Below are 72089 nucleotides of genomic sequence, written 5' to 3' on the forward strand. Positions count from 1 at the left end.
AAGCATATATTTTATGAAGGGTAGTTAATGGAAAAAAAATTCATCTCGTTCTCTCTGCACTTTCTTCTCAAATTTGTGAAAAAAGAAAAAGCACGTGGGTCCCACCATATTAAATCTCTCTTCTTTTCTTCTCTTGTTAACCAAGCACCATATCCAAGTTTCGGGAATGGCTTCAGTAACGTTACTTTACGGTAACTTTCATAACTTTGGTTATCTATTTACTTTAAAATATTAATATAATTGTTTTAGTTATTTATTCATCCATAAAAGTGACTAAAGTCACCAAACTTATGGTGGATGAAAGTTACTGAAACCTAGTTCATAAATTTCATACTTCTCTTTTTTCTCTCTCTCTCATACTTCTCTCTCCTTAAAATCACTTCAACCAAACACACCCTAAATGTTCGGGTTGTTTTCACTCACAACACATGATTTGTGTTCTATCTAGGATCTCTTTATTTTCTATAGAATCTTTGGAGTTTTGAAGTCTTTCTTAGGAAACTACTTCTTTTTTCTACTCCACAACCGTTAAACCCTTTTTAATTCATCATCATCATCATTTAAATATTCATTATAGTCATCATGTTCTTCTTAATATGATTCTTGTTCAAATTGAAGTTTCTTTGAAATTATCTTCTTGCCTTTAGACTTCAATGCAGTGGACTTTGACTTCTTTCTTGTTTCATTTTCATCGAGTTCAATCTCATAACTTTTATTAATTCTTAAAGAGGAAACAGTTAAGATCTTTTGCCTTTTATATATTTTGTGGTATAACTCTTGTCAATTCTTTTCTAGATACTAAAATTTGAAATTTAAAAAACATATTTTCTATATACTAAATTTCTTGTTCCCTTCTTAGCTAGTGCTTAAATAATCATATATGCTCTTTGTTACATCTTTATTAGTGATCTCATCTAACTCCTTGAAAGACATAACGTCCATAAGATAATTTCTAACCTACATCTTGAGTTTTTTTTGTTTTGATCTACAAACATTTTCTTTCTTGGTACCACTGCACCAAGTGCGTCAACAAGAGTTGTGTATCCTTCTTCAACAACACTCCAATGTTAATTAAAGGTGAGAAAAACAATAAGAGAAGGAGGGGGAGAGGGTTGTTTTTATGATTTTAATAACTTTTTTTAAATAAAAACTTGTAGTCATTGTTGTAATTTCATCATTGGCGAATTTTAGTATTTGGTGTGATGTATCATACTTGAAGCCACAATCTGAAACCAGGAGAGATATCCATCAAGTTTGCAGAAAGGGAAATAATCTTGACTCACAAATATACATTTTTCGTCAGGCTGTTAACTTGCTTTCTATTAATTTTAGCTGAAAAAGCAGAAATCACATCTTTGAGCTCTATTGCATATACATTTTTATGCATATATTAATATTTATTAGAGAATAGAACTCATCAAGACTCATCTCTGAAGAAGATTTTACAAATTCTGCTCTATAAAATGATTTTCCAAACATGCAAGACAACCAAGAACCAATCTTGTATCTTAGAATGCTTGAAAATGGTGAAGCTGGAAAGGAATACAGAAGAACAAGGCAAAAATATCATATACATTACATATTTTTTGTCAACAACCCACATAAACAGATAGTTTTATGAAAATAATGACAAGACTATTTACATTTTAACCCTTAGCATTTTAAGTCCTAATAGAACAACAGGTATTAAGGCAATGACCATCTTTGGCATTCTCCTTTTTCTTTCTTCGCTCTCTGCTGAAAATTGTGGACAAAATACAATTTTTTGTATGTACTTAAATTGTGTATTGCAGGCAATTTCGTACAAGGCGACAACTAAAGTTGACTAACTAAAGGGTAGGGATTCGGATCAAATAAATTTAGCAAAGTATCATTGGATACAGGACAGATTTACAATGAGGGAAATCTTGCAGCTAAAACGAAACTGGCTCTAACCTTACAGTGGAGGGGGTAAAAAGAGTTGTTTATCCTAAATGAATTAATTTACCTTTATGATTTGCAGAGCCAATCTTGGATGGCAAGTCTAATTGAGTGATTGGGAGTGAGGAGCAAGTGAATCAATTTTAAATTAGTCATCGGAGAAGTATCATGTCCATTTTCTAACCATTCACGTATGGCATCGCCTTCGTATGTAAATCCATCGGCTGCTATTTGAGGATCATGCATTATTTCCTGAAGAAGGAAGCCAATATAAAACATGAGCCACATAGTATACAATAGCTATATTCTTGGCACAAAAAGAAAGCGAGAAAAAAAGGACCATTTATCAGTTCTTAGAGATTTCTCAGCTCTTATGGGGCTACTAAATCTACTTGAGGTTTTTTGGTAGTTAAAGAAAGATAAATTACCTGAAGGATTGGACATAAGAAAAACGATGGTACGGGTCTCTCCTCTGAAACGTGTAACTGTTCCAATTCTCTCACAAGAGCAGGTGTTAACTCTGGCCTGTTTCTGCGATTTTGTGCGCAACATTGCAAACCCAGTTCAGCCAACCTTGAAGCTACAGATAAAGGCCATTCTCCAGCTGAAGAATCAAGAATTGAAGACAATTTTCCACATGAAACTGCATGGCGAACTAGAACTGCTAATCCAACTGGAGTCCTGCCAGTAAGGAGTTGCAAAATAATAAGCCCAAAGGAGTAGGTGTCAGACTTGGGTGTCAGTACCCCAGTTCTCTGAAACTCGGGATCCGTATATGTGAAAGCACCTTTTGGCTCCGAGCTCAAGTGGAAACTAGCACTATAGTGAGACTCTTCTGTAACAAGCCTGCTGAACCTGAATTCACATATCTTGCAACTAAGTGAAGAATCAAGAAGTATAGTCTGAGGCTTAAGATAACCGTGGATAATAGCTTCCGGTTTAAAAGAATGTAAGAAGCAGAGTGCACTAGAAATTTCGGCAATCATTCGTACTCTGATATTCCATGTCAAAGGGATAATGTTACTTTTACGGAATAGGTAGTCTTGAAGAGTTCCATTTGGGAGATACTCATATACAATTGACCAGGCTTCAGGGCAAACACCAAGCAAGGTCAATAAATGAGGATGTTGGAGACTACTAAGAATTTGAACCTGGTCACAAAAGGATAGTATCATCTGCTGAATCAGGCAAGCATACAAAAAAAAAAAGACATTTGACCATTCTTGAGAATAGAACATATTTCCAGTTGTTATTATATGGAAAGAAAAAGAGATTCAAATTCACAGGCCTAAAAATCATGATTCCACCTACAATCCTCTCAAGCCATCCAAAACTTATTTGAAGATAAATATTTAAAAGCAGAAAAACCATTATGAGGAAACTGACCTCTCGATGAAACTCTGCTGGTCCTTGCACATTATGTTGATGGAACTTCTTTATAACAACGGTTCTACCCAACATTTCCCCCTTATATATACAACCAAATCCACCTTGCGCAATTTTAAAGCTCTCGGAAAAATTACATGTAGCATTTTCAATATCTGATAATGAAAATTCTGCCAACTCAGGCAGTTCTTCAGCAAATCCAATGAGCCCATTGTAATGTGCTGCTCCGATTTGCCCACGACTTTTCCACCGTTCCAGCCAGCGGAGGGCTTCCATTTTCTGTCTCCTGATCTGCTGCCTTTCTTGCCACAAGGTTGATATTGACGTTTGAATTAGCAAGAGCTCGTGTGCAGCTTCATCTCGCCTACGGGTTGCTTCCTTAGCACGGCTATCTAGTAGGGCCACATTTCTCATGGTCATTTGTAACTCTCCGGAAATATTTTCACTCTCTTCTAAGAGCTTTTGTTGTTCTGTTACGGTAACTCTAAGTGCTTCCTCAGCTTCTTTTCTGAGCTCCACCTCATGTGCATGGGCAGATTCCAACAATTTGACCTGAAGATAGAATATATAATTAAGTTGGGAGAGATGTCATGATTTTCATGAAAGCATAGGTGATGTCTCATGACAAACTACGAAAAGTCGAAAACAAATGCAAAGACCAGAAGCTTTTTTGCTGACAAAAGTTGTACAGCATAGAGATTATGCTTACCTTCTGTATGGCTTCCATGGCTTCGACTTCCAACCTCCTGCAGTTTAATAGTTCTGCAAAGGACTCATCAGTTGCAGCCTCAGCTTCTCTTATGGTTTCAATAAGTTGACTGTTAATTCTTTCTTCCACTTCCTCTGAATATGCATCTTGATAAACCCCAACAGAATTTTGCGGAGAGCAATAACTGCTACCACTGGACGATTTGGATGAATTAGTGGCTTCAGTTTCTATGATTTCACCCAGATCCAAGCTTCTAATTCCAGAACATACTGTAGTTCTAGCAGAATTTGGTTGAAGATATTCCGAATGGGGTAATTCGTTTTTACCATTTTGAGAAGATCTAAATCTCAAGCTTTCTGTCGCTGCAATCTCAGGTTGGGTGCCTGAAGACAAAGAACATGGTTTTTCAGTAGCCTCTCTTGTCCAAATGTGTCTGCCTTTATAGATAAACCATATTTCACAAAACAGGGGAGCATGTTTCGAAGCATAATTTGCTTTCCCGGAGTTCCTTTTCACTTTCATGCAACTGTAAATTTTCATTATGATTCGGTAAGTAAACAGCTTTATCTTTCTATGAAAGAAAAAGGACAAAGAATGTCACTACGAAGAATATAGACATGGGGTGTAAAATACTTGCGATCAAAATAACAAAAATCCACCTTTTCCAATCCAAAGAAATCGGGACAAAGCCAGATTCTTCCCTTAGGGGGCAGGGAAAGTCAGTAAAAAGAATTATGTTTTGGGGGGAATTTCCTTACAATCATTGCACAGAAAATTTATGTGTACTACTAGTCTACTAGGATGCTTTAATTAATATGGATGAATTTGATAGAATTATTGTTGGAAGTCCTGTAATTTGATGCAATGATGCATATGCTTTTTCTGAGATGGCTGGTGTGTGTGAATGGTGTATGTTAGTGTTAATAAAATAACCCTATGATATATGTGTATGTAGACTCGGTCTCCCTCTTTTTTTACCATACTGAGCTATGTAGGACTTGTTCGAAGATTTTTCAATCACTCTCACAGTCCCACAGCATAAGCAAGACATCCTAAGAAGCAAACGAGCAAAGTTCAACACTGACTAACAAGGCAATTACTCCCTCCGTCTCATTTTATTCATCGGTTAAGCTAATGTGCACATTTCAATGCACAAACAGACAGTCGGACAGCGGGAATATATACAGAAGATTCAAACTCCCACTCCCCTCTACAAGAAATAAAGTTGCAAAATTATAAAAAAAATCTAAGACAGTTAAAAAAACATCACTCTATCTTACTTTTCCGACTCCGCTCCAATGACAAGCTTTGTAATATTATGTTTAACAACAAAATCAACAATTCCTTTTTGGACTTGGTTGGCTTCCGTTACAATAACACTCGCCTTCACCTAACAAGAAATTCACATCAACACAAACAATCAATAAACGGTTTCATGCAGAATGAGAAATTTCACAAAAAAATAAATTCATTTAACACAATTCACATAAGATTGAATCATAAAACACAAAAACACAATAATGGTTAACAATCTAGAGAATACGGTCCTATTAAGAACAAACACCAGAAACACGACACCGTCACTAACACGTCGACACAATTAATAATTTGAAAAAATGAATATATTAAACGTAATTACAAGCGTCAGTTTCAGACACCAACACTAACATACACCGACACTGAGACATGGACACACATTTTTTCGGCCAAATAATGAATCAAATGACAATGCAAAAGAAGCAGAAATACCTTAGATGCAAAGCAAATCCTCAAATACTTATCGGTTAATCTCATAGTCTGTTCTCTTTCCTCTCTTCTAAAAGCAGTTACCACTTCAGGATTAGCTTGGGAAGCTGGCATTTTCCCCACTAAGTAACAAAATTAAACAAAATTAACAACATAATTAACCTAATTAAGTAGAGCAAAATTCCAATTAGCACAAAAAAAGCTATATCATAAAGCATTCAAATTCAAAACATACATAGAGTAGGTATAACAGGAGAAGGTTGATAAACATGAACAATAACAATTTCAGCATTCCGAAAGTGACTAATAGTCCATTGAAGCAAGGCTGTGGTTTTGTGAAGCGATTTACCAACGGCAAGATGAACTTTATCAGGGTTGTTAGTAGTTGAAGATTGTTGTTGTTGTTCCATGGGTTGGGTTTGGGATAGAGAAGAAAAGGGAAGAGTGTGTGAAGGGATCAAAAGCTTCATGATTGAGATTGAATGATTATTGGAAGAGGAAGAAGGAGTGGGGTACCACAAGAAAAGTGGGGTGTGGATAGGAATGGAAATTGAAAGAGGAAAGTGAGAGTTATTAGAAGTCTGACTTTTATGGTCATGGCGTGCGGAATGAATTGTGACTCGTGTTATTGCAATTTCTACTCTCTTTTTTTGTTGGTGTGAAAAGTGAAAACGATGACGTTTTTGTTTAGCTTTGTGTTAGTTTAATCACGAGGTTAAAATTAAATTAATTATATTTTGTTTTGTCCGTGTTTAATTACGCGCCAATATGTTTACAAACGTTTTTCTAACAACTTTAACTGCCGTCTTCTTTTTTACTTCTACGTTAAGTAAAAACTAAGTAAATGTTGTTTTGTCTATTTCACACTGTCTTCTAGTACTATCTATATCTATAATAATTTATGTATTGTTTATACATTGGACAGTCACTTTTCAAACTTCATCAATTATATCATAATTAAATATTATATTTTTTTTTCTCTCTATTAAAATTTCAAATTTTTCTCACATTTCTTTTTTCCACATTTTCTCATTTTCTATTTAATTTTTTTCTATACATTTATTATCACTAAAAGCATTAATAATCTATTTTTTTTTAATTTTAATAAAATTAAAATTTTATTTATCTCCGGAGTCACTATCAACAAAATATCTATTTTATTTTAATCAACAATTATCTTAATTACTTAAATATCGTTTTCTTAGTGGAAATAATTTATTGTGAAAGGGCAATTTATGAATGCAATTGAATTGTTATAGATGGATAATAGATAGATAGTAGATTATTTAATACAATTGAATTTATATAATTATTGTTCTTTTTACAATTAAGTAAATCATTTCAAATTTTACATTTGTTATAAATACATTTTATATAGCATCGAATAATTTTTTTTTATCTCAGATCATTATTTCTATTTTATTTTAATCAATAATTTGTCTTGATTTGAAAGGCAAAATACTTATTTCATATTATCAAAGTTTTTTTTTTTTTTTGTATTTCCTCATCTCACAAGTCATTTTTTGCATGATTATTATTATTATTTTTTATAAGAGAGAGGGTACTAGGCCCTTTTTGTATGATAATTACTTTTTATTTTACAATTAAATAACTTATTTCAAATTTATATATGTATATAAATATATTTTATATTGTATCAATTAAACTTTTTATTTTACGGGTCACTATCAGCTAGGGGTGGCAAAATGGGCCCGGCCCATTGGGCATGCCTGTTCTACCCGCACTTTTGTGCGGGACAGACCAAGGTTTTAGGCCCTATAAATTATCAAAATTTATTTTTAGTCCCTATAAAAAAAAACTCGAATATTTTGGTCCTACAAAATTATCATGCACGTAGTTTTATTCTCTACTGTTAAACTAATATGTATTTTTGAATGAATATTTTGCAGACATGTTTATAACGTTATAAAAAGTTCCTTGAAAAAAAACCAACTCAAAATATGATTTCTATGTCGAGATTTTTATTACTTTTATCATTATTTTTTTGAAATTAAAAATTATTATATTTAATTATTCTCATTTTAAAAAATTCTAAAATTTGATAAATAAATATTTTACAATATTCTTAACATGTATGAAAAAAATTATTTAAAAATTTAAAAATTAAAGAGTAATTAAATAATTTTTAAAATTTTAGAAAATAACTGGACTAAAACTGCTTGAATAAATTTTTTGTAGGACCATAAAATATTATTTTTTAAATAGGAATTAAAAATAAAATTTGAGATATTTATAAGAACCAAAAACATATTTAACCCTTACTTTAAATAACAATTACTTTGATTATTTAATACAATTAAGTTTATATAATTATTGTTTATTTTCCACATATACTCACGAGTACGAGTTATTTTCCATCTCTATGCACCTATTATCACTTTTCACAAATCAAGAGTCTTCTGAAATGTCTTGCTTGGTAGATGGTGGACATAATCATTACTACTCTCATAACAAATACTTTCTTCAATCCTTTTTAATTATATTTTTGATTTTTTACACATACCATAAAAACCAATAATTATTGTTTCTTTTAAACAACAATTATCTTTTTGTCAATAATGCTTTCAACTTTTTACTATTTTGTTTGGATTTTTTTCTCTCTGTAATAAATAATTAGGGATAATTTTGACAAAATAACAATAATCATTACTATGAATTTTAAAATGACACTTAAAAAAAATAATTTTTTTTTAAAAAATAACACATAAAAGGAACAGATATAAGATATAAGTACAAGCATAAATTCATTTTAGAAGTCTTGTTAAGTTTGATAGGATGACGAAGGATCAATACCAAGTAAATGGGAAGAAAATCCTTTAAATGTATTTAATTCTAACTTCACAAATTATTCAATTTTCATATTTAATTAATAATATGTAAATAATTAATCAGTCTAAATAACTTTATATTGTCAAATCATATGTCACTTTATTTAAAACACATCATGTCTTATGAGCTTGAAAATTTGATAAAGATATCAAAACCGAGTGATTTTCAAATAAATGGACAGATTTCATGAAAGAGAAGATCTAATCTGTAATTAAGTCTTTTTATTTATACATGAATAATTTTATATTCTTCCAATTATATCTTAATTATGGTTGTTAATTATGGTTGTTATTGTGAGAAAACTAAATTGAATCGAATCAAATCATAGTAAAAATTTATTTAAATTAAATCAAACCGTTTCAATTTATTAGAACCGAATCGAACCAAAATCATTGATTTAGTATAACATTTTAAAATTCAGAACCATATCAAACTGTTAGAAGATAATTTTTCCTAAATTAAACAGTTAAACTATTTTTAAATTTTTTTTTTCCAAAATGAAAATTTAACTTGTTTTATGTATTTTTCATTTTCAATTTTGCTTTGGTTCGGGTTCAGTTTTAATTCGGTTCGTTTTAATTTCGGTTCAGTTCAAGTACTATTTGTGCATTATGGTTTGATTCACTAACTAAACTTAATCGTTAGATTATTTTAACTTCGATTCGATTTGACGGTTTGGTTCAATTCTTGGATTTTTTTCAACAACCCTAAAATTAACAATTACTTTTTTTCATTTAAGTTATTTACATTATGCAACCAACTTCAAAATGCGAATGTCCACCAAAATCACCAATCCAATCAACATCACAAGCAATTCTCTTTACAAAAGTTATCAACCCACAAGAGGGAAGACTTGCAGATAAGTCTATGGTTCATGGACATATGTGGAGTGATTCCAACAAATATCAAGCACTGTATGTTTCATGTTCACAAGTCATAGAAACTTTCTCACGCTATAATTGTAACTGCTACATGCTTGTGGGGAAACAAGTATAAATAATTTGAAATTTCTTTGATTTATAGTGAAACAACAAGATCAATTTTTCAACAATTACCAATTGGTAAGAACAAAACAAATGAAAGAATCAACTGTCTCATGAAACTTCACCTTTCTAACATTACATAAACACTCTTCCAAGAAAAAAAATCAGAAATCATTGAAAGGTGACATTGCATTGTCAAACAAGAACACCATACCTACACCAAACCATTCTAAAAGCATTTCCTGTGTACAATCGAAGGACCGGATTCATCGTACTCGGCCTTTGCAATCCACATCTGCATTAGTATAGTATCCCAAATAAATCAAACATGTCAAAAAATCATTGCACAAGTACACGCGGACGATACGGATACAAACATATCGGTTAGAATTACCAGAGAGTGTTTACCTGTTGAAAAGTGCTAAGAGAAGCTAAGATAGATCCACCAATCCAGACACTGTATTTTCGCTCGGGCGGAGCAACGACCTTGATCTTCATGCTGCTTGGAGCCAACGCGCTAATTTCCTTGCTCATTCTGTCAGCAATACCCGGAAACATGGTAGAACCACCACTGAGTACTATGTTTCCATACAAGTCCTTTCTGATATCAACATCACACTTCATGATTGAGTTATACGTAGTTTCGTGAATGCCAACGGCTTCCATTCCAATCATGGATGGCTGGAAAAGAACCTCAGGACAACGGAAACGCTCAGCGCCAATGGTGATGATCTGTCCATCAGGAAGCTCATAGCTCTTCTCAACAGAAGAACTTGTTCTTGAAGTTTCAAGCTCTTGCTCATAATCAAGTGCAATGTAAGCCAGTTTTTCCTTCACATCTCTTACGATTTCGCGTTCGGCTGTAGTAGTGAACGAATAGCCCCGCTCAGTTAGGATCTTCATCAGGGCATCGGTGAGGTCACGCCCTGCTAAATCGAGACGAAGGATAGCATGTGGAAGAGCATACCCTTCATAAATAGGTACAGTGTGGCTCACACCATCTCCAGAGTCCAGAACAATTCCTGCACAAATTCATAGCATAAAAATCTTTGAATGTACACTAGACTAGTGCAGACTGCAGACACATAAGTTTTCTTAAACCGAAAAAGGACTAACCGGTTGTTCGACCACTGGCGTAAAGCGATAGAACAGCCTGGATGGCAACATACATTGCAGGTGTATTGAATGTCTCAAACATAATTTGTGTCATTTTTTCGCGATTAGCCTTAGGGTTAAGAGGTGCTTCTGTGAGCAAAACCGGGTGCTCCTCGGGTGCTACGCGAAGCTCATTGTAGAATGTATGATGCCAAATCTTCTCCATATCATCCCAATTACTCACAATACCATGTTCAATTGGATATTTTAGAGTCAATATACCACGTTTGGATTGAGCTTCATCTCCAACATATGCATCCTTTTGTCCCATTCCAACCATCACACCGGTGTGGCGTGGTCGGCCAACAATGCTAGGAAACACAGCCCTTGGAGCATCATCTCCAGCAAATCCAGCCTAAACATTGCAAATCACAATGCAAAAAGAGAAAGAGTTATCATGCAAACAAAAATGGTGCTATCAATATCGTATATCGCGGAACCATCGCGATTTGTTCACATTCTACTATGCTAACATTATAGTACATTACCTTAACCATTCCTGTCCCGTTGTCACATACGAGCGGTTGAATATCCTCATCGGCCATTGTCTTTCAAAAACTGCACAATATTAAATTATCATTCAAAACTGTTAGAATTTGGTAAACAAAAGAAACAAGAATCCATGCAGAGAAAGTGATGTAAAAACCTGAAATGTTGCGTCAAAAGAGAGAATGAATGAATTCTCCGATCTTAGGTGCAACCGTTGAAAGCACCAAAAGACAAGAATAACGCAGGAGAAGAGGTCCAACTCGAACCTCAAAATTGAACGTGTGTTTTTCAGTTTATAAATGAACGTGCTCCACGTTCACGACAATCTTTCAACAACGTCCAATTCTATGAACGACATTAACGTTGTTGCTAACACGTGTCTCATACATAAGTTCTCAAAAATATTCCATTGCTTTTTATAGTTTGGCCCATTATTAGTACCCTCACTCTTTTGGCTTCTCCATTTTGGGCTCATTGGATCATGGGGTGTATATAGTCCTTGCAAAATCAGAAAAATGCAAGCTGTTTTTGCTTAGTAAAATTATATACATCACATTTTTATTTATAAAATAATGAGGGCTAAGTTTGAATTACTAGAAAAGAAGTTGAGTTGAAGTATTTAATGAACTCCACCGAAATACAAATCGTTTAAAGAATGCAAATTTGAATTTTGATTAAAACAAATTTGAGTTGTATTTGTTTCAAGGTTACTAGAATGTTCGATGAATAGTAAAATAGGATCTTTGTACGGTGAAACAAGTTTTCGAGAGGAAACTGATTTGTAAGTTTAATAATTCAACTTCCAAGTCAGTGAGAGAATTATAAACAAAATAAGAGCGAGAATGAATTTGAATATTTGAAATGACATGTTTTTTCCTTTATACAGTAAGAGCGATTAAAACTGTGTACGTGAGGTGAGGCGTGTTATGCAAATAACACTTGGATCTAATCAGACAGTTGTAGATGTTTATGGAGGGATAAGAGTACATGTTCTTTAGATGAATGATGATTCTCCTACTCTATGCACTTTATTTATTGGTTGGCCTCTTAGGCCTTTTGCTTCGGGTCTTGCGAACGACCAAACAATTGCCCCCATCCCCGTGTCCATGCTTTGCAGGGCAAGAATTTTTCATGTGCTCCCTAGTCCGATTGCTTTCCCAGAGTAGACGAAAGTCGTGATGGGCCTTCACTACCATTGGGAACATGCATATTAAATGTCTTTTTTGTGATAGGTAACATTTTGCAAGAAGTCTTTAGTGTGTGTCCCTATGTTAGTCATTAATGGGACGTCACAAGTGTATTTTTTCCTTAATAGATTTCATCTACCTTTCAACATTGGTGAGTTGGACATACGTTAAAGTCTTGCAATATTGGTACAATTACAAGAAGAGGGTGCCAACCCTAATGCTCTTCTTCCATATTTTTAAAGCTCAATGTAGCTCGACTGGTTCTTCAAAGAATTTGTACTTGATATCTCTACGACAATGTTCCATAATGTTTGAAGTTTATTCGAATTGTGTGAATAACTTCAAAGATCGATTCTTCCTGGTCACCCCTTGAAACAAAAAAGCTCATGCTAAAATATGATCGATAAACCCTGGGCCTCCTTACCATTGTTTGGACATATTCTCCAAGTTTTTGCAAAAAATCCATTTCTTGTCAAAATCAGGGTATTATGTTTACATGATGGACAATTTGTCTCAAGATATTTTCCTAAAGATGCAAGTGGTGTCTTTCTCTAAGGCTCTAGGTTACGCCGAGGGTGCACTACTAAAAAAGAATATTTTACCACGATTGGGGAAAGGACTCCACCATGGATGGTGTTCTATGGTACCGAAGGGTGTGGTAGCATGTGCCATTTTTACCATCACGAAATGGTAGTCGTGGTAAAAACGCGGTAGCGCATAAAATTCTTCTTCCAAAGGTCCATTCATAAATTTTAATAATACATCCAACTGATGTATCGTCCACCCTATGTATGTTGTTGTTGACACAACAAATATGATTGTCTCCAACCTTGCAACAGGTGCATAGACTTCGTCGAAATCAATACTAGTTTTTGTAGAAAACCTATCACTACTAGTCTTGCCTTATGCTTGGCAATTTCACTATTTGGTCTTTGTTTCAACTTGTAGACCCACTTCACATCAATTGTCTTTTTCTAGATCTTTCTACAAGCTCCCTAGTCTTATTTTTCTCGGTTTCCCTGAGTTCTTCTTTCATGGCTATGATCCAATTTGAACCATTTGTGGCTTGATCCAAATTGATTGGTTCTGCTTCAACTATCATCATCACTTCTTCTATTAAGTCATCATCTGCATCGGCTGCTTGATCTGGGAATCTCTCATATCTAGCTAGCCTTGTTGACCCAGTTCTCGTTCTAATTGATCTTTTGACATTCTACTCAGATGGTTCTTCATTTCGATTGGTTGTAACTTCAGTTTGTTGGTATTCTTCAAACATAATTGTGACTATATCTGAATCCTGTCGAACATACCCATGAATCCAATCCCACCCTTTGCTTTCATCCACTAGAAAATCTTTAATGATCACCAGTTTATCATCGTTTCGTGAATATTACTTATATGCATCAGTGAAATGATAATCTATGAGCACCATGGTCTGACTTTGATCATCTAGCTTCTTCCTCATCAATTTAGGAACATGTCTAAAACACATTGATCCAAAAACTCTAAGATGAATGACATTTCACTTATGTCCTGTCCAAGCCTCATAAGGTTTATTCTTGACTATCTTCTTCATTGGACATTTGTTTAGAGTGTATACTGTTGCCGAAGCTGTTTCACCCCAAAATATCTTTTGAACATTTTTAGCTTTCAACATACTTATGGTCATGTTTAGTATACTTTGATTCTTCCTCTCACCTATACCATTATGTTGAGGTGTATAGGTTGCAATGACCTCATGTTCTATACCTTTCTCATTGCACAATTTAGCAAATTATCCAGAGGTGTAGTCACCACCACCAGTTCCTAGTTTATTTAACTTGAATCCACTTTGTTTCTCGACATGAAATTCAAACTTCTTGAACTGTGTGAATACCTCACTCTTCCTTTCAATATGGCAAATTCACATATATCTGGTGAATTCATCTATGAAAGTTAGGAAGTAATAGTTGCTTAAGTTCGACCTTACTTCAAAAGGTCCACACACATCAGAGTGAATAGTATCTAGCTTTTATTTCTACCTCATGGCAAGTCACGCTTAACTGCTTTCCTAGCTTACTTTGCTTTGCAATATTCCTCACACATATGACTTAATTCCTTCACCTGAGGTAATCCATACATTATCTTCTTCTGGTTGAGCTTACCTAAACTTCTGAAATTTAGATGTCCATACTTGTGATGCCATAGCCAATTCTTGTCTTCTTCTGTAGTTGAAGCAAGACACTTGTGATGAACCGTGTTAATATCTACTTTGAAGGTCTCGTTGTCTTCTGATGGTGCTTTCAAAATCAATCTTCCATCACCATCATACACCTTCATTTGATTCTTTTCTAACTTCATGTTGTAACCTTTAGCAAGTAATTGACCTATGCTTATCAAGTTACTTGTCATTGAAGGTACATAAAACACATCAGTGATACTGACTTTTCGACCATCCTTTCTAACCACATATATATCTCCTTTTCCACCTGATGTGACGTGCCTGTCATCTGTAAACTTGATCACTTTCTTGACTAATTCATCTAACTTGGTGAACCAGATTTTATTTCCAGTCATGTGGTTGTTGCATCCTAAATCTAGGTACCACATGTTGGTTTGCTCATTGTTCGTCTGAGTGTTGGTCATGAGTAGCACATAATCATAATCATTATCTTAAGCATGTGCATATTGCACTTCTTCATTATCTTTTACTCTAGATTGTTTTTTCTACAATTTCGAGCATAATGAACGAATCCTTGACACTTGCAACACTGCACCTCCTTTATGTTAACTTTCTTCCCCGAATACTTATTGCCCATGTCTTACTTGGTTGAATCAAAGTGACTCTTTGAATTCTTGCTTGAATTTTCATCATTAGCAAAATCCTTTCTCTGTTTTGACTTTTCTTTTCTAGACTTCTTGATGAGTCTTACTTGCGGTGCTTGTTTAACCACCTTTTCCTTTTCTGAGTTCCTTTGCTTCAGCCTCATCTCATGAACCTTTACTGCACTGTTAGCGTTTTAGAGATTGAAATAACTAGCACTCATACGGATTGGAAGCTTCAAGTTCCTCTAACTTCATCTCAGCTAGATTATTGGACTCTTTAATAGACCTATAAATAATCAAAATTTGCAGTCAGAGATCTCAACACTTTTTCAATCTTCTGCAAATCTTTGATTGATCCATTGACACCTTCATCTAGTTCGTACACGTTCTTTAACTTGTCCCACACTCCTTTTGACGTTTCTTCTTCAGTGCACGTTCTTTAACTTGTCCCACGCTCCTTTTGACGTTTCTTCTCCAGTACATGTTCTTTAACTAGTCCCATGCACCTTCTGAAGTTTCTTCTTCAACAATCTTCTCAAACACGTTAGGATCCACATATTGATGAATAAAGAACATAGCTTTTCCATCTTTCTTCCTTTGATCCTTATGCGTTGATTTCTAAACATCATTTTCATTGAGAACGTAGTCGGTATTGAATGATTCTCAATTTCATACACATATTGAAATCTGAAGATAACTCTCATTTGCGCAATCCACCTCTCATAATTCCCCATTTGAAAATTGGTATATTCGTTGGAAATTGCATTGTTGTTGTTCCGTTTGCCATTATAGATTCTCTTTGAATCATAACCCGAGCTCGTTTACCAATATGTAGGAACAATTAGGGTTTTCATGAAAGATGAGGAAGAATAAGAAGAGAGAAAAGAGAATTTGAGAATGAGAGAAAAACTATATTTCAAAACTTGTGAAGCTGTTAAAACTGATAAGTGTTCGATCATAAAACTACACAACATCATGTCTATTTATAGGCCATCAAGGCCTAAGCCCAAAACATATAACCCAAGCCCAAAACATACAAAGTTATATTTTTGCTTCGACATAACAACTATATGTTGTGTTCAACTATGTCAAATACAACTGACTTGTACTGCTTCCACTAGGTCGAATACCTATGTCGAATACAATCTTTTCTACAAAACAATTAATTACAACTTCTAACAACTTTCTGTTTTTTGTAACAGATTGTTTACATTAGAGACTAAAACCAAACGAAACACAACACTTAAAGACCTCGTCCAAAAAAAATCTTAAGGACTAAAATAAAAAACACGCAAATTTTAATGGACAAAAAGACTATTTAAACCATAAAAGACTATTTAAGCTATAAAATATTTATAGTGGATACATATGAATCAATTTTAATATAAAATTACTAGAACTTTTTTATCCAAATAACCAACTTTTTTAATTTATTTTTCAAAGTAACCCACGTTTAAAGTTATTCTTTAAAGTAACCCAGTTTCAAAATAATAATAATTAGAATGCATGCATTTCATAAGAGGTGTCGTCAATTCAATTGATGATACTGCATACACTCACTAATTGGATTTACTACACCACATGCAGTCGTCAATTCAATTGACAACATCTCTTAGTTCTATTTTTTGTTTGTTTGAAAGTTGGTTAGTTTAGGAAATAGGTGAAAATCATGGTTGCTTTAGAAATTTAATTAAAAATCTTGGTTATTTGGATAAAAAATTCAAATTACTAAATAAACATAAATTTATTTCAACAAAATATTTTAGTGAATTGTTTTAAAAAACATTTGGCCGTGAAGATTACTACAAAAATTAGTAGAAACACAAGACATCGTCGAGTTCAAGTTTGCATCACTTAGGAATATGTCAATTTCACGATTCATTTATAATATTTCTTGTTTTCAATTTCAAAACCCTAATTTCTTACTTTGCTTCTTATCAAATTCAAACTCAATGTTATACTCTCAATCCCATGACCAAGAGAAACACAATATCATTTCTTCATTCAAGTTAGTAGCCCAGAAATCTCAACTGAAACAAGTTAGTTACGAGATCTTGCTTAATGGATTATGTAAAATTGGAGAAATACGAGCAATCCTATAATTATTGAGACAAGTTGATGGGAAATTGGTTCACGGGTAATGTACAATATGATTATTGATAGTTTCTATAAAGATAAACTTGTTAATGATTCTTTTGATTTATATTATGGAATACTTGCTAAGAGAATTTCTCCTGATATTTTTACTTATAATGCATTAGTCTATGGCTTTTGTATTGTGGGTGACTTGAAAGATGCAATTGCGTTGTTCAATAAAATGATATTGGAAAACATCAACCCAGATGTATATACCTTTAATATTTTGATTGTTGCTTTTTGTAAAGAAATAAAGTTGAAAAAAGCCAAAAACGTTTTAGCTGTGATGATTAAAAAAGACATCAAAACTGATGTTTTTATTTATAACTCTTTAATTGATGGATATTGCCTAGTTAAACAAGTGAAGAATTTCAAGGATATATTCAACCTTATGGCCTCAATGGGAATGGTTCCTAATGTTCAGAGCTACAATAGCATGATTAATGAATTTTGTAAGATTTGTTAGAGGTAATTCGGGGGTCAACACGAGAGAGTATTTTATACTTGGAACGCACATTTGTAAGAGACATTCAAAACCTTAAGGTTGCTGAGAATATATAAAGTGTGAGTAGTGTGGGAGAAATAGTCTCACATTGGATATGAATGTGATGACTTTAACATTTATAAGTGGGAGAACTCACTCATCTATCACCTTAAGGTTTTAGGTGGATAAGTGGTGTGTCTTTCACAAAGGTGAGTTACTCAAAGGAAAGTTCCACAAAAATAAGAATGTTCCTCGCTCGACCCTCCCCATTTGTTGTGCTAACAAATGGTATCACAAGCTTTTGGTTTCAAGGAAGAAACCGACTTACTTGTATCGAAAAGTATCCCACATGGGCAAGGGTAAGAGTTTAGGGTCCCACATATAGGTAAAAAATGTCTCGTTGAAGAGAGTCAATAGCGGCACAAGTGTATGTAGAAGAAAGAGCTTCCACTTAAGAGGGAGCATGTGTGAGTAGTGTGGAGGAGCAAATGTATGTGTGAGCAAGTCTAAAAAATTAGAATGCTCCCCTCAAACGGAAGCTCTTTTCCCCATACACTTCTATTAACCGTTAACCATAATGTCAAATTCTATAACCAATTCATCTTGATTCTTGAAACCATTAGTCGTTGAAAATGAGAAATGAGCAAGTGTAAATTGTTGGTCATTTTAGTTGCACGTTTCTCTCGTAGTATCAGTTTGAGTTTAAGCCGGCTTGGTCAAATAGCGCCATTTTTTCCAGACCTGTGATTGACATCATTGGTTTTAGCCACCAAATATGAAGACTAATTTTATGATCACTAATATGTTTTAAGGAATGACTTTGATTTGTAGTATTCAATTTTAAGACCAATTTGAATTATTTGCCTACATAAGATGATGTCTAGAATAAAGATTAATTCAGCTTCTTAACTTCATGAGCCACCTTGCCATGTTTACGACAAGCTACGAGACGAGTTCGGGGCATCTGAAATCCGTTTGGAATGGTCAGGTTTTTAGTTCTTAATTGTTGGAAAAAAACAGATGATGACTTGATAAATGTTTTCGTTGGATCATATAGAGACGCAATTGTCCTTTAAATCAACCTTGCTGATGTCAAAGATGTTGTTCCAAATTTGTTAGAGTCCTATGTGGAAAGCATGGCATAATTTGTGAGAGTGTTCTTTCAGAATTTAAGGAGTTGGTACTTAAACATATGCACTTGCAAAGGATGTTTTTCATGAAAAATCTTGAGGGACTGTGTTGACCTCTATAAGCTTTGATACAAAGTAGGATACTAGGTGTTTCTTTTTTAGCACAGTCGATCAATGTTAAACTATATTATTACAGGGAAGCAAAAATACATCAACATTTGACTAGAAATTTTAAACAGAAAATTATAATGTCTTTGGTCTGGTGGTTCTATATAACATGCTATCAAATCCCTTTTTCTGAAAGGCCTTAGCACAGTGTCACCATTTTCTGCTGTAATTCACCACTTCAGTCGAAGATTTTAGACAGTTCTTGTGCAATCTATTTTGGCTGCAATCCTTCTGAAACCATATACCAATCTGTTTTGGCCGCAATCCTTCAAACTAAGAACACGAAATCACAACGAGAATAACAAACACGTAATAACATTAACAACAACATCAAGAACTCAGTTGGATAAACGCAAGAACACAAAATCAAACATCAAACATGGAACTCATAACACAGTACCTTAATCGCGCAGGTCCTCACAAGTGGAGGTTTACACTGCAGGATCCTCATAGGTGGAGGTCTATGTCGCAGGTTTGTCACACTTGAAGTTTTTCCCCAATCCTGTAGCAAGTGCAATTATAACAACTATGTGCATGAATGTTATAGTACCATAAATGAGGTAATTTAATCTCATCAAGAGAAAGACAAATAACGATTTTGGTAAGCACGATTAACAAAAGAAACAACAGCAAACCGTTTTTCTCATTAAGCAAGGCGAGTAAGTAACTATAATGATGCAATAATATCTTTGAATTACATCATTTTTCTTATACTACTGCTCCATGTTTCATATGACTGCAAAACTATGACAGTAGCACCGCCGTTGTTCTAAAGTGCAATTTCCTTGTCTAGTCGCATTCAGATAAAGAAGATAGTGCTAAACAATATATGTTCCCTTGAACATAAACCACAAACTTCAGCTGATGTAAGAGACGTATCGGAGGTGGAAACTAGAAACAAATTTCTTACCTAAAAGAAAACCAAAATTTTAGAGCAGCATCCAATTGGATCATAAGTAAGAAGAAAACATCTGTCTGAAGTTTTTGATTCTGGACTTGACGTGCATCCTTACTAGCTTTGATAGTTTCATATTGTTATTGTCTTTATCCAAATGCTTGTTCTTCAACCTAGTCCTTCTGTTCTGAAACTATATATCAATCCATCTTGGCCACACTCTAAATTTAGGGCTACCCATCAAACTCAGAACACGAGTTCACAGCAAGAATAACAAACTCAAAGTAACTACAACATCAAGAACTGAGTTCGATAGATGGAAGAACTCAGAATCAAACATTAAACTTCAAACTCAGATTTTAGAACACAGTCCTTTGCCGCACATTGAAATCTTGGCCAAACGCCGTACATGCAGTTAATCTCCAATCCTGTCACAATTTGTGCATGAATGAATTTAAAACTACACTTCTAATTAAAACCACAAACCACAATTCTAAATTGTGGTGCACAAACATTTTGTTAAGTGACCGTATACTAATGGAAGTATTATAAGTACAGTAGATCAGAAAGTGTAATACAATTAGTATTGTCTAGAGCAAGTGTAATACAATTAGTACAAATTTAACCCAACACTCCTATTTTCATATCCTACCAATTTCCCTCAAATTGGAACTCACCACTCTATTAGTTGGAAAGCATAGACACACTCAACCAAACAAAATAACAAAAAGCCTTTTTTTATTCAATTAGGTGAAGCAACAACATAAATAAAATGATGAAACTGTGTTGAAACATAAGTTCAAAATAATAATGTACAACAATAGGCAGATATCTTACCTAGTATCAGCCTTACAATAGACCTCTTGCAATCATTTCACGAAGAAGTTTCTCTGCCTTATCATTTTCGTCTTTATCAAAAAGGGAACGGATGATTATTTCATAAGTAACAGCGTTTGGAATGCAACTACTAGCTTTCATTTTTGACAGCATGGCCAATGCTTCATCAAACAAGCCTTTGTTACAAAGTCCATGGATCATAACAGTATATGTATAGACACTAAGATTGTAGCCTTTGACCAAAAGTTCTTCGAAAACCTTTCGCGCATCCTTTAGTCTTCCACCTTTACACAATCCATCGATAAGAATAGTGTATGTATACACATTAGGTTGAATACTTTTGTCTTTAAATTCTTTAAATAATGCAATAGCCTTGTCAACATCATGATTTTTGCACAAAGCATATAATATAGAATTCCAAGTAACTATATCTGGTGGTTGACCTCTATCACGCATCTCATCGACAAGCTCCAAAGCATATGAGATTCTCCCCAATTTGCACAAGCCATCAATAAGAGAATTGTAAGTTACTATATTAGGAATGATTTTTCTGCAATGCATTTCTTTGAAGAGACTTATAGCTTCGTCTACCATTTTAATCTTACGGAATCCATTAATCATGATATTGTAGCTCCAAGCATCAGCGGTCACTCCCCTTTTAAACATAATGTTGAATATATCATTGGCCTTGTTCACTTCATTTACAAGACAATACCCATCCATTAAAGAATTATAAGTAACAACATCAAGTTTAATCTCTTTTCTAATCATCAGAGCTAACACATTTTTCGCTTCTTTCACCTTTCCTTCTTTACAAAAAGCATCCACAAATATATTAAAAGTATACCCATCCGGGCTGACGTTTTCCAATGTCATTTTATTAAACAAACAAACTGCTTCTTCCAATTTACCAACAATGCAAAAGCCACTCATTAAAGCATTGTAAGTGAAAACATCAGGAGTAATTTTCTTAGCAACCATTTCAGAATATAAATCAAATGCATTATTAACAAGATTATCTCTGCACAAACTATTAATGATTGTATCGTACATTATCACATCAAGTTGAACCAATTTTCCATCGACTCGTCTAAGCAACTGTAGGGCTGCCGTTGTTTGTCCGGCTTTGCATAAACCATTCAACAACGTTCCGTAACTAACATGGTCTAGGTGAAATCCCTGTGCCACCAAGTTGTCATGAAATTGCAATGCTTTATGGAGCTCACCTTTGAGATAGAGAGCCTTGATGAGTGTATTGAAGGTTATGACAGTTGGGCGATAACCTCTCTTGAGAATCTTTGTCAATACAGAAAAAGCAAAAGTAACATGACCCAATTGAGAGAGAGAGTTCATGAGGATGTTGTGAGTTACCAAATCAGGAGTAACTCTATTCAATTCCATTTGTCGAGAAAGAGAAACAACTGTGGTGCAGTGTTTGGCTTTGAGAAGAGAACCTAAAATCTCGCCAAATTTAATGGCGCGTGGTGTTGGTTTCTTATGGAGCATTCGGTTGAACAAAGAAACATCATCATCATCATCACCATCATCATCATCATCATTATAGAAATGTTGGAGACAGTGAGAGTATGATCTTGAATTGGGAATGGAAACAGAAACAGCGTACCTTAAAAACGACATTGTTGTCTTGTCGCTCGGCACACTCAACAAATTGTGTGCTGCGTTGAAAGAAAAGAAAACCTAAAATCTGGAAATGGAATTGAAAGAAAGCCAAAAACCTTTAATACAGAGGGTCTTTATTATTAAAAACTTCTTATTTTATTATATATTATATATTAATTATAAAATAATAATATTATAACAATAAAAAATATTTAAATATATGATAAATTATGATTCAATAGTAACTACATGGTTTGTTGTTTATAAGAAAAAACACATGGTTTAATTTTTCGATCTTAGTGTATCCTTAGCCACAAGTTTGCCTTTTTTTCTTTTTTTTTTTTTACAACTCCACTTTCATCGGTTTAGTTCTTAAACATCTTTCTTGTATTAATTACATTAGTTCCACTAGGCCTAGAAACTAAGTCTCAAACTCCATTTTTCTTGAATTAATTAACTTTTTCTTGCATGACATTGATTCGGAATTTACTAGTTAAAACTTCCTTTACAGTCTTGGGTTCAATTTTAGAAACAAAGCAAGAGTTAGAAACAATTTCCCTTGATCTAGTAGTAATCACTTGGTTAGGGTTTCCTATAATAAGTCCTTTGAGATGATCTTTCCGAATTTTGATTGAAGGGTCCTTATTGACTTGAATGTCCTTGGGTTCAGCATCAGCTATCTCAGCATTGATGTCATCTTCTTCTACATTTGCAGGCTTATCATCCCTCTGGAATGATGTTTAAATAGTGTCTTCAACATTATGATCAATGTCTGTGTTTGAGTCATCAACCACAACATTTAGATTCCATCATGACATGAGTTTTAGTGTTAAAGACTCTATAGGCTTTGTTGTTTGTACAATAGCCAAGAAATATTCATTAATCACACTTGGGTCCATTTTTCTTCTTCGTTCACGATCAGCCAAGACGTATCACTTACTTCCAAAAACATGAAAGTATTTGATAGTAGGTTTCCTTCCTTTCCATAACTCATATAGAGTATTTGTTGTTTCAGTCTTTAAGGTAACTATTGCGGATATAACAAGCAGTATTCATAGTCTCTGCCCAAAAATGATATGGTACCTTCTTTGCATGAAGCATGACTCTTGCTGATTCTTATATAGTTCTATTCTATCTTTCCACAACTCCATTTCGTTTGAGAGTAATATTAGAGGAAAATTCATGACTAATACCTCAAGAGGCGGAAAATTAAGAAAATGTGTTGTTTTCAAACTCCCTACCATTGTCACTTCTGATCCTAACAATGTTGCTTTCCTTCTCTCTTTGAAGGTTTTGACACAACACCTTGAAGACCTCAAAAACTTCTGATTTTTCTCCGATGAATTTTACCCAAGTTAATCTAAAAAAATCATCAACAACAACATACGCATACCTTTTTCCACCAAGAGTTTCAACTTGCATAGGTCCCATTAGATTCATATGAAGGAGTTCTAGACCTCTTGAGGTGGTCTGATGTTGGAGCTTTTGGTGTGACATCTTGGTTTGCTTTCCAATCTAACAGTCTCCATAGATTTTTCCTTCCTCAATGTTGAGTTTAAGAATTCCTCTGATAGCTTCTTTAGACACAATATTCTTCATACCTTTCAAATGTAAATGACCAAGTTTTTGATGTCACAAATTGACTTCATCTTGCTTGGACAACATGCAGATGAAGGTATGAAGGGTCCACAAGTAACAATTATCCTTAGATTTGTCTCCTTTCATTAGCACCTCATTCTCCTTATAGTGACCAGACATTCAGAATTAGTAAAGTTTACCTTAAAACCTTGATCACATAGTTGACTAATACTTATCAGATTGACAGTCAGACCTTCTGCAAACAAGACTTTATCAAGCTTAGGAGATCCTTCACAATCTAGTCTTCCAACACCTTTAATTACTCCTTTGGTACCATCTCCAAAAGTAACATAGCAAGTTGTGTGAGGTTTAATATCTTTCAATAAGTTCTTCACACCTGTCATATGCCTAGAGCCCCCACTGTCAAAATACCAATCTTCATTAGACGAGACTTAAAGAAAGGTATGAGCAATGAGATTTTTGACAATATCTCCCACTTTTCATCTCTTTTTAGTCAGTAAAGAATTTGCACTGGATTGTGATGGATGTTTTGGATATCCATGAAGCCTGTGAGAGACTTGCTCTGAGTGACCATTTCTTCCACAAAACTGACATTTTTAAGGCTGGAACTTGACTCTGGTATGAGTTTCTTGTGATCTGACAAGATGTTGTGACATATGGTGAGATATCATGCTCTCGTCCTGCATTTTAGCAGGGACAAACTTTATCTCAGGAGTTTTCTCTTTATTTTTCAAGAGTTGGCGGCTAAACCTAATTCTAGTATGTCTTCTTCTTCCTCTTACTTTTTAAAGAATATCATCCAGCACATCAGATCCATTATTCAACATGATAACACCCTTGATAAACATTATCAAGTTGTGATGTTAATAGGGTCACTTTATTTTGGAGTTCAGAGTTATCAACAAGATATTCTTCGTTCTAAGTTTGGAGCTTAGCTATGATCATTCTTTGTTTCACTTATATTTGATAAACTTCATCGTTTTTATTGCATAGTTCTTTGTAAAAGGTAGTTAATTCATCTGGAGATGTTTCTTTACTTTTTAAGTTTTCCTTAGAATCCCATCTACTTGTTAAGGCAGTCAGAGTCTTAGCAGATTCTTCCTCAGCTGATTCATCATCTGACCAAAAAACAATCAGTCGTTTAGGTTTTTTTATTGAGATAGGAAGGACATTTTGTTCTAGTGTGGCCAAATTCTTCACACTTATTTTGTAACTCCCGGTTATTACTGGTGTCAGATGAGATGTTCTTGATATTTGATCTTTCCTTTCTTTTCAGTCCATGTAGTATTCTTTTGAATTGACTTCCAAGTAACACAATGGTGTCTGACAATATTTTCTCAAAATCCATTGTACCAGAAAATTATTCTCCCTGGAGCTCACCTAATAAATAGAACAAGGTGCCTACTCTGATGCCAATTGAAATTCTAGCACTTGCAATACAGATGTCTCAATACACAATATCAGGACAAATGTTATAACATCACCTGTTGACAGAAAACAGATTGTGCAGGAAATAAATTGCAGGAAGATAAACAACACAATTAATTGTTAACCCAGTTCTGTGCAATGTCACCTACTCTGAAGGCTACTAAACCAGGAAGGAAATCGACTATAATAGTATTAGTTCAAAGCCTAAACAGTCCAAGTTTACAACTTATCATCTAATCAGTACTTATATGCAATTTCTACCTAGGAACCTCCTAGATATGAGAACCCCCTCTCAATTCTCACAATCACCTCATTGATTAAAGACTGTTACAATCCCAACAACCGTACCAAATCCAATCACAATCCCAGTGACAAGAATAACCAAAAAAAAAGATTACACTTTCCAATAAATAATACTTAGTTTTTCTTAAAATCTCCAACCAAGAATAATACTCAACTCTTTGCTTAAAAGCTTAAAGAGTGAGAACAATAACTTGATATACAATCAAGTAACAATTAGTCAACCTCAATGCATCGAAAGATACGTGAGTGACATACAAACAAAAACACTAAAAAGACTCCCAAAACCTAAACCCTTATTTGCACTCACGGTTTCACTTTTGTGAATGCTTGTTATATTAGGTTTAGCAAGACTTTTTTTATAGACTCTTGCAGTATGGGCTTGGACTTCTTGAAATGAATCCAATTTTCTCCTCTTCAATCACCTACAAGATCTTCACACAAAATAGGAACAAATCTAATGAAATCAAATTCAGGTTTGCTAAAAAAGTCTCAAAGATCCTTTTTATGAAACTAAATTAAATGCATTGTCCCTAAAAACTCCTTGATTGCTTGCACTAGTATGAGAACCAGAATCTTTCAAAATCTCATATTTTTCAATCAATTCTTCAAGTTTTAAAAACCAGTTTGTACTGTCATGATGTTCTGTTATAGCATGTCACAACGTCTGGCAGAACATCTGTCAAAAATCATGATAGCAGAACCTGTCATGACAATTGGTCAAGATGTTACAACATCTTGCTCAACACCAGATAAGAACCATGTTTTAGCAAAATTTATGTCAACCATACAACCATCGATCTAACAGATTTTTTGGAGAAGTGTAGAGTAAGAGTCTAAGGCTAAGCTATGCCCAAAGTGTATTGATGTATATGATGAAAAGGCTGCTGAGGAATATAGAGCTGTCAAAAAATAGGCTAGCCTATATAGGCCGGCCCGCCCGGCCCAAAAAACCACAGGGTTTGGGCCTTCAAATTAGAGCTCATATTTTAAGGGCTTTTTTAGCCCAGCCCTAAAAAGCCCGCTACCCATTAGGGTTAGCCCATATGGGCCGTGGGTAGCCCATTAGGCCAGCATTGCTATAAATTTTTTAAAATTATATTAATTCTTATATTATGTTACTCCAAAATAACACATTGATTTTTCTCACTTCACTAAATATGGTCTCTATTCTATTCAATCTTTCTCTTTTAAATATTATACATTAATATAATCAACACTCTTTCTTTGTATTCTATTAGTTTCTCTTATGTTAAATATTTTGAATATTATTTTATACAATTAAGACATATATTGTATATAAAAACATATTATAATATTTATAAAAGACAATATAATACTTTAAAATATATTATATTTAGAATAATATAATTTTTATTTTATTTATAATCAATATAATGGATTTTTTATTTTAATTTTTTTATTAAAAAAAACCCATTTAGGTCCGGGTAGCCCGAAGCCCATTTAGGGCTGGGCTCGGGTAGTAATTTTGAGGCACATATTATAATAGGGCTTTTTTGGCCCGAAGCACATATATACGGTGAACAATGTATTATTATTTAAAAAATATTATTTTCAAAATTCATTTATTTTTAAAATTTATTTTATAACACAAATATATGATTACGTCATTAACCAACTTCACAATTGTATTAACCACAAAAATATACGTCATTAACCAATTATTTTACTTATAATTCATTAACCACTTTCAGTACTTCATTAACCAATAAAATACATAGTATTAAACATGTTCTGACACTAAATTATAAATGTATTAACCAATTTTTATACTCTATTCACCAACTTTATTTTACTATTAATTTTTTTTTATGTTTGAGAACTCATTAACCAACTTTATACAACCTATTAACCAAAATCTGAACGGTATACATATTAACTTTTTTTTATGTCAAAATATATATTAATCAAAATAAAAAAATGTGTATTATTTTCAAAATAAAAAATATGTTATAAATATTATTTTCAAACGCATTTAAGCAAATTAGAAGCTTAGACAAACACAAGTAGCTACAAGTAGAAAGGACTGTCAAATAAAAAATATTTATTTTTAATGCTTAAGTTGAGTGGTGTTTCAGATTAGTTTTCTCGCAAAATACAAGCATTTTGACAGTAGAAAAATGTTGAACTATTATTACAGGGAAGCAAAGTAGTATTATAATTAAAAATACATCAACATTTGACTAGAAATTTTAAAAAGAAAATTATAATCTCTTTGGTCTGATGGTCCTATACAACATACTATCAGACACATTCTCATAGTACAGGTAGTTCTCCAGGACACAAAACAACATCAAATCCCTTTTTCTGAAAGGCCTTAGCACAGTACCACCATTTTCTGCTGTAATTCCCCACTTCAGTCAAAGATTTTAGACAGTTCTTGAACAATCTATTTTGGCCACACTCCTTCTGAAACCATATACCAATCTGTTTTGGCCGCAATCCTTCAAACTAAGAACACAAAATCACAACAAGAATAACAAACACGTCATAACATTAACAGCATCATCAAGAACTCAGTTGGATAAATGGAAGAACATAAAATCAAACATCAAACTTGGAACTCATAACACACTACCTTAATCTCACTCGCAGGTTCCTCACAAATGGAGGTCTACACTGCAGGATCATCATAGCTGAAGGTCCATGCCGCAGGTTTGTCGTCGCACTTCAAATTCTTCCCCAAACCTGTAGCAAGTGCAATTATAAGTTATAACAATTATGTGCATGAATGTTATGGATGGGAGTGTGAAATAACCACTCATCTCAGAATGATACAGCTATATATGGAGGAGCAGGGCATCGGAGTACATGTTCTAGAATCGGTGAATCCAAACTAATATTCAAATGCATTTTCATGTTCAACAAATCATCTCTCGGAACACTCTCAACCAGCCTGATATATTAGTATATGGCCTTGTACCATCCTAAGAAAGGACCCGCATAATTGTCCCAAACTTTCAAAGATTCACAAGCATATGACTGCAAAACTATGACAGTGGTACCGCCGTAGTTCTAAAGTGCAATTTCCTTGTCTAATCATATTCAGATAAAGAAGATACTAAACATTATATTCCCTTGAGGTAAACCACAAACTTTAGTTGATGTAAGAAAACCTCTGTCTGAAGATTTTGATTCTACTCGCCTTGAAAGTTTCATATTGTTATTGTCTTTATTCCAAATGCTTGGTCTTCAACCTAGTCCTCCTGTTCTGAAACTATATAGCAATCTGTCTTGGCCATACTCCTTTAAATTTAGGGCTACTCATCAAACTCAGAACACGAGTTCACAGCAAGATTAACAAACTCAAAGTAACTACAACATCAAGAACTGAGTAGGATAAATGAAGAACACAAAATCAAACATCAAACTTCAAACTCAGATTTTAGAACACGTTACTTTGCCGCACATGGAGATCTTGGCCACACGCCGTACATGCAGTTAATCTCCAATCCTGTCGCAGATTATGCATGAATGAATTTAAAACTACTCTTCTAATTTAAACCACAAACCAATATTCTAAATTGTGGTACACAAACACATTTGTAAAATGAACTATTCTGATACTTGAATACATATACTTCAGAAAAATTGACAGAGCCACAAAAACTGCTTTGGAGGTATCCAAGAATATGCTTCATTAAAAGAATGAACTGCAACAGCTAAAACTGAACCAACAGCTAAAACCCAACAACACTCCCCATATTCATATCCTACCAATTTCCCTCAAGTTGGAACTCACCACTCTATTAGTTGGAAAGCATAGACACACTCAATCCAACAAAACAACAAAAAGCCTTTTTTTTTTTTTTCAATTAGGTGAAGCAACAACATAAATAAAATGATGAAACTGTGTTGAAACATAAGTTCAAAATAATAATGTACAACAATACGCAAATATCTTACCTAGTTTCAGCCTTACAATAGACCTCTTGCAATCATTTCACGAAGAAGTTTCTCTGCCTTATCATTTTCGTCTTTAGCAAAAAGGGAACGGATGATTATTTCATAAGTAACAGCGTTTGGAATGTAACTACTAGCTTTCATTTTTGACAGCATGGCCAATGCTTCTTCAAACAAGCCTTTGTTACAAAGTCCATGGATCATAACAGTATATGTATAGACACTAAGATTGTAGCCTTTGACCAAAAGTTCTTCGAAAACCTTTCGTGCATCCTTTAGTCTTCCACCTTTACACAATCCATCGATAAGAATAGTGTATGTGCACACATTAGGTTGAATACTTTTGTCTTTAAATTCTTTAAATAATGCAATAGCCTTGTCAACATCATGATTTTTGCACAAAGCATCTAATATAGAATTCCAAGTAATTATATCTGGTGGTTGACCTCTATCACGCATCTCATCGACAAGCTCCAAAGCATATGAGATTCTCCTCAATTTGCACAAGCCATCAATAAGAGAATTGTAAGTTATTGTATTAGGAATGATTTTTCTGCAATGCATTTCATTGAAGAGACTTATAGCTTCGTCTACCATTTTAATCTTACAGAATCCATTAATCATGATATTGTAGCTCCAAACATCAGCATTCACTCCCCTTTTAAACATAATGTTGAATATATCATTGGCCTTGTTCACTTCATTTACAAGACAATACCCATCCATTAAAGAATTATAAGTAACAATATCAAGTTTAATGTCTTTTCTAAGCATCATAGCTAACACATTTTTCACTTCTTTCACCTTTCCTTTTTTACAAAAAGCATCCACCAATATATTAAAAGTATACACATCCGGGCTGACGTTTTCCAATGTCATTTTATTAAGCACACGAATTGCTTCTTCCAATTTACCAGCAATGCAAAAGCCACTCATTAAAGCATTGTAAGTGAAAACATCAGGAGTAATTTTCTTAGCAACCATTTCAGAATATAAATCAAATGCATGATTAACGAGATTATCTCTGCACATACTATTAATGATTGTATTGTACATTATCACATCAAGTTGAACCAATTTTCCATCGACTTGTCTAAGCAACTGTAGGGCTGCCGTTGTTTGTCCGGCTTTGCATAAACCATTCAACAACGTTCCGTAACTAACATGGTCCAGCTGAAACCCCTGTGCTACCAAGGTGTCATGAAATTGCAATGCTTTAAGGAGGTCACCTTTGAGACAGAGAGCCTTGATGAGTGTATTGAAGGTTATGACATTTGGGTGATAACCTCTCTTGAGAATCTTTGCGAAAACAGAAAAAGCAAAAGTAACATGACCCAATTGAGAAAGAGAATGGATGAGAATGTTGTGAGTTACAAAACCAGGAGTAACTCTATTCAATTCCATTTGTTGATAAAGAGAAACAACAGTAGGGTAATGTTTGGCTCTGAGAAGAGAACCTAAAATTTTGCCAAATTCAAGGGCGCATGGTGTTGGTTTCTTATGGAGCAATTGATTGAACAAGGAAACAGCATCATCATTATTGAAATGTTGGAGACAGTGAGAGTATGATCTTGAATTGGGAATGGAAACAGAAACAGCGTACCTTAAAAACGTGTTGTTCCTTGAAAACGACATTGTTGTCTTTGTCGCTCGGCACACTCAACAAATTGGAATTGAAATAAAAGAAAACCTAAAATCTGGAATTGGAATTGAAACGGAAGAAAACCCTAAAATGTTGAATTGGAGTGATGCAGTGAGATAGTAATCGTTTCTATTGAATTACATTAAGTAAGCCCCTACTTCACTACTTATTTTTATAATCTACTATCATACAATCTACTATCTACTATCTACTATCATACAATTACTAATCAATTGACCAAACTGACTAATTTATCCCTTGCAAAAATTGCATTTACAAATGTAAAAGGGTATTTTCGTAATCAATTAAATACAACACAAAATTTTCACCTTTTTCAACAAGTGTTAGATACCCATTGGTCCAATTTCAAAATTTAAATTTCACTTTTTCTTCTTTTCTCATTGTCTCTCTGTTTTCTCTTTCTCTTTCTCTCTGTCTTCTCTTTCCTCTTTCTCTTTCTCTTCGTCTTCTCTCTTCTCTGTTTTCTGCACAAACCTTAGCGAAGCCACAAACCCTAGCGATGTCGTCGACCACTCCAATATCACAATCTCACAGTCTTTGTTATTTGGTTTCTATCAACTTGGCGGCGACCACCGTTTCTCCATCTCCAGCCGATTCGGTAAGAACGGGCATCATTTTCCCATCTTTCTTCTTCGTTTTTTCACTCCTTCATTTTCTCACTCCTTCGTATTCTTAAATCTATGGTGTTATGATTTAATTTGAGTTTTCTTTTTGTTGTTATGATTTTTAAAACATTGCTTCTTCACTTTGGAAAGGGCACACTTGAAGGATGTGATAAGAAGAAATTCCTTTGGTCTAGATGCTCAGGTACATAGGTTATAGTATAAATTTGCTGCTACTCAGTTTGCATAAGAACATAAGAACCCTTTTGGGCTGCTGCTGCTACCAGCAATTTTTTGTTTTTTTTTGTGCCCAGTACATAAGAACCTAAAAGTATGGAAGATATAAAGTTCTGTCTTGGATAATTTAGATTTGTTCACCCATTCTATTTTCATTTTATCTATGATTCAACCCTTCCTAAAAAAATATTTATGGTTCATCTTTGTTTTTATTAATAGGAATGGAAAATTATTCAACGAGCCATCTTTGTGGATATATAGTTGATTCTTTGTGTCTGAGAGGAAAACCTGTGACATCTATGGTATTTCTTTTAGCAAATTTTTCCAGTATTTTCTTTATGTTGATATTTTTCTCACTCTGTTCTTTGCAAATTTTAGGGCATTGAAGAAGAAAGTGTTTGTGTGAAGCTGGGGTTTTTGACATTTTATATTTAGTATCGAAGTTTTAGGTGCCTTTCAGGTTTGTATCAAAGTATTTAGTATTTAAATATTTGAAATTATTGTTTGCTTATTAGTGATATTTGACATTTTGAATGACTTTTCTTGGCAGATCACCTTGCAGCTTGGGTGAAGGAATACATTGTATGTCACTTGTATCTTATTGCTTCATATTTTTTGAGATCTTTTGCTCCATAGCTAGCTCTAACTTTACTTATTGCTTCATATTTGAAGTCGTGTAACTTGTGTGTACGTTTCTCACAAATTTGAACAATCAGGCTGACAAGGCTATTGCAGAAATTGAGGGAAGACATGTCCAAAAACTTGTAGAATTGTGATGAATCAAGGCAGCAGTTAATGCACATTTAGGAGGAACACAGCAAACTGGTATGTAATAAAAAATATAGAACTAAAAGTGCTTATATGCATATGTATATTACTAATATCTATGAATACTATTATCTATTTATGCCGAAAATATATTATTTTCGACTCCGATGAGTACTGCTTAAGATGAAGTTACTATCTATACTTATATCTATAGCTATGGTGAAGCTTATGCCACTGCCAATACTATCAGTTGACCGATATTAACAAATGATCATCTTTGGCAAGTTTAGAAAATTCAGGTTTTTGTCGATTAATTTGCCTTTGCTGTTAAGCCAATTGCAACAACGACATCACAAAACCGACTTCTGTTTATTAATTATTATCTCATATTTTTCTGGAATGTTCACATGTGACTATACCAATAATGATTTTTCTCAATTTTATCTACTCTTTAACCTATAGTGACCCATATCCCTTTCTTTTAATTGTTATTTGGCTGTCAATTATTTAATTCAATATTTAGCCCTATTTTGTTATTGTACTTTTTTTTTGAACCATTATTTTAACTTAGAACATAATTTTCATACTACAAATATCTTATTAGTAAATTTTTTTTAGATAGTTAATTTCCATTTTATATATGCAATTTAGTCAAACTTCTTTACTTCACATTTTTCGTATCGTTCAAAAAATACTACACAACAAATAATGCACCCGGGCGACAGCACGGGTCTCTGACTAGTTTCTATTGAATATAGTTTCAACTGAATGGATTTTTTCTCTCTCTGATCCTCTTAATATATATTATTTCAATTGAATAAAAGATTTCTGTATTTTTTGTTAATTTTTTAAAAAACAAATTTTAAAATATTTTTTAATAAAAATAATTAAAAATATATTCTTTTAAAATTTCACTTCAAAAGTAATTTTTTTAAAAAGAATTTGAAAAAAAGTAGGATTAGTACCATTTTATCCTGTATCATATAGACAACTTCAGATTTACTCCCCATAATTTTTTTTTGTTGTAAAAACACCTGGGTCATATTAAAATTCTATCATTTTAGACTTTTAAGTAGATGGCGCGTCCCATCCAAGTATGTGTCTTTTGTTTGATTTTTTTTTCTTGTGTTTTTTCATTTTTTTTATAGCAATGCATATTTATGCCACATTAGAATATTAGAATTTGAGGATTAAAAAATTCCAATGGAAATTTCTATTCTAGTCCTTTCTATTTTCCCTAAACGAGAAACTCCATTAAAGCCTCTCTGCTATGAAATCGTTCAAGGAATCGGTTGAAGCTGAAGTCATTGTTAGATTTGTCGAAGATACGGTACCTAAGGTAGGGGTGGCAAAACGGGCCGTCCGCCCCGTCTAAAGCCCGTTAAAAAACGAGCGGGGCGAGCAAGCCCGCCAAGTGAAATTGGCATAAAAATCATGTCCGCCACGCCAAAATGGCAGGTTGGCGGGCGGCGGGCTCGCCCGCCTATTTTTTATTTATATATTTTTTTTCATTTTTTTAATATATTAATATGTTTTTCTACATTTAAATTAAATTTTTCAGTTATTTTTTAAAACAATTTTTTATAAAAACATATTTTAAATAAATTTTACATAAAAAATAATACATATATTTACGAATAAATGTTTAAATTAAAACTATCAAGAATTGAAATTACTATAATTAACTAAAAAAAATGACGAACTTAAGGTGAGACGGACTGAACGAATAGGCGAGGCGGGTTTTGGCGGACTTTGGCGGGCGGCGGGTTGTGGTGGGCAGCGGATCCAAAATCCCAACCCAATTCGCCAATTTTTGGCGGGTGCAGGGACCGGTCCGGCGGGCCACGGCCCGTTTTGCCACCCCTAACCTAAGGTATGCTCATTTTATCCCATTTTTTCAGTTTCATTTTTTCGGTCTTTAGGTTTAGAACTCCACCCTGATGAAAATTGAAGGTAAAAAAAAATCAAGTGACAGGTTGAAGACATTGAAAACCAAATCACAAAAGGGGCCTGGAGTAACCAATGATGAACCAATGATCATACAAGAGGATGAAGAGGATACATTGACTCAAGAACATGCTGAAGTTGCAAACCCTAGGCTAGGGACATGTGCAAGGGCAATGAGATCTTAGGGTGACATTTCAAGGGGATTAACTCAGCAACTTGAATGTAGTTGTTAAGGCAGTTGAATATATTTATGTTTTTTGTTAAGACAATTGAAGTTCTAGTGATTTTGTAATTCCTTTGTTTAGGTTTATATTATCTGTTAAGGTTGCCTGCTGCTAAATGCTTTTGTAATGATTTCTTAATACTTATGCAATAAACATTTTAAAGATTAATGTTATGACAAGTTTATACTCATTACAATGACTATAATTGTAACTTCCAATCTCATTCATTAAACCAAACTTTAACATTACATTATAATCAATAGCTTTAAAATAGAACAATACATTAAAATTACCACTTTAAAACTACAACACGTTTAACTCATTTTGTACACAATAGCAAACAAAATCCATGATACAATAAGGGCAACCATCAATCAAAAAATTTTGTTCCTTTTAATAAATAGTAGCTTCTTCATCTTTTCAACCTTCTTTCAGATAGTCAATTATGACTTCAAGATTGTGGCACTTCATGTCTGCACCTATGAAAATTTCTTTGTTTCGACTGCTCACAATAGGTCATCAACTTCATCGTCCTAGATGAAAAAATCACAAGTTACATCATATTGTAATAAATCAGACAATTAGAAATTAGGGAGGAATCAGATTTACAATACTGCTTATCAATTAAGTCGAACCAATACAACGTACCTTTCCATAATTTTTGCATCTCCAAAATTTCTTCTTAGGGTTTTCTTGGGTATTTGAAATCCACATCTTCATTGATAAGTTACAACCACATATGGGCGTTTCTCTTCTGTTACCAATGGATGAATACCCGCTACCACCCATTTCAGACTCTAATTTGAAGCTACGTGAAGAATATTATAGAGGCATCCACAATTTGGAGAAGATGAAGACGAGTTGAAGAAAACAACATTTCTCTCCTATTTCACATTAAATTATGTCTCATATTCTGATGTGGCATAAGTATGCATTGCCGTCATTTTAAAAAAATGAAAGAAAAAAAAGTCAACCAGCATGACAAATACGCAGTTAGAATGTGCCATCTCCCTTAAAGATTTAAAATGATAGAATCTTAATATGGCAAGGGTGTTTTTACAACAACAAAATTTACAGGGGGTAAATTAGAAATCGGCTATATGACAGGGGGTAAAATGGTATTAACCCAAAAAATAAAATAAAAGTAAAAAATGATCCTAGATTCCAGAAATGCTTCTTCAGACGCACCTTTTATACGCACATTTTAGCACATCGTAAGTGATACATCTCTATATTGCCAAAAAACTTTGTATGAAAATGCATCTTCAAAATTTGAAGATGCACTTCCGTAAAAATGCCACCCTGAAAAATCTCTTGCAATATTGTTATCTTTGTCTATCCTGATTTTAATTTTTCTACTCCCTTGATTGTGTGATTTGTACCAAAGTTAACTTACTACTCAGTAAACCACACATAATAGATATATGCAGCAAAAGTTAAAAACAAATTCAGCATAAAAAAGTGAAGTGAGTTAAGTTGAAAAAATAGATTTAAAAGAGAGGCACTTGGGTGTAGGCGATTAATCCGCCAACTTGTTTATGTTGTTGAAATTTTTTGTAGGAAATCTAATAGTTTTTCATCATTCCTTTGATACACATTATTCAAAGATCACTTTTCTAACTTTTCAATCACATTTCTGAGAAAATAGATCATCTGCATTTTTTTGGGTCCAGCCTTTCCTCATGTTCTCATCTAATGGCTGAAATTACATTAAATACTAATAAATAAAAAGTGCAGTTTTGAAAAGAGTGAAAAATTATAGATGAAGGGGTGTGATGAGAGCAGAAGAGACAACAGAAGACAATTGACTGGAGAGGATCCAGGTCCCATTTCTGATGCTTTCATCCTCCATGAACACAACTTTAAGAACTCATCACAATCCAAATATCCACATTCACATTGGTATTTGACTATATGTTCCACTGTTGTTTTCTTACCTTGCCATCAAACTTAGTGATTTTGGCAACACTGGTCCCTTGGGGTAATTCATTTTGTAATACATTATTCAAGAAGAAAAATTATGATGGGGTTTGTTGAAAATATACATAAAGATTCACATTATTTAGTTTTGCGAAGTAAGAGAGAGTTCAATGCTATAATAGGATTGAAGTTCTTCTAAGTCTCATATTGCTTAGTTTAGTGATAGAAGAGAGAACCCAAAACTATATATAAGATTCAAGTTTTTCTTTACAAGATGTACCAGTCAAAATCACTTTAAACTTGTATTTAACTTTTTATATTTTCTCTTATACTCTTGTTTTAGAGTGTTATGAGGGGTAGTTAAATATTTGCTTTGAAGAGTACGGGTGTATCGAGGCCTTTGGAGAGTCAATGTGTTGTAACAATTTTCACATAATGTTATTCTCTGGTTGTCATTTGACAACGGTCGTGGTTTTTTTCTTCAGTTTTGGAGTTTCCACATTAATCTCTTGTTTTGCTATTTTGTTCCTCTTTTTTATCTAGGTTTTGTTTTTTCCCAACAAGTGGTATTAGAGCCTTGATTTAATGGGATATAAATTTTAGTATGCTCTATGATTGCAGTTTTGTCTAATCACGTTAGAAAAAAATTTATACTCTGTGTTGCTTGGGAAAATTTTATTTTGCTGCAGGAAAGATTTTGGTTGCAATGTCAAGTATTTCAAGTGCAATGAAGACTGACTTAGAGAAATTTGATGCAAGAATCAATTTTGGCTTATGGAAAATTCAAATCATAGATATTTTGATAAAATTAGGATTACACAAGGCATTGAAAGGAAATATTTCCAACATGGACAACGAGAAGTGGGAAGAACTAGATTTGAGAGCTTCGAGTACAATCAGCATGTCTTTGGCTAAGAATATTCTTGCGAATGTTCTTGGTACATCGAAAGCCAAATAGCTTTGAGAGAAACCTGAAGGGCTATATCAAGAAAAGGATATATCAAATTGGTTGTTTTTGAATGAGCAGTTCATAACTTGCATATGGATGAACATATAAAAATATTTGATCATCTAAGTGTTTTAAATGGTATTTTTTCTCAATTAGAAACTACTGGAGTCAAGATTGAAGATGAAGATAAAAATTTGAGACTCGTATGGTCTCGTCCATCTTCCTATGAGTATATTAAACCTATTTTAATATATGAGAAGGAATCATTGAGTTTTAAAGAAGTTGCTAGTAAAATTATTTCTTAAGAAAGAAGATTGAAGGGTGGGGATAATATTTCATCAAAATCAGTGTTGATTGCTAAAGGAAGATATTATGTGACGAAAATAATGAAACCGGTGTGAGATGTTGGAAATATGGAAATATTGGACATATAAAGTATAAGTATCCTGATGGGGTAGTTTTACAGAAGGGCTCTGAGTCAAATGCTAGCAATGTCTCTCTCTCTCTCGCTGTGAGAGAGGGTGATCTTCTCTGAAATATTGAGAAGCGCATCCTCATGATATTTCCGCTGTCATTATAAATGACATGTTATTGCTAGCGGATTAACACACGAGCATTGATGCAAAGTGTGTTGTGAGATAATGTCGATGGTTGAAGAGCTTCCTACCAACATAGAAGTTGCACCATAAAGTTTCAACCTGATTTTCGGCATGTGAAAATTTGTGAAGTGATCTAACTTCAAGTGAGGTATACTCTTCTTTAGGTGGAGTAAGATAGTTTTTAAAACTATGATTATCGGTGAAGACAATGTGAAAATTCTTAGAGTGATGTAGCTTCAAGTGACTATACTTTTTATGGTTAAGTATGATTGTCGGTGAATACAATCAAGGTGAAAGTTGTTGGGTTTGGTTGAAAATATAAATGTTGAAGAAGTCCCACATCGCTTAGTTTTGTGAAGAAAGAGAGAGTTCAAGGCTATATATAGGATTACAGTTCTTCTAAGTTCCACATCGCTTAGTTTTGTGAAGAAAGAGAGAGTTCAAGGCTATACATAGGATTACAGTTCTTCAAAGTTCCACATCGCTTAGTTTAGTGGTGGAAGAGAGAATCCAAGGCTATATATTGGATTCAAGTTTTTGTTTACAAGATGTACCAGTAAAAAATACTTTAAGCTTGTATTTGACTTTTATATTTTCTCTTATACTCTTGTTTTAGAGTGTTGTGAGGATAGTTAAATATTTGCTTTGGAAAGTGCGGGTGTATTGGGGCCTTGGAGTGGTTGAGGATTGTCTATGTATTATAACAATTTTCATATTGTATTATTATCTGGTTATCATTTGACAACAATCGTGGTTTTTCTCCAGTTTTAAAGTTTTTACATTAATCTTCTGTGCTGTTTTTATCATCTTCTATGTTTTGTTTTTTCTCAAGAAATTCAAATTATAGTCCTTTGCATACCCTATGTTAAATTCATACCTATTCAACAATTTTTCTATGATATTCTCAATGTGTTTCCCTCCAATGTTATATCTTATTTGTAGGTTTTAATTGTTAGCGTTCTGATTTCTATTTGTCATTACTTCATTTCAAGAGTCAACACGTGAGACTCAAACAATTTATTGGTTAGGAATTTCTTGTGAATACCATTCTTCATTGTTGAATGACTCTTATCCAGATCAACCGATGCCCTTAGATTGTCAGTAATTCTACCCATTTTTTTGGCTAATGTTCGGTATATTTTAGTGAAGTTTTCAGCTTTTGGATAAAAATCACCATTTAATGTTCATCATTACATGAAAACTATATTTCATCTATTGTCAAAGGTAAAATTTTTTTTTGAGTTTTGAGGGAAAGAGAGTGTTGGATGAAATTCTAATAATTCAAGTGTTGTAAGCAGTTAATACGGGGATGTAACCAGTTATAACTGAGAGAAAATCGCTTTTGAGCAATAGAAAAATAGAAAGCATCGTAGACGTAACCAGTTACCACTGAGTTGATTTGTATTATTATGAGTTGTAACAACTATAATCGATTAACAGTTTGTGTTAAGCGATCACGAGCCCGATTTTTTATGTTTTCTTGTTTTCTAGTGATATGTTTTAGGTCTGAGTTCTGATGTAACACTTGTATAAATGCTTTGGAGACATCGTCATCTCAAATTAATAAAATTGTTAATTATCACCCTTGTTTACTCTCTCTCTAATTCTTTTCTCTCGCTTTCTCATTATCTTCTCCTCCACATATCCTAATCATCCATTCTTCACCAAGTGTGTGATTATATATTCTAACAGGGAGACAAGAATTTAAAAAAAAAAAAAACAATTGAATAAAAAAATAAAAGAATTTAGGTGAGGAGAATTTTAGAGGATTCATTTTTATTCAAAAATAAAATTTCTCTAATTTAAAGAACTAAAAAATTAAAAAAATTATTCAAATATAATTTATATATTAAAGTATTTTTTGTTAATGAATAAGCACTCTTTTATTATTCTATAATACAAATTTAAAAAAATATTTAAATTTTTCTTATATTTTTTCGAAAATATAGGTTTTTTTAAGCTCCATCCATCCCCTCCAAACGTAAGAGACTGCAAAGTAGTGTTATTAATCCGAGGTGGTATGAAATTTTCTTTAGAATTTAAGAAGGTACAATGCAAATGAATTGTACAATCCAAAGTGAGAATCCTGGTGGCCATTGAAGGTACAAATACAATGCAAATGAATTGTGGTGGAGAAAAAAAAAACTAGGATTAATTCATAAAGAGATCAATTAATATTTGACCTTTGGACATCAGAAATTCCTACAAAGTAATTCACTAATAACGACATGAAAAATCAGACCCAGATACACACTTTATCTTGGATTTTCTTTTTCATTCAAATTGTTCTCATTATTTTATTGTTAGTTTGATTGACGTTTATTCTTTTAAAAGGATTAAATATAGTTTAAAAAAATTCAAACTATAAATTTCAAAAACTTGAAACAAACTTTCTCAACCTAATATCCTACCCGACACAGTAATTTGTATCACTTTCAATAAATGGTGTCGATGATTAATCTAGAAGTCTAAGTTAAATCTTTTAGGTGGTTCTCATTTGCAGATTCAGTGGCACAAGTTATGACTAATATATTTCTAACAAGTTATAAATTAAGAGAATTTCTTTAGCCACCTCCTAACCTTCTTGCTCACCTCTAGTGAATTTACCACACTACTCCTTGTTTCGGAAGTTCATTTCCGAAACGGTACTTTTTTTTGCAAAAAAGGTGTTTTCGGAAATGAACTTCCGAAAAAGTGTTTTTTTTAATATAAAATATTGATTTCGGAGATGCATCTCCGAAATAAAGTTAAATTTTCAAAAAATGTGGTGTTTCGGAAGTTCATCTCCGAGCGCACCCCCCATGATGGAATTCGGAAATGAACTTCCGAAGTTATGTCTGGACAGAAGTAAAATGAAAAATAACAACGATTCGCTTTATTTAATCGGGTGAAGATTACAACGCTAATATTACTGAAAATCAAAGTTACATATTGTTGAACACGGGTAGGTGGGGATGAGTCAACATTTTGATAACGTCGTCCGCCGATCTTTGAAGTTTGGCGTCCAACTCGATCGGGCCTTTCGAAGAAAATCGGTCGAACGTTGTCCACATAACCGCCAAATCTTCGTCGTTCTTGATCTCAAAAGGTGTGAACTCAATGCCTCCCTCGTCGTTAAGCGATGGCGAGCGGTACTCGAGCTTGACAACCTTTCGATTCTCGGGATAGCGCAAAAGCGTGTTGAGCGACGGTATCAACTCCGCAAACGGCGTGTCGCGCGAGAAGCGAAATTGGAACGGCATCGGGTAGCCGGTTTCAAAGTAGACGAATGCTAGGTGGGGGTAGGTTTGTGTCATTTTGTGTTTTGTGGTGTGGAGAGGTTGAAGAAGAGTGTGTGGTATTTATAGACTTATTGGAGCATTGATGGCCCAACAAACCTTATCCTGCATCAGGGGACATTTCGGAAATGAACTTCCGAAAATAGGCTCCAGACATGTATATTTCGGAAGTTCATTTCCGAATTATGCAGAAACAGACTTAAATTTTGCATTTTGTTGATTGCTTAGTGTGTTGTCTAAATTGAACATATGCAATTGACATTAACCATAAATTAGACAAGCAAGTCATAAAACATAATTATATTATAAATGTATTGAATCGGTCCGATTTTACATGATAAACAACAATACATACAAAAAACGATCCGGAACAAACTAAAATTCACCGAACCAATCGGTGGATCCTAAGTCCAAAATAGGCTCATTCTTTGTTGAATCAATGTAATGAAATAGAGGATGAAATGAGAGATGTTTACCTGAAATTGTAGCTTTCTATGCCCCCTTTAACGTGATCAACGGTTTGAAACTTGCTTTTAGGGCGAAAAATTGATGGAGATTGATAGGGTTTAGAGAGGGTTTTGATAAGTTTTTGGAGAAAAATGATGAAAAAGTGAAGGAGGGAAATTTGTATATGCAGCAACAGCTTCGGAAATGAACTTCCGAAAATATGCACGGATTTTGAATTTTTTTAGTTCGGAAATGAATCTCCGAAAACATCAAATTTTTGATGTTTTCGGAGATTCATTTCCGAACTAAAAAAAATAACAAAAAAAAAATAACTTCGAAGATGCATCTCCGAAGCAGGGGCAGTTTTGGGATTTCGTTGGGGGTTTCCCCCATAGGGAGGTGGGTAAAGAAAAATTCTAAATTAATGCACTTTAGAATGTAAGAAGATAGAAAAATATGGACAAAGTGATGTAAATGCATTAAAATACAATAAAACTAGATAAAGTGCATGTATACGGATGTGTAATATAAATGGATAGGTTTTGGATGGAAAGTGAGCTCCCTTCATAAGAAAACTAAAGTTCAACTTCTTCAATGCATAAGAGTCACTTGACCTTTAACTACGTTTAATCTCAAAGTTTTTTTTAACCACTTGATATAACTTTCTTCAACCTTTTTAGGATAAACATTGTAAGTTCGAATTATAATGGAATAATACTTTGTGAGTTGGCAATCCTTTTATTTCAAACTTAAAACTATAAATTTTACATATGACAATTTTAAATATTGTTTTTTAAGTTTCTGCAATATTTTCAATGATTTCAATATTTATGATAAATATATGTTATGATTTTTTTGTGTGATAGTGTCCATTTAAGATGTCTAAGATCTTGGTTTTGTTATTTAGTGATTTTAATTTGGTTTAAATGCACTTTTGGTACATATAAGTTAGCGAGTTTTTAATTTTTATTTACGTAAGTTTCAGGGCCGGTCCCGACATTGTAGAGGTCCTGGGCAAATATTAATTTTTTTATATTTTAATTTAAATTTAATATTTTTTTTAAGTATTATAACTAAACATAAATAAATAAAAATTTATTATATTGTATAATATAAATTTAATAATAAATGAATATATTATAAGATGATTTTTTTATATAAATTAAATATAATTTATATATTATTCAAAATTTATTTTCAAAAAAAATTGGAATGCATATATTAATTTTTTTAATTATATTAGAACCATTATTATTAATAAAATATGAAGAGAAATAAAGATAGATAAAAACCACGTAGAGAGAAATTATATAAGAACCATTGTAAACTTTAGAAGGATAGAGAAATTATATATCAAACTAAAGATAAATAAAAACTAGTGCTGCCAGGTCTCGAACTCAAGACAAAAACGTTACTCAACTATGAATAATACCGCTGGGCTAAGCATGCAACTTATAATATTATCAGCGAATATTTGATTTATTAGTTAGTAACATTATAATTATTTACCAATTCAGCCGATTTCGAGGCCCCCGATTTTTTGAGGCCCTGGGCCGTGGGCCTGGTTGCCCTGGCCTAAGGCCGGCCCTGGTAAGTTTATATTTTTGGTCCGAGTCTTTATATATTACTATTTTTTGCAGTTTTCTACGAATTTTTCTGAATTATTCTACGGATTTTGATTTTAGGAACTAAAATGAACGCGGATGTGAAATATAGGGACTCAAACCAAAAAAATAAATTTATAAGGATGAAAATAAAAAACTCGCTAAGTTACAGAGACCAAAAATGCATTTAAACTTTTTAATTTTTATTTATTATTTAGCATAGCTTTTATTTGATAAAGTAGTGTTAACATTATAATGTTCTCATACTCTCGGTGTGAGTTTATAAAAATTGATCATATATATTATATATTTTTAAAAACTAAATTTATATAAAAAATTTCAAATTTTATTCTTATTTTAAGAGCCGGTAATTTTTTATTCCTAAATATAAAAGGATTTAATTGAGATGCACTAACACTGTAAAATAATTTTACACTGTCATTCAATAGAATACAAGCAATCTGCCATGTCATTAAAAAAAAATTAAAAATAAAATGATAAAATAATTGAATACATAGTTATAATTGGTTCACATTCACTGCATCACCCTTTTTTCAAAATAAAATACAAACAATCAATAATTATACACTTTTCCTATTTTTAACTTTTTATTGTAAAATTAAATAATTTCAAGAAAAAATCAAAATTTTATCAAATACATTTCTGACAATAATATTCCCGGAATAAAAAATATCTAATAAAATCAACCCCAAAAGTAAAATCTAAAAGCTATATAAAAGGAAGAGAAAAAAGAATATGTAGTGTAAAATAGTTTTACAGTGTCAATCAACCACCTTCATGTATCATGTCAAGTCATCCTGATATTTTTAAGTTAATTGTATAACATAATTAATTGATGATTTATTATTATAAGACAATGTAAAACTATTTTACACAATGCATTACCTTTAGAGTGTGTTTGAATGGAGTAATTGAAAATTTTAAATTCAAAGTAATTCAAATGATTTAATTGAAATTCATTCATTTTTAAATTATTTGTTTGGATGAGTATTAAGATAATTCATTGTTAAATTTTGGAGTCATCTTTTATAAAATTTAAAACTTTTGGACCCAATTAAAAAATTAAAAAGTAGGGACCAATTTGCAATTTTTAAAAATTTGAAGGACTAAATTGTAAATTTTAAAAATTATTAAGGACCAATTTGTATTTTTTTGAAAATTCTTGAGGTCAATTTTATAATTTTGAAAATTATGAGAACCAATTTGTAAAATTTGAAGAAATAATAGTAACAAATACATTCTATAGAGTATGAGAGGAATTTCAAATTCTTTAGTTTTTAGTGTCATTTCAAAATGATTAAATTTAACTTAGATTAAATACTCCATAAAATTTCATCATTTTAACAATTCTTCATTTTTACATTCAAACAATAAATTTTGTGCAAATCATTTTAAATTTCCTGAAAACGTTACATTTTCTCATAAAAATCTTCCTCCAAACCTATAAAATAAATAAACATCTATTGAATGTTGATATAACATACTAATAAAATTAAAATATTTTTGTTAAAAATATTTATAACTTGATTTAGTAAAAAATTTAGAGCATTAATGACGATTACTCCACATTATCACAGTTTCTTACCTTATTTCTACCTAAATCTTCTAAATCAATATTCAATCGACTCTAATCTAGATTATATACAATTCGGGTTTTCCTTCCTCTTTCACATTACCGTTTTGGCTCTTCCATTCGTTTTTTCTTCATCTTCATGGAAAATTCTCCAGCGTCACCACTCCCTGATCAAGACGGATTCGACGATTCAATTCCGGCGGAATTGCGCTCGTCTATTCTGTTTACGAAACGATCGGTAATGATGAAGCATCTTCATCGTCATCTTCATCCGGAGTTGAGAAATCTCGAGGAAATTCAATCGTTTGTGGCGGATGATAACAATGGCGATGGATTCAAGACTCCTCCAGATCGCATTATGAAACCGATTCTGAAATGTCCAGGTGCACCGCGGAAGCAGAAAATCGTATTGCAGAAACGAATGAAACGGAAATCAGCGTGTTCGAGAAAACTCGTGTTTGATTCGTCGAAAGAGAAGACGCTAGAAGATGAGATATCGATTAACAACGTGCATTGCGCAGCGCGATTCTGATCATCGATTGTGGCGTTGATTAGATTTCGTGAATCTGAGAGTTATTAGTTTAGCGATTGTTTTTAGTGATAATTCTTTAATTAATGATGGATTAAAATTGATTTGATTGCGGTTTATTTTTTCTTTTTGTGAGTTTTTTGTCCTAATGTGAGATTTGATTTGATGATGCATTAGAACGTGGAGTGATGACAGTTACTTTTGAGTATAGGTGAAGCATAAACAGATCATGACAAAATTGCGGATTTGGAAATTTTATCATTTTGTATTTTTTTTCTATAGAAAAATTTACGATAGAATATTATTATGATTGTGTGGGTTAATTGGAGTGGGTGGTATTTAGCATCAATTGAGGTTGGGGAGGTAGAATGATAAACAACTTGGATGGGGACTGAGTGACATTGTAGAGTTGCAATAAAAGATGAGTTTTTGTTGATAAGGGTAAAGTTATTTTAACATAATATTTGGCTTATTAAAAACAACTGAAGTTATATGATGATAGAAAGCAATACTTTTAAATTTCAGACTTAATTGCAGTTTTATAGATGTGTTAATTTATGAGAGATCTCTAAAATCAAAGTTGAATTTATATGTGACAATTTATAGGACTCAATTGCAATACTTAAAAAAAAAATAGAAGCACAAAGAGAATGAAAAGTGTGGAACCCGGACCGGAGATGACTGAACCCTATACTAATTAAGGATGATCGAATAGTTCATACAAGGTAATGGTTACATGAGAGTCTTCTATGGTCAGAAAGGAAACATAAAGACTAAAAGCTGATGCGGAATACATAAATTCTTTGGGGGAATTGAAGATTGCTAAACACAAATTTGGAGAGTACGAATGCCTAAAAATTATTCTCTCAGAGAAGGAGGGACAGAGAATCTCAGCGCCTTGAAAAAAGGGAGTCATTGTGAAGATGCTGGGAAGACTTATTAGTTTCAAAGCCCTTGAAAACCGTCTGAATCAAATGTGGGCAAGGAATGGAGTCTTGAGCATTGTGGACCTAGGGAAAGAGTATTATCTTGTGACCTTCACAAATGAAGATGGCCAAGATGCAGCTTTGATGGATAGCCCTTGGTTCATATATGATCACTATCTATCAATGAAGGAATGGAAACAAATTTTTTTGTTCGGCTAGCGATGCCATGAAACAAATCGCAGTTTGAGTTTGCGTTCTAGGCTTGCCTATTGTATATTTAGATGCGAGGGCTATCACATTCATTGGAAATCGTATTGGTGCTACGATCAAAGTGGATAGAAACACTTTGAGCAGAGAAAGAGGAAAATATGCAAGACTTTGTGTGCAAGTTGATCCAACAAAACTGTTGTTAGCAATGTTTGCAATCAAAGGAAGGCACTACAAGATTGGATATGAAGAGTTGCAACTGCTATGTTTGAGTTGTGGATGTTTTGGTCATTACAAAGATGGAAGCGCCGATCAAACAAGTATCAAGGGCACTAGTGATGAACAGGTGTGAGGAAGCTTCCCGATGATGGAAGTGAATCTATGGAAAATGTTGCTAGAAAGGATGGATCATGGACTGTTGTTTAGAAAACCAAGAAGCAAAGGAAAGAGATGGAAGTAGAAATGAAAAATGGAGGAAATGTAGGTCCGGTGAAGCAATAGACCGGAGCTCCGATGACTTTTAATGGCATTAAATCTAATGTGCATGGTAAGGGATCACAATTTATTACTCTTAATGATGATGTAACAGAAGTGTAATTTGGCATTTCTCATGAAACATTTAGTAAAAACAATGATGAGCCAATAATTGCTGATAATGAAAAGCCAATTATTGCAAACAATGATGGGATGACAACATTTTGTAAAATTCAAATGAACCAATGAGATTGAAGCATAATGGGAGAAATGGTAAGAGAAGCAAACAGAAGAGAAAAACAAGGTCAAAGAAGGTTTTTTAGGCGACAACATGTGGCATTGATAAGGAAAAGAGGAAATGTGGGACCATATGGTCAAAACAAAGAGATGTACGAGAGATTTTTTGAAAAAGACGGCCTGCTTGATGTAGTTGTAGGACTTTGCTTGATTGATAGGTCTGATCATCAGGGCCCCATTCAATCTAAAATTAATAGTGGGCCTGACACAGGCTCTACTCATCTTTTGGAGATGTTAGGCCCAAAAGAGCTTAGAGCTCAAGGGGTACTGGAAGTGGAAAGTTCTCCAATACTTGTTGTATCGAGTTTTTCATAAAATCTAACTCCACCTTGATGGATAAGTCCCCTCCACGTGTACCTGCAACGACTTTGGGAGACTCTATTTTTTGAATGCTTATGTGAATGTTTTAACCAGAATGGAGTTCTCCGATCATCGTCCAATCCTCACTTGGCTGAAAAAGGAGGATACTTGGGGAAGTAATAGAAGATTTCATTTTGAGAGTGCCTGGATGTTAGAGGAAATATATGAAGGATGGATTAAAGAGTTCGAAATGAGGATTGCACATTTAAAATGAATTTGGAGCAATTTAAAAATCATATTGTATCTTGGAAGAATTCGACTACTCATGAAGGCTGAGGACACAATGGCCTTAATGCTTTAGAGAATAAGTTGCAGAAAGAGCTATCAAATATCCTTCATAAAGAGGAACTCATTTGGTTCAAGAGGTCTAGATAAAAATAGGTGGTTGATGGTGAATGGAATACGTGGTATTGTCACATTAAAGTTGTTCAACAAATAAGAAAGAATAAAATTTAGATGATTAAAGATGATAGAGGAGAGTGGATTCAAGACCCAGAGCATGTGCAAAATTTGTTCAAATCTTTCTATTTCAACTTGTACACTACTGATACTGGCATACGTAAATGGCAAATTACTAAGATAAACTCTTATGATATAAACAAGTTGCAATAAGAGATTAGATTCTCTTAAATTAAGCAGGCCTCCTTCTAAATGGCCCATTGGAAAGCTCCAAGGCCAGATGCCTTTCCTGCCTTTTTTTCAAAAGTTGTGGTCTATTATTGGGGACATCATATACAAAGACATTATCCAAATGTGGAACAACCCTAAGAAGATTGAGGAAGTGAACAAAACGGAGATATGCATGATTTCAAGAGTTCCCAATCCAACTTGTGTCCAACGGTTCAGACTTATTTCTCTCTGCAACACCATATATAAGGTTCTGAGCAAATTTATTGTGAAAAGATTGAAAGAGTTGATCGAAAATATCATTGGCCCCTACCAAACAGGTTTTGTCCTGGGAAGAAACAATCAAGAGAAAATTGTTGTTGCCTAGGAGATGCTGCAAAGTATGAATAGAATGAAGGGCAAGAAAGGTTTTTTTTTGTGTTGAAGGTGGATCTAGCTTAGGCTTATGATAACCTTAGTTGGAGTTTTCTAAATAAAGTGTTAGAGGAGATTGGTCTTCCAAATAAATTGGTGCAAGTTATTAGGGCTTCTATAACCTTAGTGAGCACAAGTATTAGGTGGAATGGACAAGGCACCAATCTCTTCCAATCCAAAAAAAGGCTTAAGCCAGGGTGACCCTATGTTTCTTTATCTGCTTGTTTTATGTACGTGTAAGCTTTCTCCTATGATTAGTGAAGTAATTGATAAAGGTATCTGGATTGGCATCAAAATAGTTAGAAGATGTCCAATTATATCCCACTTAATGTTCGTGGATAATTTGATTTTTTTTTGGGAGAGCAACTTGAAGGTGAAAAAAACACAAGAAGGGGGGCTTAAATTGTGTTGAATTTTTCTTCTTTCTCTTCTTAAGATCTGTTATCTGATTCTAGTTCAGAATCTGATCTAGAGTGTGGTTGATAGCAGCAGAATAATATTGAACAGAAGTAAAGAATAAAGCAATACAACACACAAGCAATTTATCTTGGTTCCTCCTACAAATCAGGAGTAGTCCTGTCCCCTTGCATTTCCAAGAGATTTTCGCTATAACAAAATATGATTACATGTTGCTCAAGTACACAAGCAAGAGACTTCCAATACCGAAACACTCAAATAAGGGACTTCAATGCTCAAACACACAAGAAAGAGACTTTACAAAGGCTCAAACACACAAGCAAGAGACTTCATAAATGCTCAAGCATACAAGTAAGAGACTTCACAAATTCTCAAGTACACAAGCAATAGACTTCACAAATGCTCAAGCACACAAGCAAGAGGCATCACTGCTCAAGCACACAAGAAAAATACTTTTAATAATATATCTAACAAACAAATGATAGTGATAAAGTGATATTTACACTTGATATACAATCAGAGGTGTAAACATATTATAACACAAAAAAATCTATGACTTAAGAACTTCTAAGAATGTATAATGTGTGAGTGCACTTTCCAAATTATATTTTTTACATGATGTCAAAACTAAGATATTTAGCATTTCTGTATATTAGATGGTATCATCTGAGTTGTGATGTGCGTCTTAGCATTATAAAGTGTAACACCCGAGGCCGAAGAAGGCGAGGGGTGGTTGCACCGCATGTAACACTCGAGGCCGTGTATGGCAAGGAGTGGTCGCCACATCGGAATGAGAGAGATCCTGAGGTCGTGCAGGTATGAAACTGCATGGTTGAAGGAAAGCTTATAAGGATTGATGGATACTACCTATACCAACAAGATGCATCTTCTTTTCGGTAGCCCGTTCCATAAGAACTCCACAGTTAAGCCTGCTTGACTTGGAGCAATTCTGGGATGGGTGACCCTCTGGGAAGTTTCCCGGAAAGCGTGTGAGTGAGGACAAATCATGCCGAAAAGACCCGTGTTGATTTGTGGGGTCAGTCGATCATCCTGAAAGCAATCTGGGGCGTTACAAATGGTATCAGAGTCAGACCTCTCCCAGTACGATATGGTTTGAGGACGAACCATGCGGAAGCTGGTGGGCATGTAACACCCGAGGCCAAAGAAGGCGAGGGGTGGTTGCACCGCATGTAACAAGTAGTGGTCGCCACATCGGAATGAGAGGGATCCTAAGGCCGTGCAGGTATGAGACTGCATGGTTGAAGGAAAGCTTATAAGAATTGATGGGTACTACCTATACCAACAAGATGCATCTTCTTTTCGGTAGCTCGTTCCATAAGAACTCCACAGTTAAGCGTGCTTGACTTGGAGCAATTCTGGGATGGGTGACCTTCTAGGAAGCTTCCCAAAAAGCGTGTGAGTGAGGATAAATTATGCTGAAAAGACCCGTGTTGGTTTGTGGGGTCAGTCGATCATCCCGAAAGTAGTCTGGGGCGTTACAAATGGTATCAGAGCCAGACCTCTCCCAGTATGATGTGGTTCGAGGACGAACCATGCGGACTCCACAGGTAATGGAATGCATATAAGGATTGATAGTTACTACCTATACCAACAAAATGCATCTTGTTTTCGGTAGCTCGTTCCATAAGAACTCCACAGTTAAGAGTGCTTTTCACAGAAAGCGTGCGAGTGAGGTCAAAGCATGCTAAAAAGACCCGTGTTGGTTTGTGGGGTCAGTCGATCATCCCGAAAGCAATCTGGGACGTTACAGAAAGAAAGCGAGTGACTTCCTTTCCGGAATTGAAGTTGAGTTTGACGGATCCTGTCCCAACGACTCTAGACTGTACTTCATTTCCCATTTTTACTTCTTGTCCATCATTTACTTTAGAATAGGTTTTAAGGAACCCGTAACTCGTATACTTGTGCAAGAATCAGCTTGGATATTAAAAACTTTTTCGTACCTTCTTCTTCGCCCCTGAATTTGAATTCGAGTGCTTTCCAGATTTCTTCGGTAGATGCTGTATTGGTGTATAGATCATAGAGATGATAATATATTGTGTTCATAATATCTCCACGGCAGAGCAATTCATCTTCCTTTCGTTTCTTTTGTTCCTTTTTAAATTTATCAGTGTCATTTTCTATTGATTTTGAAATTGGTTCCAAATCAGGATCTAAGACATATTAAATTTTCAGGGCAGTTAAGAGAAATGTCATTTTGTCTTGCCAGTAGGGGTAGTTTGTTCCATCGAAACAATCCAACTTAACAAGGTCTTGGTTCATCAGTTTGATGCTTGAGTCTGAAGCGTCGATGGCCATGATTTGAGATACTATAGACTATTAGATAACGCTTTGAAAATAAATGAATCTAGGATTAATTGAATCGTGAATGAAACACTTTCCTTATAGTATTTCAAGCATTATCGAATATCTTAGAGTTTCGATGCAGGAATACCCATGATAATTCAGCCTTCTCGAGTTTGCACCAGACGGATGAAAACTCAAATGCAATGAAGAGTGTTTGAAATTTATTCTAGAGGATATGTGTTTGTTATTACTGAATTTCTAATCCGGAATAAAATATTCATAAGCTACATTAGTATTGTTTCACAAGGTAGCGACCCTTGGTGAAACAATTTCCTTTTTACCAAAAGTTACAATGTTTGGCCTATAGCAACATATTCCAAGAGTTGTATGTTTTCATTTTGCAACACTTCATGAAGTGTTGCAATTTTTTAATTCAAAACACAAGCAACGACCAAAATAAGAGCAACCCGCCGGAGCGCCGCCGACGCCACCTCATTAACGCCGCGAATAGCCCGATTGCTCTGATGCGTTATGCCTAAGTGCCACCGATAAGCAGCCACTAGTACCTCTACGCCCACGCCCTCGAACCCTGTCCTGGAGCTGCTATCGTTAGTGTCACAACTGACGATGGGTTGTATGGATGAGACAAGTGGCGTAATACTTAGGACCATCATATTTGTTCATGTGACACTTATCCTCTTTTGTCCTTTTGTTGAGTTAATATATTAACTCTTTATAAAGACTTTCAATTGAGTGAATCTTTCTATGTGGGACAATATCTAATACATTTAATATGATTTAATCACTTCCACTATTTTGTCATTTTGAAACATACTCTTTGTAATTAATATTCATAAGTTACAACAGTAAACAAGGAGAAAAGCTATTAATTTATAACATTAAAATAAAAAAAGAAATATGCCATTATATTTATAAATAAAACATGAAATTGTAGTTGATGGGAGTTGAAGTTTGTCTTTGGGGGTCTTTATTTTAAGGTTAGAAAAAATATTCCAAGGAATATGATTATGGAAATTCAATATTCGGATGTTTAATTCAAATTTTACAAAATTATTCCAAGAAACTTTTTATTTCAAGGAATCTTATTTACACATGATAATTTTATTTTTATTCTAAAATTTAAAGGGTGGGAATATAACATTCCCATGGAAATAAGTTCAACCAACTATAATTTCTCACTACTAATCACATTGATTTTTTGTTTTATTTATTTTTTTTGTAATTTTAAATTATACAAATTTACAATTATTCTTAGGAAAGCTTAATTTCTACCAAACATATAATTAAAAATATATTTCTGAGAATAATAATCCTGGAAATATCATTTCAAAGAATATAATTTAAAACCTTGAAGTAAACACACCTAAAGATGTGATATATTTTAAATTAAAAATTAAAATTAAGAAAATATGTGATATATTTTAATTAAAAATTAAAATTAAGGTGTCTAATGAAAGTGATTTTATCTCGGTTAATTAGTTTATCAAAAAAAAAAATTATAAAAGAAATGTAGTATTTATAATAGTGTTATCAATTATTTCCAACTTAGAACTTGCTGTCCTTAAACCAATATCCTATAAAAATAAAGTTCTAACATGATTCAAGAAGTTTCAAACACAAAATGAATGACTATAGTTTTTATCAAAAATCAAGTATTTAAATTTAATTGCATCCACTCGTATGATTTTAAGTTGTTCTGGCTTGCTTCTAAAGTAGAAACAATGGTTCCTATGAAATTTAAACATTTTATGAAACTTTTTAAATTTTTAACTGAAATATTAATATCAAATTGATTTGTATAATTGAACATAAAACAACACAAATAATGTAACTATTATGCAAATAAATGTAATAAACACAGACGCACAACAAGTATACAACATATATAAAATAAGAGGCACACAAAGGGAGGCATAACATATTGGATAACATTGAACCAAATTCTACTTTGTATTGTCTACTAATTAGTTCAATCCTATCCAATAAGTTAAACTTATCTTTGTCTTTTCTTGATCGCATTAATCAATGCTTTTTCCAATCTAATAAATTGGTAAAAATATTTTGAAAACTTTAAGAAACTTCAACAAAGACTGTATTTATAGAGAGAGGATTTATGAACATATTAAAGAATGAATTGTGTTTTTATATATGAATTCAACATTGAGGAAGAAAGAGGAGAAAAATATTCTGCATGAAAAATGGACATGATTTAAGGAGTCTTGTTTTTTTTATTGAGAAAAGCGTGATGATTGAGAGTCACCATTGGAAAAATAAGAGGAGAATAATATTACGAATGAGAAACAAAATTAAATAGATACAGTTTTTAAGGTTAAAAAGTTGTGCCTTTATAAGAGACCATGTTCTTTTCAATTTATTTTATTTTAAAAAAAAATCATCTTAATCTAATCTAAATAAAGAGATTACTTCCCTATTAAATCGAAACATTATATATATCTAATCTAAATAAAGAGATTCCTTTCCTATTAAATCGAAGCATTATATAAAGGGTTAGATATGTTTATGATTTTTTTTAAATATCTCAAATTCTATTTTTAATCTCTATTTAAAAATCGACATATTTTAGTCCTTACAAAAATTTTATACATACAGTTTTCGTTTCTAGTAATATAGGAAGTGGGTCGTGATGGTGGATGTAAATAATAATTTCAACATACGAGTGTGAGTATGGATATCATTTTTAAGATCAAATGTGTGTTGTTTGTCTCGTTCTCGTTTTGTATCCTGGTGAAAATTCTTAGTTCTCTTTGGTTAATATATCTAGCTTAAAAAAAACAATTTTAAAAACTGTTTAATTACCCTTTAATTTTTAAATTTTTGAATATTTTTTTCATACATGTTTAGAGTATAGTAAAATATTTATTTAGAAAACAATAAATTTTTTGGGTTTAATGGATATGCACTACTGTCAGTGTAAAATTCTTTACACAGTCAGTGCATCACAACCATTCGCATATATTATTTTATAAATAATTAAAATAAAAGTCAAAATTCAATAAATATTTAACGGCTACGATTCATTGACAGTGTAAAACTGCTTTACACTGTTAGGGTATTTCTATTAAATCCAAATTTTATTTACATTTGTATATTACACACATAAATTATCAATAAACATTATTAATTTCTTTTTCTATATAGTATAAGCTAGGTTTTGAACCTTTTCTCATTCTCCTACTCCCACGCCACTATCTATATTCTCTTTCACTTTTTCTCTTAACCGTTGTCCATGGTTGAATCGATTACCCCTCCCACCTCTACTGTCACCTCAACCTCTTACCCAAACCTTTAAAATTTTACTCATCCTTACCCATCACCAAAGTGAAATCCATCATTCCGGTAACGTTGGACAATAATTCAAGCCTCTAAAATTCTTATCCATCCCTCCTTAAAGTTTATTGATCAAATATTTCTGCCTACCAATGAGATGACTAAATATACTACAGTTGAAATCAAAATAAATAACCATCATCTTTGTAATAGGTTTGAAGTGGTTGTCCTACAATAGATGTACATCACAATTTCATAAGACATTCTCAATTATATTGTGATTGATGACTCTGTCGAAAAATTGTTTGAATCAAATTGCCTGCTTAATTCATGTCACCAACCTTAAAGATTTTAGATCCTTCCAACACTAGTACAAAAATGTTAATTTACACCCGTTTTTTTTAAATTTACACCCTTTATTTTTAATAAAAATCGGGTGTATATCCATAGGGTGAGAAATGTCTAACGAGTTTACACCCGTTATTTTTAACAAAAATCGGGTGTAATTGGGCGTAATTACATTTTTAATTACACCCTGTTTTAATAAAAATCGGGTGTAATTGGGCGTAATGACGTTTTTAATTACACCCTGTTTCAATAAAAATCGGTGTAATTGGGCGTAATTACGATTTAATTACACCCTGTTTTAATAAAAATTGGGTGTAATTGGACGTAATTACGTTTTATTTACACCCTATTTTAATAAAAATCAGGTGTAATTAAGCGTAATTACGTTTTAATTACACCCTATTTTAATAAAAATCGGGTATAATTAAGCGTAATTACGTTTTAATTACACCCTATTTTAATAAAAATCGGGTGTAAATATGTTCTTAATTACACCCTATTTTAATAAAAATCGGGTGTAAATACGCCATTTACGAATGAACAATTATATCTATTTACATCCTATTTTATATACATCATTTAGATATATTTCATTTTCAGTCATAATATTGCAAATACTATAAAAATCATACACATAAAAATCATATTTTAACTAAGTCAAAATATTTTTGATATTAACCAAAAAATATACAAAATCATGTACAGTCATAATATTTTAAGTATTATAAAATCATACACATAAAAATTATATTTTAACTAAATCATAACACTTTCTTCATATATAATTTTACGCCATGCTTGACGGTTAGCTTCGGTGTTCTCTAGTCCAATTGAATCCAACCGCTTTTCACATGTAGCATTTGATTCATCCATGGCTAAAATACCACGCCCTGGAGAAGCAATTGTTTTCTGTATGCAAAAAAAAAAGACACAAGAAATTATTAAAAATATTGAATCTCATTGGAATTAGAAGCCCACCCTTTAAGTATGAACTTAATTAAAAATATTCACACTAGATATGGTTGTAAAGTCTTACATACAATTGTCTTCTTTTTTTTTTCAAACTTGATTTTATTTTAAAATAAAAATAAATATTGAGTTTTATTTTTATATAAACGCATGTCCATGAGTTGAAAATTTTGCTACACTAGTATATAAAATAAAAGAATAAAATGAGAATCATGAGAAGATACAAAAACATGAATCTAGAACAAGGTTAGAAAGCATGATATCAGGAGAAGTTGAATAGCACAGAAAAATTTCATATCCTTACAAGACTATACGTGATAGTTTGCTAGAAAAGTTGCATATCCTGCAGTGCAGTTCCTGCAGAGAATACATGAGCCTGGAAAATCACCAAGCACATAGAGAAATTTAGATGGAGAATGTTTCATCCAATAAAGCATAAAAAAAAAATTCTAAAAAAACTTCAAAAAAAATGTTTTAATATTAAGATACTTAGATGGAGCCCTTCCAAAAAGCAGTGATGCCTGTGCATAAGCCTAATACCGAAAACTGAAATCAATTGAAGCATGGGAAGCCACCTGCGGAGCCTGTACCATGGTATATTACTGTCATCATTTTGTAGAAGAGGATGCAAATCTCACTAGTAGTTTTGTTGTCACTATTCTAGTTACAAAGAGTGTTCTTCACCTTGTTTTATCACCAATTTTACTTTTGTATCCTTTCAATTTAATTTTAATTAAGCCATTAGTTTTGTTTTCATTTTGGGAAAACTGCATGTATTATACATAAACCGGCTATATATATTTGCTTGAACTTAAAATACTCAGCTGTCACTAATATAGATGAAGTACAGTAGTACACAATGAAAGTTTAACTTAATTTGTACACTTGACTTCTTAATGTACTTGTTTAAAATCTAATCAATCAAAAGGACTCAAGTTCAATCACTTGTTTAAGTAATTTCTTTATCAAACGTTACTACTTGTTTAAGTAATTTCTTTATCAAACGTTACTACGATAACCCAAGATTATCTAAAAAAATTATGAATTTATATATATGTATATTATATTAACATAACTCATCCTAAAAAAAAACAAGTGCGCTAATGTAGCTAGCATAAGACACAACAGTTTTAGTAGTATATATATATATATATATATATATATATATTTACTATTTCATGTTTTACATTCAATCCATACGTACACACTATATATACTGCTTAATGTATGCCAAAACTATCTGCTGAGTGCCCTTTCTTGCAAAAATAGTAAAGGACCAGCATCAGCTAGAAAAAATGTACATTAAAGCATACTATTTAGTCTTATGACATCATTTTCATTTCTACTATTTTACAAGATGCTGTGCTCATATATTACATTTCAAATAAAGAGATATATCTAATATAAAATACCTTGAAAACCAAGTGTCAAGAACATCCAGATCCTGAAATATTTCAACTTCCTTTCCATATTTCTTGTGAGCTTTTCCCAGTGCTTCATCAGCATTCCTAGCAACTATAAAACCCTCTTCTTTGTCTTTTCCAACAACGTACCAAACAGGTATCCGGTGTCCCTACCATCAATAAAATAATGCTAGAAAAGTAATTTTACTGAATATTATTTTCTGAAGCATAAATCTAAAATAAGAATTTACATATATTTCTAATCCTTATAACTACTTTCCTATGATAGAGCTACACCATCTGTCCTAATAAAAGGAATTAAACTGGAAAGGATATGTGCAAGGAAGTAGAATAATAATAAGTGTTAAGTAGGACCATCAGTGATAAAGGCGGGTGATAGGCCCAAAAGAATTATGAAGAAGCCCACATGGCAGCAGGATTACATTATGAATTAAATTTTAATTTCTAAGTTAGAACTTTGTTTTTAATTCCTCCAAATGGGCTCAGCCGGATTGTTATCTAAGGCCCATATTCTAGACTTTGTATTTAAGGTGTTGCTGCCTCTATTCTCAGCATGCTGAATTAAAATATGTTTTTACTTTCTTAAATTTCATCTTCATCTCTTTGAGTAAAACCCTAGTTTATGGTAGTAGCAAAACCTAACCTATCAGCGGGCAAGTGGAAAGTATAGAGAGAAGTGGGAGAAATAAAAACAAAAAAGATTGTCAAGAAAATAAATCCCCGACAGGCATGGTTGGGTAGTTTGTATCAAATCCATAACCTATAATTCCTTTTCTAGTTTTAGATTTGTCACATCACAATGAAAACATGGCAGAGAAAGCTAAAGAGAAGAAGTGGGAATTGGAAAAGTATAGGAGAGGACAAACCTTCTCAAACCTTTCCGAAATTATTTTCAACTCTCCTTTTTCAACTATTTGAAGGGCTTTCTCAGCAAGAGGCTCCATACTTTCAACTATTTAAAATTAACTAAGAAAATGCTGTCTCACTTCTCCACCACATTGAGATCCGGGAACTTGTAAAGTGTGTGGTTCCTTTTTCAAAATCCTCTCGAGACTTGGACATGCATCTATCAAGAAATTAAAAGGGTAGGCGGCAATCAGATAAAAACACAAAGTAAGAGATTATGCATTGATGACCGAACAATTCAAGAATGATTATAAATAACAAAGATAGTAAACTAAAACAAGGTAAATTGAAAACGGATACATACGCCAGCATCAACAAACTTGGAACCAAGCATTGGCTTCATAACATGAAGAACAAACAGTTGTTTGATTTGCAGGCTAGAGAGGAAATGTGCAGGGAACGACTTCGATATCTCTCCTTTCTGGTAATATCATGTAAAAAACCACCAATTTCATGAATTTGAATCCTTGAAATTTATAAAATAAATCATCTAACTGTAAAGTGGAGAGATGCAATATGGAAACAAACATATATCCTTGTTTACCTCTCAGCTCCAGTATTTTCAACATGCTGCCCGTTTTCAGTATAATGTCACGACTACCCTACCGAATTCATTAACTGCGAAACGATACAAAGAATCACGTTTAACTTCCAACTGCCACTTGGAATTGCTTAGGTACACAGAGCATTGGAGCTTGAATGGTGCCGGGATTGCCTAGCTGACCACACGCAGCCATCTGATCATCACCTCTACTGGGTCTTAAAAGAACTACGCATCCTGCCTCAGCTAGCATATTTCTGAATTCAATCATTCTTTCGTCTTTAGTTGGTTTGAAGAAGGATCCACTATGCGGATTGAATGAGATGAGATTGATCTTGCAAGGGATGCCCTTTACCAGCTCGATAAGCCGCTTTGCATCTTCATTGCTGCATTATAGAAATTAAAGCCGGAAAAACTGTAAAATCATTTATTAAACACAATCAATAAAGTGAAAGAAGTTTTCCTAACCTGTCATTAATTCCTTCAAGCATCACATACTCAAATAGAACCTTATATTTGTGTTTGACGGAAAGTTCCTCCCGAAGCGTCTCAGGAAGCAATTCTAGTTTAGACTTTCGATTTATAGGCATGATTCAGTTTCTTATCTGAAATAATAGATTTTAGTGTGGCCAATCCTTTTGTTTATTACTAATCTTAGCAATAAAATAATAACTTTTACCTCATCAGTAGTTGCATTCAAACTAACAGCTATCGCGCAGTTGGATTCGTGAAGGAAACGTCTGAGCTGCGGAACAAGCCCACTGGTTGAAACAGTGACCTTGCGAGGGCTGAAATGAAGCCCTTGATCATCCACCATAATATCTGCAGCTTTAATGACATTATCAATGTTATGAAGAGGTTCCCCCATGCCCATAAACACAACATTGGTGATGGAACCAACTTCACTTGTGAATAGGCGTCTGGCAAAAACGGTCTGCTCAACTATTTCTGCGGCAGTAAGATGTCTCTTAAGACCCATTCTGCAAAATTACACTGTATGAAAAATTTGCAGCAAAAGTAAAGATGATGGAGTAGCCACTGAATTAATCATTACAGACAGAAACTAGGCTTGCCTTCCGGTATAGCAAAATTGACAATTCATGGCACATCCAACTTGACTGGAAACACACACGGTAGTCCTGCCGGTATCACAAGGTATGACAACTGTTTCTATGACCAGCCCGTCATCCAATGTGAATAAAATCTGCAATATCCTGTGAGTTTAAACAGTCAACAAGAAGATTTTCCAGAAATGCAACTAAATACAAGCAAGCAATGCAATAAACTAAAAGCCTAATCGTATGTTTGGTTCTGCAGTGAAGAAAATTAATTGAGTGCATTGATTCTGTCTGAAAGTGAGTTGAAGTTAAAATGATTTATGTTTGGAAAAATACCATGGCTTCATAACAAAGATAACATTCACATACCATGGCTTCGAGATATTGAAGTCGTTCCCTGCACATTTCCTCTCTAGCCTGCAAATCAAACAGCAAATTTCAGTACCCACCAAATGGGTCGAGTTTTTAATGATAAAATGAAGCACCCATTTTCCAATTGTGTGAGGAAATTCAACAAACACATAGAGAGCATTGTTTAGAGAGAGGATTACGAGTTGTAGATTGTTGTAGAGAGGCTTGGAGATGAGAGATCCATCGGGAGCCAAGCAGTGGCGCTCTAGCTGATCGACGACATGTGCTACATCAGCGGGGAGATTTTGGCTGTGCAAACCCTTAACCATTGATCGAAACGGTGTCGTTTTTTGTTACATGATGGTTTCAGTGTTGGTTGGTGGCTCCGAGTCGAAGATGAAGAGAATCGGAGTGGAAGTTAGGATCTCAATTCTCAAACTACGAAAGCATGATAGAAAATTTGAGGAATGGAACAACGAAGACTGTGGTTCGGATAGTGTGGTCGAATAGGACGGTGGCGATGGTTCGGGAAATGATGGATTGGCGGCGGAATCAGACGGTGGTGGCGGTTCGGGTTGTGACGAGGTGATGGAATCAGAGGGTGGAGGTGTTTCGGGTTGTGAAGAATGATTCATGGTGGATGTGGAATTGGGGTTTGAAACATTTGAAGTTGACACGGTGAAGTTAAGAGCATAAAAATGGTAATTAGGGTTCAATGAAAGCAGAAAGAGAAATACAAATATTAACTTATACTATTTTACAAATAAAAATTAAATTTATTTTACTTTTTCTATTTACGCCCGTTATCGGAAAAAAAGGGAGTAAATAAATACTTAATTATAATATTTTTTTAATTTACACCCGTTTTTTAAAAATAGGGTGTCTATAGTTACTTGTCAATACTAAAAATGAGACTTTATTTACAAATTTGCCATCTTGTGTCTTATTTACACCCGTTTTTAGTATAATGGGTGTAAATTTATAAATTGTATTGTCATTTTTGCACTAGTGCAAATCCTATTGATGTCACCTCGAAATCAAAAATCTTGCCGGTCAAATAGAAAATGTTCACTCTTTGTCACTAACACACGTTTTGTCTTGAAAATAATATTCATACTCACTCACTCGTATATTGGAATTATTACTTGCATCCACCATCACAACCACTTCCTACATTTACAACCACGAGGTTGCAATTGGAACTGGAAGTGTCAAAAATGATTCAACGTGTTTCCAATGATTTTGGGTCTTCACTCGGAGTCTTTTGTTGCAAAAACTCCTAACTCTATTGACGACATCACAACCCCATCCTCCTCCTCGGGTAACTAAAATGAGGGCCATGCCCTAAAGATATAGTGGAGGCATTGCACATCATTTGTATGAGTTAGTCTGATCCATCTTGGAAAAAGGACACTAGAGCAATATCGCATATGACATCCTCTAATGGTGATATCTTATCTTATTTTTTATAGGGAACAAATAATGATATAATTGTTGTATATGATCAATCTATTCCTATTAAATATTTTTATAGTGCTAACTCACCCCTTTCTGATCCACCATTAGTATTAAGAAATGTATTTCATGACCCTAATTAATCAAAAACATTACTTTTTTCATAAATTTATTATAGGTAACAAAGTTTTTGTTAAAATTGACCCATTTGATTTTTTTTTTTTAAGAAATTTTTAGACGGAGATGTCTATCATGAGATGTAAGAGTTAAAAATATTTATATCTTATAAGTACCTCCAATAAAGTCAAATCTCCAGTTTCCTTTGCAACTTTGTCTTCCTCTACATGAATTTCTTTTCTATTATCATGTACTCATACATCACAACAAAATGGTAAATAAGAATAAAAGATTTGTTCCATTAATAATATTTTTTGAACGTTGTTTGAAGGTTTTTATCCAAATTTTAGATAAAAAAGACTCGTTTTACTCTCCTTTAAGTGTCTTTGGTAATGTTATCTGTTGTTCCCTATCACTATAATACATAAGGTCAAACCTTATTTCATTCCATGTATCTTCTCAGGATATCCATCAAATTACCATGGTTGCAAATTTTATGATATATCCTCAAATAAGATTATCATTTTTTGTCATGTTTTATTTCATAGAACTTAGTTTCCCTTATCCATGTTGCCTACTCCATATTCACTACAAGAAATTGGTTCCCTAGCGTCATATATTTGTGACGTGTTATTCACGTGGGAAGAAAAGGCCTGTTCTGACGTGAGTAACACGTCGGAATATTATTTTAATCAATAATATTAACAATCACGTATTCACATGGGGGATCAGAAAAAAATATTTTTTTAAAAAACTTGTGAAATGAAGTACACGTCGCAAGTAATAAAACAAAATTTGTAAACTTTGAAATATGTAAAGTCTAATGGGGGAAATAAAAATTTTGAACTTTTCAGTTGTGACGTGGTATTCACGTCGGAACAATTTAATCCTGACATTGACCTGACCTGCGCAGGCTTTGGCAGGTGAAGACAGATTCAAATTTCAAAATTTTCTTACCGTTGAAATTAGCGACGTGGCTGATGAGTCACAAACTAGCGACGTGAAATCCATTCCGCTGCCAACTGGACCGTTGGCAGCTTGCGACGTGGCATTTACTTCAGTACCTTCCGGCTGGGCATTCACGTCGCAAGTTTTTTATATAATGTAGATCTGCACGCTTCCCCTTCTCCTCCTCTCTTCTCATTCTTCCTCTCTTCCTCATTTCTCATATTCTTCCTCTCTTCTCTGTATTTTCTCCATTGCTATTCTCTTATTCTCTTCCTCTTTTCATTAATTTCATTCTCACACCATTGTTGAAGGTAACTTATTTAGTTTATTTATATTTTATATTTTGTTTATTTATAATTTGTATTGATTAAAATTCTAACTTATTTTAATTTTTTTTATTCAAGATTTTGAAGATTGGAGGAGATATATATTATAAGAGTTGAACTTGAAGATTGGAGGAGATTAGAAGATTGAGGTATTTTTATAATTTTAAATATAATATTTTGAAGTATAGTTTTGTGTTATATTTGTGTTAATAGGTAAATATTATATTTTTCTGTAATATTTTGATATATTAATTAGATTATTGAATATTGTTAGGTTATGTAGTATGTAATATTTGTGATTAATTGTATGTTTTTTCTGGAATTTTTGTGATATATTAATGTACTATGTAATATTTGTGATAATAGATAAATTGTATGTGTTTTTATTAAAATTTTGTGATATAAATTGTAGGTTATGTAGTAATTTATGGTAAATAGAAATATTTATGTTTTTTAATAAAACATATTATGTTTTTTATTAAAATAGATTTTGGTTAATAGAGATAATTTGTTTAGTTCATGGTAATATATATATTTTTAATCGAAATATAATTTAGTAAAAAAGAATATAATTTAGTAAATTGAAATTATATATTTTAAAATTTATAATATTTAGATATGTTATATTTTTTGTAAATAGATATAATATTATTAAACATAATTTATATATGTTATATTTTTTGTAAATAGATATAATATTATTAAACATAATTTATATATGTTATATTTTTTGTAAATAGATATAATATTATTAAACATAATTTATATATGTAATTTTTATATATTATTAAAAATGATTTATAAAATGATAGAATATGTATATATTTAAAAATTAATAATTTATATTTACTCAATTAATTTGTATTTATACTTGTATTTATCATAATGCTAATAATAATTGTTATATATTAATCACACAAATTAAGAAACATAATTAGTGTTATATGGAAAAGATAAATTAACTTTGACTTTACAATATTATCCTTCATTAATTACACATGAAATTCTAAATTAAGAGAATAGAAAAAAAAGAAAAATAAACAGTGGATAATATATTACTCCCTTTGTTTTTTATTATAAATCTTTTTGAAAAAAATATATTTAAATACAAGCAATTTTACAATTCCAATGAATAATTATTGATATGTTTCTTATTATATCCTTAAATATTTATTATTCTTTGTCCTTTTAATTATATAGATTTATCTTCTACATTTAATTAATGAAAGATAATTTTGTAAAAACTTTTATAATTTCTCATTTTTATACAATAATTATTATTTTTCTTGATATGTGTGAAAAATCCAAAACGACTTATAATAAAAAACGGAGATAAAAGAAAAAATATCATTAATGTTTTGTTAGGATTATAAAATGACTTATAATTTATAACACATTTTTTAACAAAATGACTTATAATTTAAAAATGACTTATAATTTGAAACAGAGGGAGTATTATATATGTTGTGACCCAAAATATTTTACATTTATATTCAACTTCTCAATGCAAAATCCTTCGCCCACTCTATTTTATTGCATTTTGATTTAATTCCAAACAAAACAAAAGGCTTGCAAACTTGCAAATTGAAAAAAAAATACTTATTGCAACATCAAACTAATTAAAGAGAAAAAGATTTATAAACTGACAGTGTAAAATTATTTTACACTGTCAACCAATCACAATCTTGTATCAGAATAAATCATATTTTAAATTAAAAATTCTTTTAATGACAAGACACTTTGTTAATTTTCTATTGGATAACAGTGTAAAGGTGAATTCAAGAATGAGGTATCAATTATATCCCTTACTCATGTACCATTTAATTTGACCATTAGATTAAAAATGTCTACACAATCTAAATAGTTCATACCATACTTAGCGTATGTTTGGTGGAGCGTTGGATTTGCCGCAGATTTGATTTTAGAGAAGCTACTATGTGTAGCTTTTGCGTCAAAGGTCCCAAATAACTACCAAAATGCCACTGCAGATGTGATTTTGCTAAAAAAAAACGCATTACCAAACATATACTTAATCTATTCTCTTATCTTTCTCTCCATAGGTCTTGTCTGCGTCTGCACTTTTTCTCTTTTTCCTCACCAATTTCTCTCCCTCCTTCTCTATAAATAATTATCCATAATTTATTTTTCATAGCATGTAAAGCATTACTTGAAGATTTGTTTGATGGGATTTATGAATCTCCATAAATCAATTTACATTATTATTGTTCTTCACAAAGGGATTAATGATTTCTTACAATTCACATTTTATAGTATTTTTTGACAAAATACTGTCAAAGATAATCAATTGTTCATATTATGATTCTTCATTTTTTTGATTAAAATCCTCATTTATTTCTACGAGATAATGTTCATCCACTTCAGATAAAAACAAAACTCTTTTACTATTGAATTTTCCTAACAATGAATGGCAATTTAATGAATCTTTACCCAAACAATTGAAAATAGATAATTGTATTCCCCACATTTTATCACCCTTAATTTAGTCACAATCACAAATGACATAAATGGGATTCCATAATTGAAATGTGCAATTGTGTGTTTGTAGGTAATAGACCGTAACAAGATAACTGTGTTTTGATACAATATCAGAAAACACACATCTCTCACACATGGAAGCCTGTGTGTCTTCTATATCTAGAATAATTAAAATTTCTACATGATTGGCACAAAGAAAAATGTCAGTGTCATAGGATTGCATTCTCATTTTAAAATCAACAAACTAATAAAAGAGTTTTTTAATTTGTTTACAGTTTTTTCAAAATTAGTTTTTAATTTAAGAGAAACTTAAAAAAAAAAAAACACCATTGAAGAATAGGCAGTTGCTCAAATGGAGAAGAAGTATGAACAAAATCATGTATGGACATATGTATGTAGTTTTATTTTGTTCTAATAAATCTAAACCGTTAAATAAATCCGACGATGTATTTTTTCTACTTCACCAGTGAGGGACTTAATTGAACCCTCACTTTAGACGTCACAAAAAATAAAATAATAAACATTCAAAACTTGTTTCACGCAGTTCACTTATTTTTTTTGCTCTTCAAATTTTGAATGAATCATCTTTATCACACACTAGTCGTAAACATGTGCATCGCACGGAAATGTACGGTTGAATTAATATTCATAATAAATTTTATATAAATTAATATTCAAACTTAATAAATAATTCTAGTAAAACATAAATATTTATTTTTAATTTTAAAATATTTAAGTGGTACTGTTAGTAATTTTACATTCTTCTTCATGTAACTTTTGTTAATGTTTAAAAGAAATTTTTGTATTAAAAGATGTTAATGATAATTTAGAAAGTTGAATAGCGGTTTTTTATAAACATTTAACATTGAATTTAGAGAGTTAGTAGTGGTTGTTAGAAGAGGGTAAGTGAATTAAATAATAATTGGTTTTCTCTTTTAAATAAATCTTGAGGGTGTGAAGTTAGTTTTTTATTTTAATTACAAATTCTATAAAAATATTATTTTATTAGTATAACGGAGTAGAATAACAAACTTGCCTTCATCCTCAAAATTATATAATGCATGAAATAACTTCAACATTATTTATAAATAATTTTTTTGCGTAAGGGTAATAGAAATTTATTCATAATTTTTCTGTGTAGCATAAATTCTTGCTTTTATAATCCATATGTTGCAAATAAATAAATATTACACCATTAATATACAATGATTATTTTTTAAAATATTTAACCAAATCAGTTTGACTATCTTTTAACTATCTATCAATTACACCTGCAAAAGAAAAAAATATTTTATTGGTAATATGACACAAATTTTCAAAAAGAAATTAAATCAACAAATTATTTTTAATCTAATGAAATTCAAATTAAATTTGTGTATTTTTGGTTTAAATTTGATATCTATCAAAATATTTTTAATCAAATAGGTAAAAAAATCTTCTAGACTTTTGTGTGATAAGGCCTTTCCTCCCCATCTTTTCATACTACAATTAAAAAGATAAAAAAAAACATAAAAAAAGTGTATAAGTAGACAAAATTGTTAAATACTTTTGTGAAAAAATATAAATTATTATTTTGTACACATTTTCCTCCAGTGATCATCTTCAAGAATGAGTTAACCTATAGATTTTAAATGTCATTTTTTTATGGCAAACAGATTGCATTAAGAAGAAGAAACAGAAATACAAGAAGAGTGATCAACACTTGGTATGTGATCAGTCCGAATTCTAGAGTCTAAGGACTTGCCAAGACCAACCAAATGAAGAGCATCACCATTAAGAGTTATCCTAATAAACATGATTGTTACACTATTAAAATCAGAAATTAAAGTCCTACAATCAGCCACAATGGGATCAAGGTCAGCATTGAACACCACTCCGTTGATGCAGTTCAGGCCCGGTCTTTGGGTAAGGCAACAAAGGCAGTTGCCTAAGGCCTCTAATTTTAACCAGCCTCCATTTTTATACATGTAAAAATATTAACTATTAGTACTTACTTTAAAAAATTAGTACTATGTTTATATCATTAAAATTTTAAGTGCGCACAGTTTTGAGGTTCTATTATATTTATTGTTGTGTGGTTGTCACTGTGCTCTCTCTTGTACATTTGTTTAATTGAGTTATAACTTAGTTTTATAGTCAATAGTGGCAAACAAATAATTTATTTTATTTGTTTATCTTTGTAAATTTTAATCTTGTATAATATTGTTATGTAGTTAGTATTTTATTTTGTTTTAAATAACTAGTGACACTTACAAAAATATTATTTTCCACTATATTTTATTTAACAATTTTCTAGTCAACAATTTTATTTTGGCAAAGCAATACATCTAGTATTTAAAATATATTGGTATGTAGAATAATATATTCAAAATTAAGTTTTATAATTTTAATATTTTTCATTTAATCTTAGTTTATACTTTTTTTTATTTGTGTCTGCTGTGATATATTTATTGCTTTTTTTTTTAGTAAAATCTCATCTTAAAATTTTGAATTGAAATGTTTAAAACACTACATAAATAAGAGAAAGTAAAAATAAGTGAAAGTAGTTGAAGCTTTAGAATCTATTATATTTCAACAATGATTAAATAGATTAGTTTTATTATGAATAAAAAGATTTAAATAAACTATAAACAAATTAAATAGAAATATAATAATTTTATTCAAAAAATTAATAAATATTTTATTTTAAGATTTGCCTTAGGCCTCAACATGTGTTGGGCCGGCCCTGATGCAGTCAACCACGGCGAGAGCATTTGACTGCACCACAAAGTTCTTGAGCCCCAAGTCTTTCTCTACCTGCAAGGACCAACGAATAGCCAACAACTCTGCATTAGACGAGTCAGTTATGCTGACAATTTTCTTAGTAGCTGCCAAAAAGATGTTTGATGTAGGATCCCTAATTATACAACCAAAGAAAATGACCCCATCGTCGAAGCAACCTGCATCAACTTGCACAATCCAGCCATACGGTTTGTTGGAGTTAACCACAGAGCTGTTGTCCACTATCTCAGAGAACAAACAGCTGTCTGTTTCCTCCTAGACAGAGTTCCATATCTCAGAAGCAACAACACAAGAGTTCGGCTTGATATCCTTAAACACGACGCAATTGCGAACCTATAGATTTTAAATGTCATTCTTAAAAGTAATGAGAATGCGAGATAATAAGATGAGAGAAGTAGAAAAAAACCATGAGTAGAAAAATAGAATGGAACAATAAATATAAAAAATCAATAAAATAGAAAAATTAAATAACACACAAAATATTTTAATTCTATGTACAAATCTTTCACCCATAACATGCTTATATCTCTCAAAACCAATAAAAAAGTCATAAGTAAAGAAATAGAATCAAAATAAAAGAATAAAATTCATTCATGACATGTTAATACGTGAAAAAAAAAAAATAGAATACGCATTATTTTGTACTCAGCAAGGAAAAATGAAATTGAAAACTGAGTAATGATGTTGAAAATTATAAAAATTGTAGAAAGAACTTCACCTCCAATTGATCAGACAACTACAATTTGTTACATGATAAAAAAAAAATCTAATTAAAAATAAAGAAAGAAAGGGGAAAGAACCTTTTCATTTAGATGGACAACATTGAAAACAAAATTTCTATTAATTTTGCTATTCTACTACCTTCTTTATCCGATACTAAGTCTCCCTTTTTAGTTTTTATTATTGTTGATGTTGAAAGCATCAATAGTAAACATAATAGTTATGAACACGCCCAACAATTATACAACATAGCATTAGAGTCACACAAAGAAGAGACTACACCGTTGGATAACAATGAATTAAATTCTACTTTTTATTGTACTTTACTTAGTTCAATATTATCCAAAAATGTTAGCCTTCTCTTTGTATTCTTCTTGAAACCATTCCATTTGTTTAATCAATGTTTTTTCAGTCCAATAAATAGGTGAAAGATATTTTTGAAAACTTTAACAAAGTCTATATTTGTAGAGAGAATTTATGAACAAATTAAACAGCGAAGTGTGTTTTAATATGGATTCAACATTGGAGAAGAAAGAGGAGAAAAATATTCTCCATCAAATTTGGAACATTAATTCCATATATTAAATTAAATTGATATATTATATTTCATAAATTCAATATTTTATTTATTCTTTAATTATTGTTTGTCCTACTTGAGTTAAGCCTTTAAATTTTAAAATTTAAATTTCATAAATTCAATATTTTTTTTTTTGATCAAATTCAATATTTTATTTATTCTTTAATTATTGCTTGTCGAACTTGAGTTAAGCCTTTAAATTTTAAAATAGTGCTTTAAATCAATTAATAATAATAATAATAATAGTAAATAAATAAATATATAATTAACTAGTTAAATAAAAGGAAAACATAAATTTTACCACTTTAAAAACAGTGTATAAAAGGAATGGGAGAGGAAATAATTTAACCCTCTAAAAATACTCAAAACAATAGTTGAGATATCAACTGAAAATAAAATATTAAACATCAATTATTAAATTATTCTAATAGAAATTAAATTTTATAAAACAAAAATATTTTTAAAATATTAAACATAAATTATTAAATTAAAATAGTAGATATTAAAGTTTTTAAAACTAAAATATTCTCTAAAAGCTCGCCATGACATTCTCTTCCAATGAAAATTAACTAAATATAATATTTAAACAACATACATGTTCTAATAAAAATTAGTAAGCTAATCTTTGTAACACCTCGCTTTTCTAATACTTTCTAATTACATACTAACGAGGCATTAGTGTCATTGTTAGAAAATAAAATTAGTAAGCTAATTTTTTTAAGAAAAATGCTAATCAACTCTTTAAGAACATTCTTTAAGACTTTAAAAGAATAAGTTTTTTTTGAAAATATACGTAACTAATGTATTGAAAATTGAAATTGTTAATTTTTTAAAAAATATTTTTTTTTATTTAAAATGTTTAAAGAGTTAGAATGCTTAAAGAATGTTCCTAAAACACTCGTTAGCATCATCCATTTTATAATTACGAGAATGACATGATTAGAGATTTGAGAATAAGTGAAGGGCAAAATCCATTTTATAATTAGGAGAATGACATGATTAGAGATTTGAGAATAAGTGAAGGGCAAAGGAGTAACCAAACCTCTGCTTAAAGAATTTATTTCCCATTTATCTCATTTTCCTCATTTCTCTTGATCACTCTAAAAGTTAGAACTAAGAGAGAGGAGAGAGCATAAGAGAGGAAACCGAATGGAGAAGAAGAATGAGGAATAACTCAAGTCTTGATCATCCTTGGTAGCAAGTGGGAGATTGTGGATAAGTTCTTGAAGAATTAATATCCATCCAGCGTTAATTATCATCTTTTTCAAGTTCAAATCAAAATCTACTCAATCAAGGTGAGCTCTAGTTAGACTTATGAATTTAGAAAGGTTTTTTCTTTATTCACCTCCTTATGGGGTCACCCCCAGCGAAATCCCCAACTTACCCCTGCTTCGGAGATGCATCTCCGAAGTAATTTTTTTATAGATTTTATTAGACTTCTGAAATGCATTTCCGAAAACACCAAAAAATTGGTGTTTTCAGAGATGCATTTCCGAAATGCATTTCCTTCACTATTTTATGCATTTCCTTCACTATTTCATCATTTTTCTCCAAAACAAACCCAAACCCTCTCCAAAACTTCCATTAAAATCAAACCATTTTTCGTCTCTTAATTATTCACCATT

General features: G+C 32.4%; 4 protein-coding genes and 1 pseudogene across 8 annotated transcripts; all 5 read right to left on the reverse strand.

Moving 5' to 3' along the window:
• Nucleotides 1–1555: 1555 nt before the first annotated feature.
• LOC131621406 (U-box domain-containing protein 33-like) lies at nt 1556–6376 on the reverse strand. Its single transcript, XM_058892445.1, has 7 exons — nt 5997–6376; nt 5765–5883; nt 5296–5405; nt 4016–4541; nt 3307–3858; nt 2349–3071; nt 1556–2172 (listed from the first exon to the last, which is right to left on the reverse strand). Exons 1-7 carry the CDS (start codon nt 6229–6231, stop codon nt 1990–1992), a joined length of 2448 nt encoding a protein of 815 aa, XP_058748428.1. The 5' UTR covers nt 6232–6376; the 3' UTR covers nt 1556–1989.
• A 3228-nt stretch (nt 6377–9604) lies between these two features.
• LOC131621407 (actin-like) lies at nt 9605–11548 on the reverse strand. The gene is made up of 5 exons (XM_058892446.1): nt 11396–11548; nt 11238–11307; nt 10711–11104; nt 10003–10616; nt 9605–9889 (listed from the first exon to the last, which is right to left on the reverse strand). The coding sequence occupies exons 2-5, from the start codon at nt 11292–11294 to the stop codon at nt 9824–9826; spliced, it is 1131 nt and encodes a 376-aa protein (XP_058748429.1). The 5' UTR covers nt 11295–11307; nt 11396–11548; the 3' UTR covers nt 9605–9823.
• Nucleotides 11549–18892: 7344 nt separating this feature from the next.
• Nucleotides 18893–22610, reverse strand: LOC131621408 (putative pentatricopeptide repeat-containing protein At1g12700, mitochondrial). 2 transcript variants are annotated; one of them, XM_058892448.1, is made up of 4 exons: nt 20881–22610; nt 20059–20471; nt 19549–19650; nt 18895–19421 (listed from the first exon to the last, which is right to left on the reverse strand). In XM_058892448.1, exon 1 carries the CDS (start codon nt 22516–22518, stop codon nt 20893–20895), a length of 1626 nt encoding a protein of 541 aa, XP_058748431.1. In that variant the 5' UTR covers nt 22519–22610; the 3' UTR covers nt 18895–19421; nt 19549–19650; nt 20059–20471; nt 20881–20892. The 2 variants fall into 2 exon arrangements, with proteins under 2 accessions (XP_058748430.1, XP_058748431.1); XM_058892447.1 differs by having other exon boundaries at nt 18893–19421; nt 19549–20471.
• Nucleotides 22611–27884: 5274 nt separating this feature from the next.
• Nucleotides 27885–31517, reverse strand: LOC131621409 (putative pentatricopeptide repeat-containing protein At1g12700, mitochondrial). 4 transcript variants are annotated; one of them, XM_058892451.1, is made up of 4 exons: nt 29755–31517; nt 29248–29302; nt 28427–29163; nt 27885–28299 (listed from the first exon to the last, which is right to left on the reverse strand). In XM_058892451.1, exon 1 carries the CDS (start codon nt 31384–31386, stop codon nt 29767–29769), a length of 1620 nt encoding a protein of 539 aa, XP_058748434.1. In that variant the 5' UTR covers nt 31387–31517; the 3' UTR covers nt 27885–28299; nt 28427–29163; nt 29248–29302; nt 29755–29766. The 4 variants fall into 4 exon arrangements, with proteins under 4 accessions (XP_058748434.1, XP_058748433.1, XP_058748432.1 ...); XM_058892450.1 differs by having other exon boundaries at nt 28427–28536; nt 28965–29302; XM_058892449.1 differs by having other exon boundaries at nt 28427–29302.
• Nucleotides 31518–57068: 25551 nt separating this feature from the next.
• LOC131621320 (uncharacterized) lies at nt 57069–61739 on the reverse strand (annotated as a pseudogene).
• Between the last annotated feature and the right edge of the window lie 10350 nt (nt 61740–72089).

This window comes from Vicia villosa, unplaced genomic scaffold (assembly GCF_029867415.1).
Source record: "Vicia villosa cultivar HV-30 ecotype Madison, WI unplaced genomic scaffold, Vvil1.0 ctg.000004F_1_1_1, whole genome shotgun sequence".
Classification (NCBI taxonomy): Eukaryota; Viridiplantae; Streptophyta; class Magnoliopsida; order Fabales; family Fabaceae; genus Vicia; species Vicia villosa.

Excerpts from the sequence above, each read along its gene's own strand:
- LOC131621409 (XM_058892451.1), bottom strand. The coding sequence starts at position 31,386 with ATGTCGTTTTCAAGGAACAACACGTTTTTAAGGTACGCTGTTTCTGTT.
- LOC131621408 (XM_058892447.1), bottom strand. The coding sequence starts at position 22,518 with ATGTCGTTTTTAAGGTACGCTGTTTCTGTTTCCATTCCCAATTCAAGA.
- LOC131621406 (XM_058892445.1), bottom strand. The coding sequence starts at position 6,231 with ATGAAGCTTTTGATCCCTTCACACACTCTTCCCTTTTCTTCTCTATCC. Across the intron at positions 5,406-5,764 it reads GGATTTGCTTTGCATCTAAG|GTGAAGGCGAGTGTTATTGT; the intron begins GTATTTCTGCTT and ends ATTTCTTGTTAG. Across the intron at positions 4,542-5,295 it reads ATTGGAGCGGAGTCGGAAAA|TTGCATGAAAGTGAAAAGGA; the intron begins GTAAGATAGAGT and ends GAAAATTTACAG.
- LOC131621407 (XM_058892446.1), bottom strand. The coding sequence starts at position 11,294 with ATGGCCGATGAGGATATTCAACCGCTCGTATGTGACAACGGGACAGGA. Across the intron at positions 10,617-10,710 it reads CGCCAGTGGTCGAACAACCG|GAATTGTTCTGGACTCTGGA; the intron begins GTTAGTCCTTTT and ends GAATTTGTGCAG. Across the intron at positions 9,890-10,002 it reads CTCTTAGCACTTTTCAACAG|ATGTGGATTGCAAAGGCCGA; the intron begins GTAAACACTCTC and ends ATACTAATGCAG.